The sequence below is a fragment of the Pongo pygmaeus genome, chromosome 17 (assembly GCF_028885625.2).
Source record: "Pongo pygmaeus isolate AG05252 chromosome 17, NHGRI_mPonPyg2-v2.0_pri, whole genome shotgun sequence".
In the NCBI taxonomy this organism is placed as follows: Eukaryota; Metazoa; Chordata; class Mammalia; order Primates; family Hominidae; genus Pongo; species Pongo pygmaeus.
The window spans coordinates 46,232,397-46,297,776 of record NC_072390.2 but is presented as its reverse complement, the minus strand read 5'-3'; the positions used below and the strand labels follow the sequence as shown (position 1 = coordinate 46,297,776).

The window sequence follows — 65,380 nt, the reverse complement described above, 5'->3', positions numbered from 1 at the left end:
TGAGCTACTCCATGTTGCTTATCTCTTTCCTACTGTGCATGTGCTTAAAAAAAAGGGGGAGGTGAAGCCCCCATGGTTGACATGCCTGGCACCAGGTACCCCTACCTATCAGTGCAGGGGGCAGGCATACTCCATGCAAACTTCCAGCTTTCTTATCTGAGTATGTCCAAAAAAGGAAAGGAATGTGCTTACTGGGACCCACCGTATGTAAGTGAAGCTTGCTGATTACCCAGGAAGCTCCCCTTCTTTGCCGGAGCTGCTTCCTTATCTTTATTTGCAGCCCAATCTTCCAGGCTGCTCTTTGTTAGAAGAGAAGTGATTTCTTGGGCTGCTTTTTGTTAGAAGGGAAGTTCTGCTGAGGACTCTTTGCCCTATCTGCCTAACTAGTTTCTTTTTACCTCCTCTCTCACAGGCATGTGCCACCACGTCGGCTAATTTTTGCATTTTTGGTGGAGATGGGGTTTCACCATTTAGGCCAGGCTGGTTTCGAACTCCTGGCCTCAAATAATACACCCACCTCAGACTCCCAAAGTGTTGGGATTACAGGCATGAGCCATCGTGCCCTACCTCAGTCTCCTTTGTAAACTCACTTTGCTTTACTCAACCCTCAACAGGCCTAATTATTTGTTAAAAGGTGAACTGGCTAGTTTTGGCACAGTATGAAATTTCCATTAAAAAGGAGGGCTAGTTTCTACTCCTACTCTTTTTTAATTTCCATATTTTGTGGAATCCTGCGTTAAAAATCATGGAAAATCATTTTAAAAGTGCATTTTCTTCTGAATATTTGAGGTGCATAATTAAGCATTTAAAAATTGACTATGCTGAAAAACTAAATGAATGAATAAAGAAGACAAAAGGCCAGTCATGGTGGCTCATGCCTGTAATCCCAGTGCTTTGGGAGGCCAAGGCAGGTGGATCATCTGAGGTCAGTAGTTTGAGACCAGTCTGGCCAACATGGTGAAACCCCGTCTCTACTAAAAATACAAAAATTAGCTGGGCGTGGTGGCATGCGCCTGTAATCCCAGCTGCCCAGGAGGCTGAGGCAGGAGAATCACTGGAACTCGGGAGGCAGAGGCTGCAGTGAGCTGAGATCATGCCACTGCACTCCAGCCTGGGCAACAGGGCAAGACTGTCTCCAAAAAAAAAAAAAAAAAAAGTGGAAGACAACAAAGAAACAGCAGTGTAATAGAAAAAAAAATTCCAGAGTTACATGATTAAATGAATTTTTTTTTTCTTTTTTTTTTTTCAAGCAGAGTTTTACTCTTGTTGCCCAGGCTGGAGTGCAGTGGTGTGATCTCGGCTCACTGCAACTTCTGCCTCCAGGGTTCAAGCTATTCTCTTGCCTCAGCCTCCCAAGTAGCTGGGATTACAAGCGTGAGCTACCACACCTGGTTAATTTTTGTGTTTTTAGTACAGACAGTTTCACCATGTTGGCCAGGCTGGTCTCAAACTCCTGGCCTCAGGTGATCCGCCTGCCTCAGCCTCCCAAAGTGCTGGGATTACAGGTGTGAGCCACCGTGCCCGGCTGAAAATGAATTTTTAAAATATTGTTATATAATAAATGAAGGCTAAGCGTAGTGCTATTCTTTAGAAAGCAATTCTTCTATTGTGAAAAACAGAATTGTTGACTCCAAGAAAACACAATATTATAAAGTAATATTTCCCAAAATATGTTTCATTGAATACGATATTAATAGGTCTTAGGTGAAAAAAAGAATTCCCAGAGTAAACTAAGTAAATAAATATAGAATTAAAATTAAAGAGGTTTCTTTACTGCTTAATATGTTAATGGAGGATTTCCCAAACATATTCAACTAGGGAATAGCCTTTCCTAGCCAAAGCATCTTTCAGAACTAGTGATATGTCCCACGATTAGAGGTTAGTGAACTTTTTTTGTAAAATGACAGATAATACATATTTTAGGGCTTGCAGGTCATACAGTCTTTGTTGCAACTACTCAGCTCTTTTGTTTCAGCACAAAAACCACCAGACACAAATAAATGGGTACGGCTATTTTTCTAAGTAAACACCTGTTTTGTAAATAGAGTTTTATTAGCATTAACACTGAGTAACATTGTCAGTGTATCTTGGGAACATGGACAAGACCAAAAAATAGAGGAAGAGAAAGGAGAGAGGACAGAGTATAGTGACAGAGCTTTCCTTTTTATGGAAAGTTTTACTAAAACCTAGCAAGTGATACCTGAAACCAACTATATCCACTAGAGGGCACTAGGAGTGCAAGTTTGCATCAATGTTGTCCATACCCTTTGCCTTTAAAATGTTGAAATTAGCATTATATGAGGTAACACATAGCAGAGTTTGGAGGAGTTCACAAAGAAAAAATGTGGCCTGAGGAGGTGGCCAGATGATTGAAACTTTTATACCATTTTAGGCTAAACAAAAGAAAGGGGGATTTGGGCTGGAGTTAGGTGCAAGTTCTGGGAAGGAGAGTGAAGGAAATGCATGGTAACTAAAAGTTGTTTTGTCATGCTGAGAAGAGCCTCTCAGGTGGTGTATTAGTTCGTTCTCCTGCTGCTAACAAAGACATACCTGAGACTGGGTAATTAATAAAGGAAAGAGGTCTAATTGACTCACAGTTCAGCGTGGCTGGGGAGGCCTCAGGAAACTTACAATCATGGTGGTAGGGGAAGCAAACACGTCGTTCTTCACATGGCGGCAGCAGGAGAAGTGCTGAGCAAAAGGGGGGAAAGCCCCTTATACAACCATCAGGTCTCCCGTGAACTCACTCACTATCAGGAGAAGAGCATGAGAGGAACCACCCCCATGATTAGACTGCCTCCCACCTCGTCCCTCCCATGACACACAGGGATTGTGGGAACTACAATTCAAGATGAGATTTGTGTGGGGACACAGCCAAACCATATCAGGTGGTAAGAGTTGTCTCCAGGAGCCTCTCTTCTTGGTATGGAGACATCTTTACAATGGAAATTTCCTTTATAAATATAAATATCCTTTATAAAAAGGAAAATTTTATACTTTCCTTTTAGATAGGGGGAAGTAAAAAGCCTTTCCTGCATCTACTGGTTCTCAGTTGCCTGTAACTCAAAATAATTCTTGTCAAAGTGGTATATTTTTTGTGGGGCATATTCTGGTACCTTTAAATTTCAAAATCGATATCAAGATTGATGTATCAAGTTTATAGAAAGTATTTGAATATTTTAAGTATTTAAAGGTAGGTTGTAATTTTTCTAAACAATGATACGTTTTTGGATGTATGAGTTTACTTGCGTATAACAGGCTGTAATATAGTTTGGCTGTGTCCCCACCTAAAATCTCATCTTGAATTGTAACCCCCATAATCCCCATGTGTCAAGGGAGAGAGCAGGTGGAGGTGATTGAATCACAGGGGCAGTTTCCCCCATGCTGTTCTTGTGATAGTGAGTGAGTTCCCATAAGATCTGATGGTTTTATAAGTGTTCGGTAGTTCCTCCTGTGTTCATTCTCCCTCCTGTTGCCTTGTGAAGAAGTTGCCTTGCTTCCCCTTCACCTTCCACCATGACTGTAAGTTTCCTGAGGCCTCCCCAGCCATGAAGAACTGTGAGTCAATTAAACCTCTTTCCTTTATAATTTACCCAGTCTTGGGTATTTCTTTACAGCAGTGTGAAAACAGACTAATACGGGCTGTCATCGCTGCAAACAAGACTGCCTTGGAAGAGCTAGTATTGAAAGGTTCCTAAATCACACTACCCGGCTTTCAATCCATGGTTTTACTCCTTACCAAATATAAGACTTTGGGACAGTAACTTAACCAGCCATCTGAGTTTTTTCATCTGTATAGTGTAGCAACAATAATTCCTATTTCAATGGGTCATTTTGACGATCGGCTGACCTAATTCCATAAATTTCTTAGCTCAGTGACTGACAGTAATAAGTTCTCAAAAAATGTATCATTTTAAAACATGATTTACTTAAATTCCATTTGCACTCTGTAAGTCCCTCTGTAAGTCCCTCTAATAGATGTGGTTTCAAATGGCTGTATGAAACCTGAATAATTCAAACTTAAGTATAATTTTTAGAAGCCTAAAAATTATGTTGAGCCTTAAAGGAAATGTGACTGTGTGGTCTGAGCACATGCATTGGCTGCAATTTCTGCTTCTCAGATTAGAGATTCATTCTTTCTCGTTGTTCTTGTTCTGCAAATAAATTAGGAAAGACTAAATGGCGACAGACATAAGACCTTCCCCTCCTGATGATGGCTAGCCTTTCCTGCTTTATTATTTTGCATCTAACTCAGATCAGATGGTGCAGAAGACTCCATGACTGTTATATCCTCAATGTGGAATGTTAAATATACCTTTCCCAAAAAGAACACCACCTCAATTAATCAGATGACTGTAACTGTGTGCCAGCCTTGTGTGGAAAATGTCGAAACATTGTTAAGCTTCCCAGACCTTATTTATATAAATGACCCCCAAAACTTTTCCACTTTGGAGCACTGGCTTCCATTCTTTGGAATCTGTGTTCCTGGATGGCTATCCTTAAAATTTGTGCTTGACTAAACGCTACATTTAACCATATTTCTTGAATCTCTTTGTTTAAGGTCAACACTCTACAGCAACCACTGCACTATTTTAAGTTACCAATTCTGTTCAAGATTCTAGGCTTTATTTTGATTGTAAACTTGGGGCTTGTGCACATCAACTGTGAGATTTGTTTCTTTCATATCATTCCTTAATACTTAGAACAATGCAGGACACATACTAGAAATTCTTGTTGAATTGAATAGAAGAAATGAACTGATGAACGAAATATCGGGTACCATAACTCTTTTGACCAATGCCCTCTGGTCACTTTAAATCTCAAGAACAGCCTCAATTTCAGTAATTAAATTTTCCAAGAAGGTTTAATAACCAGCATTCTCAATTTCATAAAGCTAACATTGGCTTCTCTCCTGGGAAGCTTTCAGTTTGGGAGGAAGATGGCCAACTTCTCCATTTTTCTACTGTGTGCTTCTCCTTCCTGTCTCAATATACTTGGCTGACTCTGAATCTTCCAGAATTTGGTAAAAGTACCTAAGTAGGAGTAGCAAGGGTGTAGGAATACCTTACCTCACCGGTACTGTGATAACCTGGCATTGATGGTCTCTGGGCACCAGGGAATGTTTTGTGAGTTCTTGAGAGACCTCCCATTACTGGGAATCTTCCACAAGGTGGAAGCCATGTGTTGATGACAGAGCAACAATTTAGTAGAAGCCCATGGTCCCGATGATTGTGGAGTCTACACAGGGATTTGTTCCCCTCCCTGTGTCCATGTGTTCTCATTGTTCAACTCCCACTTATGAGTGAGAACATGCAGTGTTTGGTTTTCTGTTCCTGTGTTAGTTTGCTGAGAATGATGGTTTTCAGCTTCATCTATATCCCTGCAAAGGACACGAACTCATTCGTTTTTATGGCTGTATAGTATTCCATGGTGTATATATGCCACATTTTCTTTATCCAGTCTATCGTTGATGGGCATTTGTCCCAGAGTGGTTTTTTTTTTTTTTTTTTTTTTTGAGACAGAGTCTCACTCTGTCACCCTGGCTGGAGTGCAGTGGTGTGATCTCAGCTCACTGCAACCTCCCCTTCCTGGGTTCAAGCGATTCTCCTGCCTCAGCCTCCCGAGTATCTGGAACTAGAGGTGTGCGTCACCACACCTGGCTAATTTTTGTATTTTTAGTAGAGATGGGGTTTCACCATGTTGTTCAGGCTGGTCTCGAACTCCTGACCTAGTGATCTGCCCACCTTGGCCTCCCAAAGTGCTGGGATTACAAGAGTGAGCCACCACACCCGGTCCAGAGGATTTTTTAGATGTCTAGTCTTTGGGCCGGGCACAGTGGCTCACCCCTGTAATCCTAGCACTTTGAGAGGCCGAGGTGGGTGGATCACAAGGTCAGGAGATTGAGACCATCCTGGCTAACACAGTGACACCCCATCTCTACTAAAAATACAAAAAATTAGCCAGGCGTGGTGGTGCGTGCCTGTAGTCCTAGGTACTCAGGATGCTGAGGCGGAAGAATCGCTTGAACGCGGGAGGCAGAGATTGCAGTGAGCCGAGATCGTGCCACTGCACTCCAGCCTGGGCAAGAGAGTGAGACTTCGTCTCAAAAAAAAAAAAAAAGAAGTCTAGTCTTTGACCAGGTTCCCCTCATCATCCACCAGGATACTCACAGCCGTCCTGGTTGTTCTTGTCTGGGCAGTGGCTGTGCTGGCTTCTAGGGTCACCCCTGGCCATTGGCAGGTAACAGGCTTCTCTTTGGCCACAGCTTTTTTCATGCTGCTTTGTCCTGACTGTGGCCAATTCCTTAAGGCCCCAAAGCACAGCTAATACTATAAGCTGCAGCACTGAATAAGAATTAAGTGAAGACTTAGGGTTAACAAGGACACCAACTACAGTCTGTTTTCTAAACGAATGAAATTGCCCAAATAGCAAAATTTCCACATTGAAACAAAAGTTTAAATTTCAGTCTTCATTGTTCCATTTGTCTCAATGGGCTTCCACTGGTTGATTGTGGGGCAACATAGATTCAAACTTTGGTTTCTAAAATATTTATAAAATATCTATTATAGACAGCTGCAAGCAAACCTGCCTGACCTTCACTGTAGGGGGATATATTAGCTTTGTTATACTGGACAGGAAGCAACCAACTCTCAGTTTTAGAGAGAGACAGATCTCAATCCTCCAAGGCTGACACAAACATCCAGGAAAAGGTAGTCTGAAACAAAATGGAAGTTAATGCTTTGGCTCACAAGAGATGCAGAAATGCAAGAGATTCATGGAGAATTATCTCCCAACAGAAAGCAGCCATTATATCCCTTGAAAATACCTTTGCACATCTGAGAAGCTTTTTTTTGAGTAATGTTAAGAGTAGCAAAACAATTTCAAAATGCAACCCACTTGGAAAATTATCCTTATAGTAAAATCTTAAAGGAAAAAAAGTGCATATCAAGAAATTGTTAAGATTGCTAGCCAACGACCAAGGAGTAAGGATAGCCTTAGAAACCATTTTTATATACATCCTCTACTGTAACATCATAAACAGAAAGTCTGTGCTAGACATTTATTTCTTGGTGTTACACCACAACTGTCTGATGATAAGCAGAAATTCTTTGCAGATCAAGACAATTGTTCTGAAGTCTGGATGTCCTCAGATGACTGATAAAGCAATTCTAGGGTTCCCAATATTCACACAAACTTTTCTCTTTGAGGAGGCTGACACCTGATTCACAGCTTATTTCCTTTTTATTATTCGCCATTTTGGCTTTGCAAGCATTCAAGATGTTCTATATTTAGTGTAACCCTTCCCCCTTATGAGATGGTGTGATATTATAAAGGATTTTTAACTCTTTGCAGGAAAATCAGTTTTACCTTTAGTCCCTTATTTATGACAGGGATATCACAACTCTCTTATTTTTTAGTATTTTTAATTATTTCTTTTATCTTTTTCTGGGATGGAATGGTATGATAGGAAACATACCATTTTTAAAAAGAAAGAAAAGCTGATCTTAATTGAAAAAATTAAACTCTGATTTATATTGACTTTTAAGTGATTGTAGGGGTGGGATTTAAAATTACATGTTCTCCATTTGTGCATTAGAAAATGTCATGTGTGTGTGGTACTTCCTAGTTTATAACATTAAAATACACATATGTGTATATTTAGTTAGTGATCCACAAAAAGAGCTACTTTGAAAATTGAAATTATTTGTAATGATCAAAACAATGTCCCACTAATAAAGTTTTATACAAAGGAAGTTCTTCAATTTGTTAATTTAAATTAAGTTCACATTTTCACCTGTTAAATTTTCTTTTTTTAATTTTAATTTTTTGTTTATTTATTTATTTTTATTATACTTTAAGTTCTAGGGTACATGTGCACAATGTGCAGGTTTGTTACATATGTATACATGTGCCATGTTGGTGTGCTGCACCCATTAACTCGTCATTTACATTAGGTATATCTCCTAATGCTATCCCTCCCCCCTCTCCCCACCCCACGACAGGCCCCAGTGTGTGCTGTTCCCCACCCTGTGTCCAAGTGTTCTCATTGTTCAATTCCCACCTAAGTGAGAACGTGGTGTTTGGTTTTCTGTCCTTGCAATAATTTGCTCAGAATGATGGTTTCCAGCTTCATCCATATCCTTGCAAAGGACATGAGCTCATCCTTTTTTAATGGCTGCATAGTATTCCATGGTGTATATGTGCCACATTTTCTTAATCCAGTCTATCATTGATGGACATTTGGGTTGGTTCCTAGTCTTTGCTATTGTGAATAGTGCCGCAATAAACATACGTGTGCATGTGTCTTTATAGCAGCATGATTTACAATCCTTTGGGTATATACCCAGTAATGGGATGGCTGGGTCAAATGGTATTTCTAGTTCCAGATCCCTGAGGAATCGCCACACTGTCTTCCACAATGGTTGAACTAGTTCACAGTCCCACCAACAGTGTAAAAGTGTTTCTATTTCTCCACATCCTCTCCAGCACCTGTTGTTTCCTGACTTTTTAATGATCGCCATTCTAACTGGTGTGAGATGGTATGCACTGTGGTTTTGATTTGCATTTCTCTGATGGCCAGTGATGATGAGCATTTTTTCATGTGTCTTTTGTCTGCATAAATGTCTTCTTTTGAGAAGTGTCTGTTCATATCCTTCACCCACTTTTTGATGGGGTTGTTTGATTTCTTCTTGCAAATTTGTTTAAGTTCTTTGTAAATTCTGGATATTAGCCCTTTGTCAGATGAGTAGATTGCAAAAATTTTCTCCCATTCTGTAGGTTGCCTGTTCACTCTGATGGTAGTTTCTTTTGCTGTGCAGAAGCTCTTTAGTTTAATTAGATCCTCATTTGTCTATTTTGGCTTTTGTTGCCATTGCTTTTGGTGTTTTAGACATGAAGTCCTTGCCCATGCCTATGTCCTGAATGGTACTGCCTAGGTTTTCTTCTAGGGTTTTTATGGTTTTAGGTCTAACATGTAAGTCTTTAATCCATCTTGAGTTAATTTTTGTATAAGGTGTAAGGAAGGGATCCAGTTTCAGCTTTCTACATATGTCTAGCCAGTTTTCCCAGCACCATTTATTAAATAGGGCATCCTTTCCCCATTTCTTGTTTTTGTCAGGTTTGTCAAAGATTAGATGGTTGTAGATGTGTGGTATTATTTCTGAGGGCTCTGTTCTGTCACCTGTTAAATTTTCTTATAGTAGCTTTTATACTGTTGCCATTTTGAATGTTAAGAGGTGAGCCTGCTTATGTAAATTTAATGTTAAATTTTTCAAAAGAGAGAGAAGCCCAGGTGTTGCAAGACTAGGCCTGGCTGTCACTCCCAGGAGTCTTCATAAATGGTATTTACCTCGGCTAGTTCGTTGCTTTCAAGGAACTGTTCTAAAGCGTTTAATTCTCAGAAACAAATCTTTTCCTAGTTTTCTGTCAAAGCCAGAGATTTATTACTTGTATAGAGTAAGGTGAGCACACACATGCACACATACACACACACACACGCACCAGCACAGTGTTGCTTTTGTAAGTTAATAGATGTGATACATTATCTGTTCACCTCAGTTAGTGTAATGACTGAAATCGTGCTTCAGAAGCCTTTGCTATGGCCCTTGAAAGGGCATGCTCCTCTAAAAATCCTTTTTTCTCTTTCAAGAAGTAAAACTAGTGAGTGAATTAGGTCTTTTAGGGTATCTCAGGTGACGGGGGTTTATCGTAGGAAACCAAAGGAAAGTCAAGAAGCAGAAAAAACCATCCCAGTTACTGAGGTTTCAATACTGTGGACCTAGCACGCCATTTTGCAGCCGGGTATCACATCGGCAGCTCGTCTGTCTACTGCTCCACCATCGCTTAGGTTTCTAATGGTACTTCCATTTTAGTGCTGTTTCTGCTGCCAATCCCTCTAATGAATCTAGGTAATACTACCTTTGCTTAAATTTCTGTGTTTGCCATGGTCTCTACCTATGAGTTTACAGTTGTGAGGGGGTGGCCCGCCCCTCCACACCTGTGGGTGTTTCTCATTGGGTGGGACGAGAGACTGATAAAAGAAACAGACACAGAGACAAAGTACAGAGGAAGAAAAGTGGGCCCAGGGGACTGGCGCTCAGCATACGGAGGGCCCGCACCGGCACCAGTCTCTGAGTTCCCTCAGTATTTATTGATCATGAACTCTACCATCTCGGAGAGGGGGATGTGGCAGGACAATAGGGTAATAGTGGGGAGAGGGTCAGCAGGAACACATGTGAACAAATGTCTCTGTGTCATAAACAAGATTAGAAAATGTGCTGTGCTTTGATGTGCACATACATAAACATATCTGGTGCACTAAAAAGCAGTATTGCGGCCAGCATGTCTCACCTCCATCCTTAAGGCGGTTTTCTCCTATCTCAGTAGATGGAACATACAATCGAGTTTTACACCGAGACATTCCCTTGCCCAGGGACAAGCAGGAGACAGATGCCTTCCTCTTATCTCAACTGCAAAGAGGCCTTCCTCTTTTAATAATCCTCCTCAGCACAGACCCTTTACCAGTGTCGGTGTCGGCCTGGGGGACAGTCAGGTCTTTCCCTTCCCACGAGGCCATATTCCAGACTATCCCATGGGGAGAAACCTTGGACAATACCTGACTTTCCTAGGCAGAGGTCCCTGCGGCCTTCAGCAGTGTTTTGTGTCCCTGGGTACTTGATTAGGGAGTGGTAATGACTTTTAACAAGCATGCTGCCTTCAAGCATTTGTTTAACAAAGCACATCCTGCATAGCCCTAAATCCATTAAACCTTGAGTCCACACAGCACATGTTTCTGTGAGCACAGGGTTGGGGGTAGGTTTACAGGTTAACAGCATCTCAAGGCAGAAGAATTTTTCTTAGTACAGAACAAAATGGAGTCTCTTATGTCTACTTCTTTCTACACGGACACAGTAACAGTCTGACCTCTCTTTCTTTTCCCCACACGGTTGTCTCTCTGAGAGTCTCTCAGGTTTTGCTGCTCAGGACTGTTTCCTTTTCTTTTTTTTCTTTTGTTTTGTTTTGTTTTTGAGACGGAATCTTGCTCTGTTGCCAGGCTGGAGTGCAGTGGCACAATCTTGTCTCACTGCAACCTCTGCCTCCTGGGTTCAAGCGATTCTTCTGCCTCAGTCTCTTGAGTAGTTGGGATTACAGGCACCTGCCACCACACTTGGCTGATTTTTGTATTTTTAGTAGAGATGGGGTTTCACCATATTGGCCAGGCTGGTCTCGAACTCTTGACCTCAGGTGATCCACCCGCCTTGGCCTCCCAAAGTACTGGGATTACAGGCATGAGCCACCGTGCTGGGCCAGGACTCTGTTTTCTATCCATGTATGTCACCTTCGAACACCCCAAGGGGAAAATCTGATTGGGTGTTTTCATGCGCGTCCGTGTGAAGAGAACAACAAACAGGCTTTGTGTGAGCAACATGGCTGTTTATTTCACCTGGGTGCAGGTGGGCTGAGTCCGAAAAGAGAGTCAGCGAAGGGAATAAGGATGGGGCTGTTTTATAGGATTTGGGTAGGTAAAGGAAAAAGGGGGGTTGTTCTCTGGCAGGCAGGAGTGGGGGTCATAAGGTACTCAGTGGGGGAGCTTTTGAGCCAGGATGAGCCAGGAGAAGGAATTTCACAAGACAATGTCATCAGTTAAGGCAGGAACAGGCCATTTTCACTTCTTTTGTGGTGGAATGTCATCAGTTAAGGCAGGAACCGGCCATCTGGATGTGTATGTGCAGGTCACAGGGGATATGATGGCTTAGCTTGGGCTCAGAGGCCTAACATTGCTGTCTTCTTATATTAATAAGAAATATAAAATGAAATAGTGGTAAAGTGTTGGGCTGGTGAAAATTTTGGGGGGTGGTATGGAGAGATAATGGGTGATGTTTCTCAGGGCTGCTTTGAGTGGGATTAGGGGCGGCGTGGGAACCTAGAGTGGGAGAGATTAAGCTGAAGGAAGATTTTGTGGTAAGGGGTGATATTGTGGGGTTGTTAGAAGGAACATTTGTCATTTAGAATTATTGGTGATGGCCTGGATACAGTTTTGTATGAATTGAAAAACTAAATGGAATAAGAGAAGGGGAAAAACAGGTATAAAAGGTCTAAGAATTGGGACGACTCAGGACATCTGATTAGAGAGTGCCTAAGGAGATTCAGCATAGTCCTGCCAGCAAAGATTAATTTACTTCAAGAGTTAAGAGTGGCAGTTTGGGGATAGCACGAGGAGATATCAGCTGTGATGGCTTGGAGAAACAATGTAAACTGGCAGTGTAAACAAGAGCAGGGCATGTGTGAGTAGTTGAGAACAGTGAATAGGAGTATGACTAGACAGAAGATAGTAGGGATGACAAGTTTTTTGCGGGCACAGTCTAAGTTGGTCTGGTGTCTGGAATGAGACTGGGGCCTAATAAAAAGGAGCGTCTATACAGGAGCTTAAATGGGCTGTACCCTGTAGCATTCCAAGGACAGGTCTGACTTCTGAGAAGGGAAAGTGGTAAAAGTATTGTGCAGTCCTTTTTAAGTTGGAGGCTGAGCTTGGTGAGGTGTGTCTTTAAAAGACCATTGGTCTGTTCTACTTTTCCTGAAGATTGAGGATGGTAAGGGATATGAAGGTTCCACTGAATACCAAGAGCCTGAGAAACTGCTTGGGTGATTTGAGTAGTAAAGGCTGGTCCGTTATCAGACTGTATAGAGGTGGGAAGGCCAAACCCAGGAATTATATCTGACAGAAGGGAAGAAATGACCTCGGTGGCCTTCTCAGACCCTGTGGGAAAGGCGTCTACCCATCCAGTGAAAGTGTCTACCCAGACTAAGAGATATTTTAGTTTCCTGACTCGAGGCATGTGAGTAAATTCAATTTGCCAGTCCTGGGTGGGGGCAAATCCCCGAGCTTGATGTGTAGGAAAGGGAGGGGGCCTGAACAATCCCTGAGGGATAGTAGAATAGCAGATGGAACACTGAGAAGTGATTTCCTTGAGGATAGGTTTCCATGATGGAAAGGAAATGAGAGGTTCTAAGAGACGGGCTAACAGCTTGTAACCTACATGGAAGAGGTTATGAAATGATGACAGAATAGAATGGGCCTGTGAGGCTGGAAGGAGATATTTTCCTTGGTCTAAGAACCATTTGCCTTGTGTGGGAAGAGACTGATAGGTGGAAATTTCAGCAGGGGAGTAGGTGGGAGTGACCGATGTGAAGGAGAAAAACTGGCCGTGAGGGACAGAAGTTGGAGAGCTAGCTGCTTGTCTAGCCACCTTATCAGCATAAGCATTGCTGTGAGAGACAGAAGTTGGAAAGCTAGCTGCTTGTCTAGCCACCTTATCAGCATAAGCATTGCCTAGAGCAATGGGATCTGACACCTTTTGATGCCCCTTGCAGTGAATGACCCCAGCTTCCTTTGGAAGTAAAGCAGCCTTGAGAAGAGTTTTTATTAAAGAAGCATTAATGATGGAGGACCCTTGTGTAGTAAGGAAACCTCTTTCAGCCCATATGACCGCATGGTGGTGCAGAATATGAAAGGCATATTTAGAATCAGTATAGATATTGACGCGTAGTCCTTTTGCAAGAGTGAGGGCTTGAGTTAAGGCAACTAGTTCAGCTTGCTGAGAGGTAGTGGAGGGGGGCAGAGCAGTAGCCTCAATGATAGATGTGGAAGATACTATAGCATAGCCTGCCTTTGCTGGTGAGTGGCGATTACGCCTGGTGGAACTGCCATCAATAAACCAAGTGTGATCAGGGTGAGAAACAGGGAAGAAGGAAATGTGGGGAAATGGGGTGAATGTCAGGTGGATCAGAGAGATGCAGTCATGAGGGTCAGGTGTGGTATCTGGAATAATGTGGGAGGCCAGATTGAAGTCCGGGCCAGGAACAATGGTAATTGTGGGAGACTCAACAAAGACTGAGTATAGCTGAAGGAGCTGGGGAGCAGAAAGTATATGTGTCAGGTGTGAGGAAGAAAATAGATTTTGGAAGTTATGAGAAATGTAGAGAGTGAGTTGAGCATAGTTCGTGATTTTTAGGGCCTCTAAAAGTATTAAAGCAGTGGCAGCCGCTGAACGCAGACATGAGCGCTAGGCTAAAACAGTAAGGTTAAGTTATTTGGACAGAAAGGCTACGGGGTGCGGTCCTGGCTCTTGTGTAAGAATTCTGACCGCACTAACCATGCCTAGGAAGCAAAGGAGTTGTTGTTTTGTAAGGGATTGAGGTTTGGGAGATTAATTGGACATGATCAGCAGGGAGAGCACGTGTGTTTTTATGAGAATTATGCTGAGATAGGTAACAGATGAGGAAGAAATTTGGGCTTGACTGAAGTAATGGGGGCTGTCTGTGAAGACTTGCGGCAGTACAGCCCAGGTAATTTGCTGAGCCTAATGGGTGTCAGGGTCAGTCTAAGTGAAAGCGAAGAGAGGCTGGGATGAAGAGTGCAAAGGAATAGTAAAGAAAGCACGTTTGAGATCCAGAACAGAATAATGGGTTGTAGAAGGAGGTACTGAGGATAGGAGAGTATATGAGTTTGGCACCATGGGGTGGATAGGCAAAACAATTTGGTTGATAAGGCGCAGATCCTGAACTAATCTGTAAGACTTGTCCGGTTTTTGGACAGGTAAAATTGGGGGAATTGTAAGGAGAGTTTATAGGTTTTAGAAGCCCATGCTGTAGCAGGCCAGTGATACAGGCTTTAATCCTTTTAAAGTGTGCTGTGGGATGGGATATTGGCATTGAGCAGGGTAAGGGTGATTAGGTTTTAATGGGATGGTAAGGGGTGCATGATCGGTCGCAAAGGAGGGAGTAGAGGTGTCTTATACTTGTGGGTTAAGGTGGGGAGATACAAGGGGAGGATGTGAAGGAGGCTTTGAACTGGGGGAAAAGGCAGCAATGAGGTGTGGCTGTAGCCTAGGAATAGTCAGGGAAGTAGATAATTTAGTTAAAGTGTCTCGGCCTAATAAGGGAACTGGGCAGGTGGGGATAACTAAAAAGGAGTGCTTAAAAGAGTATTGTCTAAGTTTGCACTAGAGTTGGGGAGTTTTAAGAGGTTTAAAAGCTTGGCCGTCAATACCCACAACAGTTATGGAGGCAAAGGAAACAGGCCCTTGAAAAGAAGGTAATGTGGAGTGGGTAGCCTCCATATTGATTAAGAAGGGGATGGACTTACCCTCCACTGTGATAGTTACCCAGAGTGTCTGTGATGGTCCTGTAGGCTTCCGAGGCGATCAGGCAGTATCAGTCTTCACCTGCTAAGCCGAGATCTGGGAAGCAGTCAGTCAGAGAGCCTTGGGCCAGAGTTCCAGGGGCTCTGGGAGTGGCTGCCAGGTGAGTTGAACAGTCTGATTTTCAGTGGGGTCCCGCACAGATGGCACGTGGCTTAGGAGGAATCCTGGGTTGTGGGCATTCCTTGGCCCAGTGGCCAGATTTCTGGCACTTATAGCAAGCTCCTGGGGGAGGAGGTTCTGGAGGAACCCCTGGCAGCTGCGGTTCAGGCATTTGGAGTTCTTGTGTGCTGGAGATGTGGCTGGGGTTTGTCTCACAGTGGAGGCGAGGAATTGCAACTCAGAAATACGTTGCTACTTGACTGCCTCTACTCTGTTATTGTACACCTTGAAGGTGAGGTTAATTAAGTCGTGTTGTGGGGTTTGAGGGCTGGAATTTGATTTTTGGAGTTTTATTTAATGTCAGGAGCGGATTGGGTAATAAAATGTATATTGAGAATAAGCTGGCCTTTTGACCTTTTAGGGTCTAGGGCTGTAAAGCGTCTCAGGGTTGCTGCCGAACGAGCCATGAACTTGGCTGGGTTTTTCATATTTGATGAAAGAGCCTGAACACTAACTGATTTGGGAAAGGTTGGATAAAGAAAAAGGAGCATTAACCTTGACTATGCCTTTAGCTTCAGCCACCTTTTTAAGAGGAAATTGTTGGGCAGGTGGGGAAGAGCTAGTCGCGGAATGAAACTGTAAGCCGGACCGGATGTAAGGAGGGGAGGTGATAAAAAGATTATAGGGTGGAGGAGCGGAGGCTGAGGAAGAATTGGGGCCTAGCTCGGCCTGGCGAGGAGCAGCCTGGGGAGGAAGGGAGAGGTCAGATGGGTCTGTAGAAAAGGAAGATTAGAAAGACTCAGCAACGCTTGGGGTTGGGACTGAGGGGACAGGCGGGAGGGAAAGAAGGAAGATTTGGGACGAGTTGCACTGGGCACAGAGACTAGGGAGGGACCGATGTGTAAAAGAATGCCTGGACGTCAGGCACCTCAGACCATTTGCCTATTTTTCGACAAAAATTATTTAGGTCTTGTAGGACAGAGAAATCGAAAGTGACATTTTCTGGCCATTTAGAACCACTGTCGAGTTTGTATTGGGGTCAAGCAGCATTGCGGAAGAAAATAAGGCATTTAGGTTTTAGGTCAGGTGAGAGTTGAAGAGGTTTTATGTTCTTATGAACACAGGCTAAGGGAGAAGAAGGAGGAATGGAGGGTGGAAGGTTGCCCATAGTGAAGGAGGCAAGTTTAAAGAAAAGGGAGAGTAGAGACACAGAGGGAAGCGGTTTGGAGGTTCTCACCCTCCAGAAAAGTGGGAAAGGGGTCGGGGCGCAGAGATATGAGGTCAGGTCATGGAAATAAGGGATCATGGCACAGAGATATAAGAGGTCGGGGTGCAGAAATAAGGGATCGGGGCGCAGAGATATAAGAGGTCGGAGCACAGAAATAAGGGATTGGGTCACAGAGATACAAGGTTGGGGTACTTGCCCTTCCCCCAGAAAAGCAGGACTTGTCGCTAAGAGTGAAGGAGAAGGGCTTGGGGGTTTCTTGCCCCCCAGAAAGGCGGAGAAGGGGTAGAGACACGGAGAGAAGGGGTTGAGGTATTTGCCCCTCCCTTAGAAAAGCAGGACTTGCTGCTAAGGGTGAAGGACCAAGGCAGGCGTCCTTGCGTCGTCTGACACCTCTGAAACATGGGTGAATAATCAGAGAGTTGTCCCTGCAATTATTAAACACCAAGGGAAGGCTGCCTTCCCAGTCTGTGACTGGCGCCGGAGTTTTGGGTCCATGGATAAAACGTGTCTCCTTTGTCTCTACCAGAATATGAAAGGAATTGAAATTAAGAGAAGGGAGAGATTGAAGAGTGGAAAGGAGAAAGTGGTTGAGGGACAGTGAGAGAGGTTGGAGAAGAGAGTAAGAAGAGGCTGCTTACCCGATTTAAAATTGGGGAGATGTTCCTTGGGCTGGTCGGTCTGAGGACCTGAGGTCGTAGGTGGATCTTTCTCACGGAGCAAAGAACAGGAGGACAGGGGATTGATCTCCCAAGGGAGGTCCCCTGATCCGAGTCACGGCACCAAATTTCATGCGCGTCCGTGTGAAGAGACCACCAAACAGGCTTTGTGTGAGCAACATGGCTGTTTATTTCACCTGGGTGCAGGTGGGCTGAGTCCGAAAAGAGAGTCAGCGAAGGGAGATAGGGGTGGGGCTGTTGGTAAAGGAAAAAGGGGGGTTGTTCTCTGGCGGGCAGGAGTGGGGGTCACAAGGTGCTCAGTGGGGGAGCTTTTGAGCCAGGATGAGCCAGGAGAAGGAATTTCACAAGACAGTGTCATCAGTTAAGGCAGGAACAGGCCATTTTCACTTCTTTTGTGGTGGAACATCATCAGTTAAGGCAGGAACTGGCCATCTGGGTGTGTACATGCAGGTCACAGGAGATATGATGGCTTAGCTTGGGCTCAGAGGCCTGACAGGTGTCTTCCTCACAGCCCTGTTGTGAAGAAGTCTCAGGCCACTTCGTATGTCCCTTTGTGTTCTGATTGTGGGTTTCCAAACTTGGTTAATCATCAGAATCACGTGGTGGTATTTTATAATATAGAATTCATAACCTTTTCTTGGGAAATTTGATCCTGTAGCTCTGGGCTTGTTCCTACATGACTGGTTTATAAGAAATGCTCTAGATGTTTCTGAAATACTGCATTAGATGGCTATATTTGTGTCAGGCACGCATTTCTGGTCTAATTGGTTATGTTTAGATTGTAGCGTCAACTACCCAAAGAACAAGGGAACCTTGTTTTGCTGCTATCCCAAGAAGAGAGGGTAACTGGCAGGCCCTCTGAGGGCCAGCACCATGTTGGAAATAGGTGGTACATTAGAAGCAGAGTAAAGCCCATCACAGGAGTTGAATTTCAGACTTGGCTCATGGTGCATGAAAGTTTACTTTAATTGTGCTTCTGACATTTTGATAAATGAGCCATATTGTCTGGAACTCAACTCATTTGTTGCGGCTTCTGTCTGGTAGCCTGAATGTCTATAACGTTTAAGTTCAGAGCAAGCTCTGCTGTATACTCTATAGAAATATGACCTATAATGCATGCTCATGGGAAATTTAGACATGGGGGTTAACAAAATTAACAAGGTTGTTTTTAAAAATATTGAATATAATATAGTTACCAACTCAGTGGGATTCCTTTGAAAGATAAAAAGATTATCTTCACTTGTAGGTGATGTTTTCTTTCCTGCAAAAAGACTAGAGAGTGAAACACCTATTACCTCAATGTAGAAGATTCTGTTTGTGGGTAACGTGTTAACTGACCAAACATACTAGTTGGCAGTATGTTTGAATGAGAATGTTAAAATGAGAATGGCCATGTTTCAGGAAGTGAGAAGTTGTAGTCAGCTTTATATTTACTGGCTAATGGAGCCTTGAAATGAAACATGATCTGGCTGGTATTTATTGAAGCTGTGTTTAGGGGCTGGCATGAGGGAAGTATTTATTTGTATTCTTTTTGTTGCGAGTGAGAAAACCAAAACAGTTCTAATCAGGAGTAATTGGAAACATGGCTATCAACAGCTCCAAACCCCTTACATTTTATAGTTTCTATGTGAGTCTACATATCTATATTCTATATATCTATACACATTCTATATGATTCTCTGTACCTATCTGATTATACCATCATGTTGATTCTAGAACCTCTAGATTCTGTATATGATTCTTTCTTGGTACCAAGATCTCAGATCCCAGGAATGGGCCACACTGGCCTCACCTGAGGTAAGTCTGCACCCCGACCAAGGAGCAGAAGCAGGGAGCATGAATGTTCTCAGAAAAAGGAAGGTAGAGGTGAGGGGGAGATTGTGGAGCGAAGGCTAAAAAAGGACATCTAGGGGACATCCAGAAATAAAGGAGGAGAAAAGAAGTGCAGTGACATAGAGGAGAAGAGAGTCAAAACACACTGACAGCAATACCAGGCATTGCATTCTTACAGCAGTGGAACTTCACCGGCTGGGCTTCGTCCACCGGCCATACAGAGCAGAGGTGCTTTGTTGGTGGTGGTGGTGATGTTGATAGTGATAAGCAGCTATTAGTTCATCTTATTGTGTTAGGCTCTCAGTGATTATGTATTTATGGAGGAAGAGAGATTTAAAGAATTGCTTAGCTTAGACCACTGCAGCTCTCTGAAGGGGGAGAATACTGCAAAGGGAAATTGAGTAAAGGCAATGAGGGTGGTCAAAGAGAACAGATGGGGAAAAGAGGCAAGAGAGAACTGGACAATGGGGCTGGGACAGGGAACTGTTCTTCCCTCTACTCCCTTCATCTCTTTCCCCCAATGCCAACCTTGAGATGGAAGGTGGGAGACTCTTATCTTCTCCATTTTTCTCTAGTATCTTCAGAATAGGAATTTTCTCTTTTTCCTTCAAATCCCTCACTTCCCCATGCTTTGTATGGTGAAGTGGCATTTAACATGGAAAAGATTTTGGGATTTTGGTGTTTTGGGTGGGACTGAAAAAAGAAAATGCGTGTTGTTGGTTTCATAGAACTGGCAACAGGATCTGGGCTTTAAGAGAAATGGATGAAGAGGATCTGGAAGTTTCTTTTAATGTTAACCTGCCTGCTTCCCAGGGTAGAGACAACAGCCCTGTGTTCTTGCTGGAAGACAAGAGGATAATTGGTACTACCATTGTGAAACAATTAGGCAGCTGAGTATGTGATCAGAAAAATAGAAATAGCAATTTAAAACACTGAAAGTATTGAATGGAAACTAGACTTTTCTGATTCCATTTTAAAAAACCATCTCAATTCGTTCTGGGTTCTGATTCCATTTTTAAAAACCATCTCAATTGCATTTTCCAAGTAGATTCCCAGTGAAAAGAGATATTTCTAACTGTAAGTGTTGAAATTGGCTTTCTGTATCAAATTAGTCCAGTTTGAGCCTGCATGTTGTGACACAATATTCTCTGGGCCTAATCACCTCTGTATGAACAAACATTGAGATTCCAGAACTGCACAGCAGAGGGCCAAAGGCTGGAATATTTTGGAGTAACTCTGAGGCTGTTCTTCACCACCCCTTTTCCTACAACATCAAGAAGGACGTAAAAAGACTTTGAAAACAAAATCTTTTCAAAATGAGCATAAATAATAGAGTGTGGTTTGGAGCTATAGACTCACCTGCTTTATGTAATAAATGGATGGTTCCATTTAAAGTAAATAATAATTGTTGATTTATTGCACAAACTTTTAAAAAAAAAAAAATAGAGACAGGATCTTGCTATGTTGCCTAGGCTCATCTTGAACTACTGGGCTCAAGCAGTCCTCCCATCTAAAGCTCCCAAGGTGCTGGGATTACAGGCGTGAGCCACCACGCCCGGCCCTGTACAAACGTTTTAAAGATAATTAGTTGTATCTCTCATTGATCTGTGTATTAGTCATGGTTCTCTTAGAGGGACAGAACTAATAGGATATATATCTATATATATCTATATATATGTGTGTTTATATAGACAGAGATATAGATATATAAAGGAGAGTTTATTAAGTATTAACAGACACGATCACAAGGTCCCACAATAGGCTTTCTGCAAGCTGAGGAGCAAGGAGAGCCAGTCTGAGTCCCAAAACTGAAGAACTTGGAGTCCAACGTTCAAGGGCAGGAAGCATCCAGAATGAAAGATGTAGGCGGGGAAACTAAACCCGTCTTCTCCTTTTCACGTTTTTCTGCCTGCTTTATATTTGTTGGCAGCTGATTAGATAGTGCCCACCAGATGAAGGGTGGATCTGCCTTCCCCAGCCCACTGACTCAAATGTTAATCTCTTTTGGCAACACCCTCACAGACACACCCAGGATCAATACTTTGTATCCTTCAGTCCAATCAAGTTGGCACTCAGTATTAACCATCACAATCTGCAATGGGGAAACTTCCTACATTTTCCTGCCTCAGCTTCTTTTGCAAGTACAATAAATAGTTTGCTTTCCCCAGTTTAATCATTCCACCTTGCCTATGTATAGATTCTTTTATACATACTTTTTTTTTTTTTTTTTTTACTTTAATAGAGACAGGGTCTCACTAGGTTGCCCAGGCTGGTCTCAAATTCCTTAGCTCAAGCCATTCTCCCACCTCAGCTTCCCAAAGTGCTGGGATTACAGGCATAAGCCACTGTGCCTGGTCATTTTTTCCCCTAGGTTCACAGAGACACAGATCCTGTCTTAAGGTTGCTAGCTCGGAAAGGCAAATGAGAGGTAAAGTGACTCAACTCACTCATATAAATTCACCTGAATTTTAACTCACCTTGTGTTTAAAGCTGTGTTTATAAAAAGCCAAAGGGTACAAAGGAGTTAATATCTGTGATGTGATCCAAAGTTGGCTCTGGGTATTTATTTACTTCGATTGCAGATTCTGCTTTACATGTTTAAGCAATATTCTAAAGAGTATCATATTATCAGAAGACAGAATCCATGATCCAGCCTTCCCATTCACTCCTTGGGCAAGTCCTTAATCTACATATATTTAAATTTTCCAATTAAATAAAAGATGATAAATATCTAATTATATTTACCTTTGTGGACTGATTTAAAATTTTGAAAACAGGCCGGGTGCGGTGGCTCACGCCTGTAATCCCAGCACTTTGGGAGGCCGAGGCAGGCGGATCACGAGGTCAGGAGATGGAGACCACGGTGAAACCCCATCTCTACTAAAAATACAAAAAATTAGCCGGGCGTGGTGGCGGGTGCCTGTAGTCCCAGCGACTCAGGAGGTTGAGGCAGGAGAATGGCGTGAACCCGGGAGGTGGAGCTTGCAGTGAGCCGAGATCGTGCCACTGCACTCCAGCCTGGGCGACAGAGTGAGACTCCGTCTCAAAATAAATAAATAAAAATAAAGTAAAATAAAATATTGAAAACAATGAGAAGTATAAAAAGGCCTAAGACGTTTCTAAAAGGGCCTAAGAATCTAAAATTATTTTCCTATTCTTCAAAATACATTGTGAGGTTAAGGAGACTGCATTAAGTTAGCTGAATTCATTTATTATATTTATTATATATTTATTATAGTTAATTACACAGCAACATATTTACGTTAAATTCCCAAATATATTGCTAAAATTATATTTTCCAGAAAATACATCCTGATCTTCCAGATGGACATGTGATTTGCCACATGTCCTTGTTGAGGCTCAGAACACAATACCCAAAGTATGGTGTCTTGGCATGCTGAGTACTTTGAACTACAGGAGATTGGGAGGTCTCAAAAGAAGGTCTTTCTGATCTTCTCCTGGCCTCCCATCTTTTGGGAGGTCTCAAAAGAAGGTCTTTCTGATCTTCTCCTGGCCTCCCATCTTTCTCCCCTCCTTTTCCCACCAAGCGAGTCATTGAAGGCAATATTCCCCTTTCCCAAGGGGAGTCATAGAAACTAGAACTGCTGTTACCCACAGCAAGTCATAAAACCTAGAAAGGTCACTCTCTAATCTCCCTTTGCCCATGAAGACCCTCATGTGACAAGTGTCCTGTCCTATACCCAGAGGAAAGGAATGCCCCACAGAGAGGCCAAGAAGAATCTGCATCAGTCTTGCTGGGTCCCCCTGAGTCTATTACCATTAGATCACACCCTTTGTCTAACCACATTTCACTCAGCTGTCCATTCTTCATCAAACCTAAGCAAAAAAACAGACAGTTTTCTCTGGGTCTTTGAGTCTTCATTTCTGAAGGCTCCCATGTCGTGTAAAACTTTAAGTAAATTTGTTGTGCTTTTCTCTTGTTAACCTGTCTTTTGTTACAGGAGTGTTGACACGACCCTTAATGATGAGTGAGGAACAGGGTGACTGCCTTTCTAACCCCACATTCTCAACCATTCATTGAAAAAAACTTTCTGTAGTTTAGTCATTTTTCTCAGCAGTCTGGACTTGCATAGCATGATGGATTTTAACAGTTTGATTTTCAAAATTTAACCTAATTTCCCCATCACAGGGAACCCTGACAACATTGATTTGCTGGCAAAATGAAAACAAAAATTACACCATTTTAGAGACAATGCTCTGCTATCCCTTCATCAGAGCTTGCTACACTTCTGATTGTCCCACTAAGCTTTCTAATTGACCTTTTTTTTTTTTAGTGAAAGAAACTTGAATTATATTTTGTCACACATCAAACCCTATTCTGACCCTTGAAGATGTTGTCTTCTTATTGTATTTACTGGAATTTAACTGTATAAATAAGTAATCCACTGATTTATGTGAGAAAATCTTTGGTATTTGGATAACTTTCCAGTAATGACATCAATTAAGTTTTTATATTCTATTGTCTAAAATAAAATACTTAAAGACTTTAGGTTTCTCCAAATATTTTATAGACCAAATAGAGCTAAATGTATTCATTTGTTCTAGCAAATAAAATGCTATGTGAATAAAAATTGATACATTAGACTTCATTTAGGTTGTTGTAAGAATTATTTAACTTATATATTTTATTATTTTACATATATAATTTAAAATATGTAAGGTATTTAATATAGGCTCTGGCACATATAGGCACTTAATATATGATAGATACTTTTAGTTATTATTAAATGACTCCTAGAGCTAAGTGTCTAAGGTCATACAGGTTGTCAGTAGCCAACCAAGTTTAGAATTCAGATCTGCTGATTCCAGTCCTCGTGCTTCCCACCTCACCATGATGACTTTCTATTGGCTCCCGGGACAAGCCCCAGCTTCACCTACTGAGAAAATGAAGTCATAGAATAGGAGCTTAGCCTAAGCAGGGCCTGAGAGTGCCTGGCCCACACTGCCGCTGGGACAGGTGGATGAGACCACAGTTAGTTCAGAATTTGAATTTTATTATGGTGGGTACCAGGACCCTCTCTCCCAAAAGTCTGGGACCACTCTCAGGTTTCAGAAATAGAAACAAAATTCTAGGCCCACTCACCAACTGAATGGATCCCCCACTTGCCCGAGGGGACCCCAGAGAAAGCTTGGAAGCTGAGTTCCTAGCCATGATGAGATGGGAGATTGAACATCCCTCATGATACCTCCTTCCTTGCTGACGCCATTAGGGCTTTCTTCCCTGATGGCTAAACAGAAAGTAGCCTTTTTGGTTTTTAATTTTTAAAAAATGTTGAAATTTTTATGTATTTATTTATTTTAATTTCTTAAAAAATACAAGATAGGGTCTTGCCATGTTGCCCAGGCTAGTCTCAAACTCCTAGGCTCGAGCCATCCTCCTGCCTCAGCCTCTCCAAGTGCTCGAATTACAGATGTGAGCCACCTTGACTGGCCAGAAACCAGCCTTTTTGAAAGACGCCACTGCAGATATCAGCCAACAGCCAGATGCTGCCCTTCCCTTCTGCAATGTTGACACAACAACCAATCAGGCTTCCTTCCTAATGACAGACCACCTACCACAGATTGGTTCTGGCCAGTCCACAGAGGATGCATAGTGAGGGTTTTTGTGTCGTCTGCTTTACTTTTTGATGTTAGAGGGCCAAGATCGGATCGTGCCAATGCCGACATTTTTTGGGACCCATGAAGGGGCATGAAACTCAGCTGCACATGCACGTTTCTCCTCTCATAAATATTCGTGACTCCTCCTATAGCTTTTTAAATGTGGGGGGTATTCATATCAGAATTACCTGAAGAACTAAGATATATTTATCTATGGCTAATTGTCCACCCTGCTTGCATAAATTCCTGTTCCCTTTCCCCCTCCCTCAAAGTGTCTGTTTCTGGCTTCTGACTGAAGGCTGTGCTTCCCAGCCTGTCAGAATTGCCACCATACAGGCTGCAAGTCTTGCTGAGAAATTAAGCTCTCCTTTCCAAATTTATGAACCTCCTTATTCTTCAGTTACAGGTTACATAGAGGAGTTTGAGAACTGTCTGACTCGTAGAATCACAGATTCTATCCACAGGAAGATTCCTCTAGCTCAATGGGAAGGAACAAAGCTTTGTTCAAAGCTCATCCCTGTGACATAAGAGGACATAGAAATCAGGATTTTTTTTTTTTTTTTATGACTTTGTGTTCTTTCTGGGCGCTACCTTCTTTCTGATACCACATCACATATATCTCACCAGGTGAATCATATGAATTCTGGTTCATACAACCTCATGTTCCAAAAATTTTGTTTAAGTGGCGTGGGACTTGGCTGGTATTGAGGATTTTGAATGGATTAGAAAGTAGTAAAACCTAACAGATGGGCAAGGCGTGGCGGCTCACACCTGTAATCCCAGCACTTTGGGAGGCTGAGGTGGGTGGATCACAAGGACAGGAGATCGAGACCATCCTGGCCAACATGGTGAAATCCCATCTCTACTAAAATACAAAAAATTAGCGGGGCGTGGTGGCACGCACCTGTAGTCCCGGCTACTTGGGAGACCGAGGCAGGAGAAATGCTTGAATCCGGAAGCTGCAGTGAGCCAAGATCATGCCACTGCACTCCAGCCTGGGCAACAGAGTGAGACTCCATCTCAAAAACAAACAAACAAAAAAACCCCAAAAAATAAAAAATAAAAGTTAGCTGGATGTGGTGGTGGGCACCTGTAGTCCCAGCTATCCGGGAGGCTGAGGCAGGAGAATCTCTTGAACCCAGGAGGCGGAAGCTGCAATGAACCGAGATCACGCCATTGCACTCCAGCCTGGGAAACGAGCGAAACTCTGGTCTCAAACAACAAAAACAAAAACAAAAAAACCCCAGAGGTAGCAGAAGTGTTCTAAAGCAATTAGCTGAGATATCACAAGCTACAGAAGGAAGGTCATTATGCAAATACAGGGCCATTAAATGCCAGTCTTTTTAGCCTAATGTCAGAACCTGCCTTATACCCAAAGGATAGGGGGATAGTTGCATGTTTTCTTTCAGCACAATCCACCTCATGCTGTCCAATCTGTCCCCATTAAACCAGGCTAACGGGTTTTTCTTAACAACAAAGACCAGCAGATGATTTCTGATGTCAATGATGTTCATCTCACATTCTGGTTTGGTTTCCTTTCACTACCGCCCTTCTCTGCTTTGAAGGTTTTTTTTCCCTCAGTTTCAGGGTCAAGGAGACTCACAAAAATATGCAAGGCAAATAATGTTTTAAAATGTAGCCCATTTTCCACCTTTTTTATGTCTCATTGGCTGTAATGTGTGTTTGTAGAGACAAAGTATATCCATTTTGCTTCACCAGCTAACAATACAAAGAATGATAAATGGCTTTTATTCCTCCTCCTCCTCCTCCTCTTCCTCTTCCTCCTCCTCCTTCTCGCAGTCTTCTCTTCTGAGAACCTGACCCCATTAGTGTTACCTTGCCTGAGGACTCCTTGCTGAAGGAGGAAGGGAGTAGGTACTGTAATTCTTTGTCTAGTTATTACCTAAATGAAAAATTCCAAGATAAATAGTGCTTGCATCTCAAAGGGTGAAAGGATAGAACAATGGCCTTGTGCTGTTTCTATATACTGTCTGTAACAACCCAGGCATAGGATGGCACCAAATCAGGAGGAATATAAAGGGAAGGCGTTCAAGGCAAGTAGGAAAGTGCAATGGCATGAGGAGGCTTGACAAGAAAGGGCAGACAGAGCTGCGGAGACAAGCTTCTGGTTTGGATCAGCAATCCTACAGGGGAAATGTCTTTGAATTGGAAGCTGAAGATCTGGGTGCTAGATCAGTTCTATAGTTCTACTAGTACTAAAATCTTGCCTCAGTTTCCCTCAGCAATGTGAGTATAACACCACTATCTTTCCTCAGCATATAAGAGACAGATGAAGCCCTTTGTAAACTGTAAAGCAGAATCTAAATAAATATGAAGTCTCAAGAGCCATACACTAGAGCTAGCCCAGGTGGGAGCTACCTGTGGAATTAGGAAGCAGCTGTCCCCTGCTCTCTTTTCGCTTTTCCAACCTGCATTCCTGCTTTTCCATAAACCACAGCTTCCCAGAAAAGTACTCTCTGGTGACTGAGTTTCTCAGATTCAGTGTTTCTTCTTCCCAGGCTCTGGGTTTCTTCTTCCTGGACTCTGATGAATGGCTTCTCATTATCCAATACCCATCTATTACCTTCACATAGACAACATCCTCTGCTCACCTGTTCTGTCTCCGATGTGTCCATAGCAGTGATAAAGCTAGTCTCCTTTTGCGTCCAATCAAGCATCAGTTGCCCTTATGTGTTCTTCCTGTTTATGGCCTGGGAGAAAGTATAACCTCTAAAGTAACCTTTGAACAGGGTGAATCACATCTGTTATGTTGTAATTTATTGGTTTAACACTCAGGAGTCAACATTGTATCTCCTTAAAATTTATCTGGGCGCGTTTCACAGTCACATCCATATACTTGGCATCTTCAGAAGGTGGAAATGTCAAGAAAAGGGAGGTTTTAAGACTGAGGGTACTTTTGGCTTTTGCTATTGCCGTGTCTGAGCCATGAAGCCACATCACATGGTGAGTGTGAGGGTTCCTCCCCTGCGGGGAATACCTGTTTCTACTGTCAGTCATCCTGAGGTAGGACGGAGTGGGAGAGGACATCCCCTGGGGTGCAATTGGGTCTGAACTCAATTTGTGGGAATGCCTAGAGGTGCCAGGAGAGTCAGGCCTGCTCTTGTTATGAGGAGGTCTATTGCAAGCTCTCCAGGAACTCTTGAGGTTATGGTTAGTAGCAGTTGTAAGATAGTTTCTTCATCATTTTCTGTCTTCCTACTTTACTAAAAATTAATAAAAGCCACTGTCTGGTCTGAACTGTCCTCCAGGGAATTAGTGGCAACAGGGTCCCCACACTGAGGGCAGAGTGGAAGTATTAGAGTGGGCATCATGAGGGACAGCTGTCCCCACCAGGTGGCTATTTTACAAAGATGGTCAGTGTTGTGGGTTAAGAAGCAGCAGGGATCTGTGGTGTAGTTCCCTTGAGGCAAGACCTAGAAAAACTCCCACAAATAACTGGCAAGGCACTTTGAAGGAAGTGGACCAGTGGGTGTTAGAGTCATAATAAGTTGAATAAGCAAAGAGGATGTAAACCTATTTTGTGGTCACAGGCCCATGTCACTGGCAGCATTGAGTTACAGCAATGTCTTTCAATACTCTCCACTTCTCGTTCTTCTAAAACCATGCTCACCAAGTGACCTTCAGATAATAATTTAGCTTCCCAAATATTTGCCAACAGGGAGAGAATGCACTGGCAGCGACAGAGTGTACTCCAGTTCTCCTGGAGGCTTTATTTTGCTATGTTAATCAAATTACTCTTCTGGTCTACACAGCAACTTTTTATGAGTTTGGTAAATATGAGTCAGTTCTGGAATGATTATCTATCATGTAAACAAACAAAATTAGATTTTAGTCCTGCAAAGACGAAGGTGAGATCCTGGGCCATGCCCTCTGTGTTAGTCTCCTAGGGCTGCCATTACAAAATACTGCAGACTGGATGGCTTCAAAGAAGCTTATTTTCTCTCAGTGATGAAGGCTGCAAGTCCAAGATCAAAGTGCAGGCCCAGTTAGATTCTCCTAAGGCCTCTCTCCTTGCTTCACAGGTGGCTGCTTTCGCACTGTGTCCTCACGTGGTCTTTCGTCTGTGAGTGTGCACCCCTGGGGCTTCCTCCTCTTACAAGGACACTAGTCGTGGGGGTGAAAGGATAGAACAGTGGTGATGTGCTGTTTCTATATACTCCTGTAGCAACCCAGGCACAGCACCACGAAGGATGGCACCAAATCAGGAGGAATAGAAAGGGAAGGCTTTATATGCAACTATCCTTTGGGTCTAAGGCAGGTTGTGACATTAGGCTAAAAAGACTGGCATTTAATGGCAGTATGAGCAAAATGAGGTAATGACTTCATTTAACCTTAATTACCTCTTTGGAGTCCTTATCTCCAAATACAGTCACATTAGGGATTAGGGATTCAACATATGATGGGTTGGGGGAGGCGGGCACACAATTCAGTCCATAACACCCTCACTCTCCTGTCCCCCACTCCAGGAATACCACTCTGTGAGGCCTGAAAGAGCTAATTGCTCTCGCTAAATGACCCGCCTTTTAACCCCTTTCTATGGACAACATCACCTCCCGGCACCTTTCTCTGTTGTCGCCATTGATTGAACATCAGGAGTCTCCCATACACATGATGATTCTCTCACCCCAGAATCAAATCCTCCTTTCTACCCTTGCTCCTGCTGCCGCCCTGGGTGACTTCCATGAATGTAAGACCCCACGTCCCGAACTCACATCTTTACAACCATCTCTGTTAGACCTGTGTGTTCAGGTTGACCAGTTGAACTACTCCTTTCTTCAGCATTTTCAGCTCGTAGGTCCATTGTGTTTCCATACAACTCATTTTGTAGGCCTTCAATCTTGGATACACCTTAAAGTCCACTTTCTATTCTCCAACAGGGGGCTGAGTGTTTCTAGAGAAAAATCTAAGTCTTTAGATTAGTACAACAATTAATCTACAGTCTATGACCTCATTTGGTCATCAAAGAAAATTCATTTTACCTTCCTCTCTCTTTTTTTTTCTTTTTTGAGACAGAGTTTCACTCTTGTTGCCCAGGCTGGAGTGCAATGGCACAATCTTGGCTCACTGCAACCTCTGCCTCCCACGTTCAAGTGATTCTCCTGCCCCAGCCTCCTGAGTAGCTGGGATTACAGGGGCTTACCACCACACCAAGATAATTGTTGTATTTTTAGTAGAGACGGGGTTTCACCATGTTGGCCAGGCTGGTCTTGAACTCCTGACCTCAGGTGATCCACCTGCCTCGGCCTCCCAAAGTGCTGGGATTACAGGTGTGAGCCACCGCGTCTGGCCTAACCTTCCTCTCTTAATGCTTTCTTGCAAAGCTCTCACGAACCTTTCCCACTCTCCTTAGACCTTCAAACAATACTATGTGCCAAGCGCTATTCAAAACACCTCTCATGTATTAACTTATTTAAATTAACAACCCTGTAGGGGAGATACTATTATAATCTCACATCCCTATTTTATAGATGAGAAAATTAAGGCACAGATAAGTTATACGACTTGCTTAGGATCACATAGCTGTTACCACTAGGGAACGTATCTGAGTCACGTGGCACCTCAGAAGAAAGAATTTGACCCAGGGGCATTAGGCAGACTGAGAGACCCAGGCAAGTTTTAGAGCAGGAGTGAAAGTTTGTTAAAAAGCTTTAGAGCAGGAACAAAAGGAAGTAAAGTACACCTGGAGGGCCAAGTGGGTGACTTTAGAGATCAAGTGCGCAGTTTGACTTTTGACTTGGGGTTTAGTACATTGGGCGTGCTTCTGGGGTTGCGTTACTTCTCCCCTGATTCTTCCCCTGGGGGGGGCTGTCGGCATGCACAGTGGCCTGCCAGCATGTGGGAGGGGCCGCACGTGCAGTGTGTTTACTAAAGTTGTGCGCATGCTCACTTAAGGCATTCTTTCCTTACCAGTCGAGTGCTCCTAGAGGAAGGTCATATACCAGTTAAACTCTGCCATTTTACCTCTTCGTGCACATGCTTGAGCCCAGCCACCCAGTTCCTGAGACCTTATCGGGAAGCTGTTGATCACCAGTTTCAGGTGTTTTCTGTCTACTAGGAGACTGCCTTTCTCTGGCGCTGGCTGCAACCAATTATTATTTTAGAGAGACGTTTAAGAACTGCCTGACCATCTCCTGATGGTCGCCTGATACTCCTGTTGGGGGTGGGGGGGACCCCTCCCGCACTGCTCATGTCAGCCTACCTACTGTAACACAGCTACTAAGTAACAGAATTGGCATTAACCAGGATTCTGTCTGCAGGATCTCTTAACCACTAGATGGTATTGCCTCTATCCATTTCCTGGACACTCAGGCTTTGACCAAGTCCTTTTCCCCTTTCAGAGGGGAAATGAAGGCATAGACACCATTATCTTCTTGTCTTCCGCCTACTTAATTCTAGTCTTACAAACAACTTCTTCCCCTGTAGGCTCAGAAGGAGAAATCTTCTTTTTCCTGCCCCAAGTAAATTTCTCTACCTGGGCTGTAAATCACATTCCTTCTTCTGAGACTGATTCTAGTAGTTATTCTGGGTCTTCGAATTCTTCCTCTCATTACCCCTTCCTCTCATTATCCATCTCATTATCCCAATAACGCTTTGGGAACTCCCACAGCATTATTATGCCAGCATCCATCAAGTTGAGCGAATTCATGGGAACTGATACATCACACAACCCTCAAAAGTGGCATCCCAATGTATTAATTTATAATGACAAGTATAATTTCCAAGGAAACCAGGCAGTCATTACTGTTCCTTTGAGAAAAAGCTTAAGTCTCCTCTCTTCCAAGGGGCCTTTGTGCTTTGTTCTTTAGCTTTCCTTTGGTACTTAGCATATACTGCTGTGTATTGTTATGATCTTATTTATCAGCATCCTGTGTTGCCCAACTAGACTGAAGATCCCTTGAGAACACAGAGTATATCCAATCTTGCTTTATATGTCTGGTCCAGCATCTTGCACACAGCAATTGCACATGAAAAATTTTCTTGATCCTTTCAGCATTGTTTTCATTCGACAATGATTGAACTTCTACTATGTATCAAACATGGTTTTAGACCTTGGGGAGTCCACAGTGTGTAAAACAGACAATGAATCTGATCACATTGAGCTTATGTTCTGGCAGAAGGAGATAAATAGGAAATAAATATGTGTCAGGCTATGGTAAGTGCTATAAAGAAAGATGATGCAGAAGACAGAGTTGGGGACTTGGCAGGGGATCGTGGCATTATTTTACAGAAGTGGGTCAGAAATAACTGACAAGGTGGTGTTTGAATGAAGACGTGGATGAAGTGAGGGAGCAAAGGGCTGGCTTTATCAGCACAAATATTTATAAAGTTGCTGACTTAGGAACTTGAACACCACTTACTAGCCACATAATTTTTTTTTCCTCAGTGTTTTACTATGAAAAAATTTTAAACATTTAAACAACTTAAAAAATTGTATACTATATACTACTGTGTACAAAGGTTCTACCATTAACATTTTACTTTATCACATATCTCTCTACATCTTCTGTTCATCCACCAAGTCATCTTTTTTAATATATTGCAAAGTAAATTGAAGACATCCATATATTTCCCCCTAAATACTTCAGCATCCATGTCATTCCTTTAGATAAAATAAGATGCACAAATCTTAAAGTGTATACTTGCTGATTTTTGGCAAATGCATGCACATGTGTAACCCAAATTCCTACTGAGCTATAAAACATTATCATCATCCCAGAAAGTCCCCTCGTATCTCATCCCATGGGCCGCTGTGTCCACTCACCTATAGACAACCACTGTTCGATTTTTTTCACACTATAGCTTAGTTTTGGCTGTTCTAGAACTTCATATAAATGGAATCATACAATAATACTCTTTCAGGCAAGACTTCTTTCACTTATCGTAATGGTTTTGAGATTCCTCTATGTTACTGCATGTATTAGTAGCCTCATTACATATAAAGCAGTATTCCAGTGGTTCTCAATCAAGGGCAGTTTTGCTCCCAGGGGGCATTTAAAATTATCCGGAGACAGTTTTGGTTGTCACAACTGAGGAGTTCCTACTGGTATCTAGTGTTTAGAGCCCAGGGATGCTGCTAAATATTTAACAATGCCCAGGATAGGCCGGGAGCAGTGGCTCACGCCTGTAATCCCAGCACTTTGGGAGGCCGAGGCGGGTGGATCATGAAGTCCGGAGCTCGAGACCATCCTGGCTAACTCAGTGAAACCCCATCTCTACTAAAAATACAAAAAATTAGCCGGGCGTGGCGGCGGGCATCTGTAGTCCCATTTACTCGTGAGGCTGAGGCAGGATAATGGCGTGAACCCAGGAGGCGGAGCTTGCAGTGAGCCAAGATCGCGCCACTGCACTCCAGCCTGGGTGACAGAGCAAGACTCCCTCTCAAAAAAGAAAAAAAAAGAAAGAAAGAAAAAAAAAAGCAATGCCCAGGACAGCCTCCTAGGCATCCCCAACTTCAGCACAAGGACTTATCTAGCTCCAACGGCAATAAGATTGAGAAACCCTGCTGTAATCGGATATAAAATATTATGTGTATTTACATCCAATCAATATCTTCTGTCAGCTATCATTTATCAACTGAGGCATTAAATATAGACCTTTGTTTAGTTTTAGTTTTCTTGGAATTTTATATATATATACACATATATACACACACATATATACACATATATACACACATATATACACATATATACACATATATACACATATATATACACACACATATATACACACATATATACACATATATACACACATATATACACATATATACACATATATATACACACATATATACACATATATACACACATATATACACATATATACACATATATACATATATATATACACACATATATATATATATATATTTTTTTTTTGAGACGGAGTCTGCCTCTGTTGCCCAGGCTGGAGTGCAGTGGTGCGATCTCAGCTCGCTGCAAGCTCCGCCTCCCGGATTCACGCCATTCTCCTGCCTCAGCCTCCCAGGTAGCTGGGACTACAGGCGCCCGCCACCATGCCCGGCTAATTTTTTGCATTTTTAGTAGAGACGGGGTTTCACCGTGTTAGCCAGGATGGTCTCGATCTCCTAACCTCATGATCCGCCCGCCTCGGCCTCCCAAAGTGCTGGGATTACAGGCGTGAGCCACTGCGCCCTGCCCGGAATTTTTTACATTTCTAAAAAGGACAATATTTTAAGCAAAGTAATTTTTCTTTAACGGTGGAAAATTCAATCATCAATAGCAGACCCACGTAGGAGGAGATTTGGCTATGAGTCTTTCCTGAGAGTCATCAAATTTTATGACATTCAGACTTCTCAAAAAACCCAGGACCAGAACTACACTGGCTTCTGGGGATGACTGGAGGAAATTAGAAACTTTCACTTTCTTTTCTTTAAAAATATCCTTAGAAGTAATTGATTAAGAGACGGGTTTGGATGTATTCTAGTTTCACTTGTTCACTTTCAGAGCAATATTCCAAGAACAGATAGCAGCTCGCTGGGGTTGGGTAGAAATGGCTGGTACTTGGAAATGTTCTGTTGCATTTTTCAAACAAAAGTCATTGACTATGATATTGAGAAAATTAGATTCATAGAAATGTATTGGAGAAAGGTTACATTAAGTATTTCATAAATTTAATGGCTATTGTTTTGAGCTACCTGATAGATTTTTCTGGTAAAGAGATTGCCGGGAGGCTGAATTTCTTGTTTCCATGAGAGTCATGTCACGATTAGCATTCAGATAGCTCTCAGGCACCCCTGAAAGTGGGATTAAAAACAGAAGAGCATGCTCTTAAAAATCAGCTGCTGTGAAGCTCTCCATTTATGAGGTGATTATTATCTTCACCCATGTCGAATTTTTATTTCTAAACATTTTATTTTATAATTTTAACTAAGTATTTTAAACATTAATGAGCAAAATGAATAAAATCATGGGCATAAGTGCCATATTTGTAACTTCTGATTTTATTTTTATTTCTCTCACTTTTCTTGGTTATAAATATAATATCTAATTTTTGATAATCAGTGGTGTTCAATAGCAGCTTTTTAAGATCACTATAAGTTAAATTATTTATTAAAAAATAACATCATATAGGCCGGGCACGGTGGCTCACGCCTGTAATCCCAGCACTTTGGGAGGCAGAGGCGGGTGGATCACGAGGTCAGGAGATCGAGACCATCCTGGCTAACACGGTGAAACCCCGTCTCTACTAAAAATACAAAAAATTAGCCAGGTGTCATGCGCCTGCAGTCCCAGCTACTCGGGAGACTGAGGCAGGAGGATGGCGTGAACACGGGAGGCAGAGCTTACAGTGAGCAGAGATTGCGGCACTGCACTCCAGCCTGGGTGACTTGTAAGTCAAAGTTCTGTCAGCTTCTGCCTTTCAGTCCCAAGTTTCTTTCCAGTGACTCTCCCCGGTTGCCTCTTAAGACACTTGTAACAGGAACCAGAGGATCACTGCTGTTCACTGACATTCTTTTCCTTGTAACTTAGTTAAAGAATTATTAATCCTCTCAAGCCATATATATTTATTTTTGCGGCAATTAGCTTCTTACTCTGAGTGGTCCAAGTGATAATTTCCTTATGGGTTCTTTCAAAAGTGCAGGAGCTGGTCCTGAGTTCCAGGTGAGAATGTGGTCTCTCTGCTTCACAGTGGTGTTGTATGAGTTTGTTAGGGCTGCTGTAATAAACTGTCACAAACTCGATGGCTTTAGTAACCAAAATTCATTATCTCACCGTTCTGGAGGCTGGAAGGTCAAGATCAAGATGTTTGCAGGGTTGCTCCCCCTGAGGACTGTGAGGGAGAATCTGCTTTGGGCCTCTCACCTTGCCTTGTCTTCATGTTCACACAGCTTCTTCTTGTATCTGTGCCTGTCTCCAAATTTCTCCTTTGTATGAGAACAGCAGTCTTATTAGATTAGGGCCCAACCTAATGACTTCGTTTTAACTTGATTATCTCTGTAAAGATCCTGTTTCCAAATAAGGTCACATTCTGAGGTACTGGGGTCTGGACTTGGACATATGAATTTTGGGAGGCCACAATCTAACTCATGACAAGTGTCATTTTCTAAACTTGCTGAGAACTCTTACAGAGCCCAATACCTATTCCAATAAAAAAAAACATGTATATTATAACATTTCATAGGTATTTCAAAAACTCATTTAAAAACAATAAAAATCACCCATAATTCTCATTTTATCACAATATCAAACGTATTTAGAAAATGAAACAAAGATGAAAACATAGGTAGTTCTATTTCCATAGAACATTCTCTTATTGTCATTTAGGGAATGGTTATGGAAGATAGCCAAGATCTTTAACAGCTCTACTGATGTATAATTTGCATATAATATGCTGCACATATTTAACATATACAATTTGATAAGTTTTGATATATGTGTACACCTGTGAAGTTACCACCAGAATCAAGATAATGAACATATCTTTTACCCTCCCACCCAATGAGAGTTCCCTATGATTCTTTGTTGTTTCTCCTCAAGCATTGATCTGCTTTCTATCATTATGCATTAGTTTGCATTTCCTATAACCTTACATACATGGAATTTTAAGCACGTACTCTTTTTTTTTGGTCTGGCTTCCTTCATTCAGCATAATTATATTGCAGTTCACCCATGTTGCAATCTGTATCAATAGTTTGTTTCTTCTTATTACATAGTATTCTACTTTTTGGATATGCTACAGTTTATTCATTTACCTGTAGTTGAGCATTTAGGTCATTTCCAGATTTAGGTTATCACAATGCACATAGCTAACAGCTATGTGTACAAGTCCTTGTATAGACATATGTTTTCATTTCTCTTGGACAAATTCCTAGGAGCAGAGTTGCTGCATAATATAGTAAGTGTAAGCTTAGCCATTTTAGGAATTGTTGGTGTTTTCCAAGTGGCTGTGCCATTTTATATCACCAACAGTAGTATATGAGACTTCGAATTCCTCCATATTTTCATCAACACTTGGTATGGTCAAGTCTAAGTTTTAGCCATTCTAATAGGTAGGGAGTAGTAACTTAATAGTGGATTTCATTTACATTTCTTACATGAATAATTATGTTGAGCATCTTTCCCATGTGCCTTTTGATCATTTATTTAGAAGAGTTCATTGTCCTTAGACAAATTAGATATTGAGTTTGTGTCAAAATTTATTAATTTGCTAGTGTCAGTGGAACCTGTAAAGTGAAAACGGGAGGGAGAAAAAGAGATAACAAGACAGAGAGACTGATAATAAAGGGGTTAAATAGGAAAGAGAATAATTGCATAGGTAGCTAATGTTTTTTAATGTAAGAATAGTTTGCAGTTTCATTTCCTACATTTGTAGGTCATTTCATCATGACCCTGTCCGTGGTTAGAAAAAAGTCTGCGGTAAGGTGGTCTGAGATGCTAGGCAGCTATCTACCAGTCAAGAAAGAAAAACCATCTATAAGCAAATGATGAAGATACATCTGTGGTGCTACTAATTGGAATAACAAAGTTTCATCCCCTGACTGAGGTGCTGATTAGGCCAATCAACGTGAAAAGATCAAATGGGGCCAATGCAGTGATATTTTAAACAGGTTATTGCCTATAATTATTTTATTCAAGCTCCAAAAGGTGCAGAATACACAGTTCTTCCATTTCTTAGTTTGGGAACTACTTTTTTCTCTTGATATCACCAAACAGCATGGGTAAGTTTAATTGTTTTACATAATAAAGTGAGGAAATTAAATTTCTGTGGATTTTCTGAGGAAGGAATGGAGAGGAGAATGGTGTTGGAGGTATGCAGGCCACAGAACAACATGGCAAGCTAGCCAAAGGAAATATAAGCACAGACTTCCTCTAATTTTTAAGTTGTTGGAAATGCAGAATTGTGAATGCCTCTGTCAACTCCAAACCTCAGTAAACTCTGCTATACACACGAATGCCTTGTACGAGTTCATATGTGTGTGTGTGCACGTGTGTGTGTAAACCAAGGACAAGGAGTTGAATTTGACATCTAGTTTGGTATACAAGGTATACTGAGATTCGTGAGTCCTGCCAGAGCAGAAACCATGAGCCAGAATTGCACATGAGAAGGTAAACCCCGGGAAAGTTGCAGAAATCTTTAGAGAGCATTAAATCTCCTACACTTTGTAGGTAGGAATGTTTCAGCTAATTTTGTTTAAGTCTTCAATGACAGAGTGACATTTTGCTGATATTTGAATTTTATGATTATTATGGCATCATAGGTTTATGTTGGTGTCAATTCTTTATTGTTGTTTGCTTGTTTTTTTGTTTTTTTGGTTTTTTTGTTTTTTATTCTTGCTCTGTCCCCAGGCTGGAGTGCAGTGGCCAGATCATAGCTCACTGCAGCCTCGAACTCCTGGGCTCAAGCAATCCTCCTGCTTCAGCCTCCCAAGTAGCTGGGACTGCAGGCTCCCGCCACCACATCTGGCTAATTTTTTAAAAAAATTATTATTATACTTTAAGTTTTAGGGTACATGTGCACAATGTGCAGGCTAGTTACATACGTATACATGTGCCATGCTGGTGTGCTGCACCCATTAGCTCGTCATTTAGCATTAGGTATATCTCCTAATGCTATCCCTCTATTTTTAAATTTTTTGTAGAATCGGGCTCTCACTATGTTACTCAGGCTGGTCTTGAACTCCTTGGCTCAAGCAATCCTTCTGCCTTGACCTCCCAAAATGTTGGGGTTACAGGTGTGAGCCACCATGCCTGCCTGGTGTCAATTCTTAATGTAACAAGTGTTTTAAAAGAAAACATTAAAGGCCGGGCATGGTGGCTCACGCCTGTAATCCCAGCACTTTGGGAGGCCAAGGAGGGCAGATCATAAGGTCAGGAGATCAAGACCATCCTGGCTAACATGGTGAAATCCTGTCTCTACTAAAAAAAAAATATATATATATATAAAAATTAGCCGGGCGTGGTGGCGGGCACCTGTAGTCCCAGCTACTGGGGAGGCTGAGGCAGGAGAATGGCATGAACCCAGGAGGCGGAGCTTGCAGTGAGCCGAGATCGCGCCACTGCACTCCAGCCTGGGCGACAGAGCGAGACTCAGTCTCTAAAAAAAAAAAGAAAACATTAAAAAGCACATTAGTGAAGATATGCCTGTTTTGACATGTAAGTGCTGTTGCGACAGTAATAATCATTAGTCAGTCCTTAATTTAATATCCCTGACTTACATGGACTCCTGAACTTAGGAAGGATATGCTCAGCTTGGATGTCACATTTCGCCTGGCATTAGGGAAGAAAATCATGTTCTTTTCCTCCCTTCTCCCTCCTGGGGCATCAGAGGACCCAAGCTTCTGTTTGTCCACTTTGGCTCTCATTGGCGCATTTGGCTGGCAGGCCGGCAGCCACTGGGTCACCTACTCCCTTAGCCCCATACTTCTACATCCCTTTCTCCTCATCTGAAGACCAGTATGTTGGCAGACTACCTAACCGTCTTTCCTTCCCTTTCTTACCACTCGTTGCTCATTGCAGGATTAAGGAATGGCAATGAGTTAAAGTGACCTTGATCTGGCCACTCAGACTGTATCAAAAGATAAGATTTTTGTGTGATATATACCAGCCTGAGAAATACTTTATAATGATAGACGTGTCATAATGATACTTTAAAGAAATGACAAAGTAGTAATAGTGCTTTCCAGCATTTTTTGTTGCATATATACAATCTGATTTTATATATAAAAAAACTATTCCAAGTTTAAAACACTTGATGAGCCTTTGCATCATAGGCAATGAAAACTTGGAAAACAAGAGCTTTTTCATATTAAAATTGATAATAAGGAAAAACAATCATTTAAAAAGGAAGGATGAAAGAAATGTCTATTTAAGTCTTTAGCCCATTTAAAAAAATGAGTTATTAGTTTTCTTGCAAGTGAGTCATAGTTCTTTACATAGTTTGGAAATTAACTCCTTATCTGATGTATGGTTTGCAAATGTTTTCTCCCATTCCATAGGTTGCCTTTTCCTCTGTTGTTTCTTTTGCTATACAGAAGCTTTTCAGTTTGATGTTGTCCTGCTTGCTTATTTTTGATTGTTGCTTGTGATTTTGGTGTAACATCAATTAAATCGCTTTCCTCAACAAATTAAAAATAGAACAATCTCAGTATTTATCCAAAAGAATAGAAATCAGGATCTTGAAGAGATATTAGCATTCCCATCTTCATTGCAGCATTATTCATAATAGCCAAGGTGTGGGACCAACGTAAGAGTCCATTGATAGGTTAATGGATTTAAAAATGTGGTATACACATACAATTGAATATTATTCAGCCTTGAAAAAGGGAAGAAAATCCAATAATATGCAACAATATGAATAAACCTTAAGAACGTTATGTCAAGTTACAGAAGGACAAACACCGTATGATTTCACTTACATGAGGCAGCTAAAGTAGTCAGACTTATAGAAGCAAGCAGTAGAATAGTGGTTGCCAGGGGCTGGGAGAAAGGGATCATTAGGAATGGCTAATTGATCTGCATAAAGCCTGGATTATGCAAGATGAATAAATTCCAGAGCTCTACTGTACAACCTCATGCCTATAGTTAACAATGCTATATTGTACACTTAAAAATGTGTTAAAAAGATAACTTGCATGTTGTGTTCTTACCACAGTTTTTAAAAAGGGAAGAAAAAAGATTTCTGCTTCTAGCCATGTCTGAGCACCTAGTACCAGATTAGGCCTCTTGCTGAACAAAAACAATAAAATTGTATGAGGCAACAGTTTTAGACATTGGGTAACAGGTAGTAGAAGACCGTGATCACTGAAATAAGAAAAACTCACAAGGTAAGCTCTATATTCATCTAGAATCTGTGTCTGGGGGCAATTTCCAGGCTGTGGCATAGGGAGGTGGAGCCTTTGCCAAGATGAGTGGTCTTGTGGAGCTAAGGAGGCCGAGATCAGAGTTTGGGCTGCCAAGATGCCTGGAATTGGTAGGGCTGGGAATGGGGAAGGAGGCACCTGTGCAAAATGGCAGGTGCAGGTATGTGTTTGTGGGATCTCTGAGTTTTTATCTGAGGATTGGGCTGTACATGCACAGACTGAACCTTTGGGAGTCTTACCAGAGAGTTGCTGCTGTACAGTTGAGTTTGGAACAATATGAGAAATCAAACAGTGCTGAGAGACATTGAAACTGAGTTCCAGCCAGAGTAGAGTGACCTCATTAATATCCCAGGAATTTATAAAGGCCATGCCTTAGAATGAGGATTATGTCCTGGAGCAAGGCCTATTCTAGATCGCTCTAAAAAAAAAGCCTCTAAAACAAAGCCTTGTCAAAATCTACTGAGTAAACAGAGGTTGGAATTAGATTTCTGTGGGCTTAGTAAATATCTTGGGTCTTCCACAGATTTTCCCTAAGGAAGCCCATACAACTTCAAAGTGATCAACCATAATTAACAGCCGAAGAGCATAACTTAACATTATTTAGAGAATGAGATATTGAAATTCAGAATCTATAAAATGTATCACCAACAATGTCTACTAAACAATAAAAAAAATTAGCAGACATGCAAAGAAGAGCAAGAGCTAAGAAAAAAAAGTAGAACAGATGCTGAGATAGCTCAGACATTGGATTTAACAAATGCACACTTTTAAAAAGCTATTATAAATATACCAAGGACTTAAAGAAAATATGGTTTTAAGGAATAATCAGAGAAATGGAAACTATAATGAAGAACTAAAGAAAAATTATAGAATAAAAAGTACAACAGCTGAAATGAAAAATTCATTCAGTAGGCTTAATAGATTAGAGTTGTTAGGAAAAAAGTTCAGTAAATGTATTAGTTTTCTATTGCTGCATAGAATTGTTTTGCAACAAATTACCACAAATTTAATGACTTAGAAAAACACCTATTTTATTATCTCACAGTTGCTATAGGCCAGAAGTCCAGGCACAGTTTCACTGGGTTTTCTTCTCATGGCTTCACAAGGCTGCAATCCAGGTGATGTTCTTAGGATAATAGTCACATGATGAGAATCTTTGCTAATGTTGCTTGATAATCCCTATAATTTGGAATTTCTTTTTTTTTTCTTAATTTGGCTCACCCCAGAAAATTCTAACCTTCTTGTAGTTTTTATTAGGAATTACAAATATTGTAATCACCTGATGGGTTCATCTAACCCACTGCACAGATACAGCCAATTCACTGAGACAGTGGTACTGCAGCCGAGAAACAGTTTGATGATCATAGGGCCAGCCAAGCAGAACGACAGGAGATAATTCTCAAATCCGCCTCCCTGAGAGCCTGGAGGCTAGGGTTTGTAAATAATTTGGTGGGCAGTGGGGTAGGGAACGGATGCTCTGGATTGGTTGGGAATGAAGTCATAGGAGTGTCCAGATGGTTTTGGTGTGCTGAGTCAATTTCTGGGTGGGAGTCACTAGTTGAGTCAGTTCCTTCTTATGGGTCCAGGTGGAGTCAGTTGGTCATCAGAATGCAAAAGTCTAAAAAACATCTCAAAGACCAATCAATCTTAGGTTTGACAATAGTGATGTCATCTATAGGAGCAATTGGGGAAGTTACATATCTTGTGACCTCCAGCTTTATGACTCCTGAGCAGTAAGGGATTCTAGAAAAGCAAGCCAGGGAACAGTGCTGGTTATCATTTAACAAATGCCTACATTGTAGCAGAATTTGGGCTCCTCCCATAATCTTAATCTTGTGATCTTTCATTAGTCTTACAAATGTGGTTTCAGTCCCTGAACAAGGAGGGGGTCAGCTTTAAGGAGGTACTGTTATCATCCTTGCTTCCAAGTTAAACTATAAACTAAATTCCTCCCATGGTCTGATGGGCCTATGCCCAGGAATGAGCGAGGACAGCCAGCCTATGAGGCTAGAAGCAAGATGGAGTCAGCCATGCTAGACTTCTCTCAGTGTCACAATGTTTGCAAAGGTGGTTTCAATATCCCAGTAATAATTTCTGACCATTGTTGCCTCTGTTAATGCAATGATTAGTAAACACTGCCAGCAACTAGTTAGAGAAATTTTTGTCCACTTTGAGAGAGTAAATCTCAAAGAAAATAGTCAAATGAGTCCCTGCTCCAAATAGCAATCTACAATAATATCTTAGAGGCATCATTAATTTAGCCTTTTTTGAAGATAATGACAGGCTTTTTGAGATCGAAGAACCATAATTATCTCACCATACAACGATGGATAAATATTAGGAACCCAACATGCTGCTTCCCCTACTTGTATCCGGAGTTGGCTGCCCTCCCTTGTTCAGTGGTCATTGTCTGAGTGTACTCAAAGTGTGGTTGGAGGAGCAGCAGCTCTGGCATCATCTGGGGGCTTGTTGGAAATGCAGCCTCAGGCCCTACCCCAGATCTACTGCATTTCAACAATAACATCTTCAGGTGATTCGTATGCACTTTACAGTTTGAGAAGCACTGCTCCAGAATAACAGGAAATGAGGAAATTTGATTCATTTCTGCTCCTAACTCTGCAGTGGGCCACTATTCACATACCTGCTGGTAACTGTAAAGGTCTCCTGTTATAGGAAGCCACAGTCTCCTGTTACAGGAAGCTATTCCTTCCACATCAGTAATAGCTTCATTTAATTTTCCCTGTAGTCCAAATGAAAAGCACAAAAATTTAATCTCTCAAAGGTGGTCCACCTTGTGGAACTCCTCAAATCCTAACCTCCCTCCCCTGTGTTCCAGTTCACAACTTTCTCTGAGAGAGTCTTCTTAGAAGCCTACCCCTTTTTTTGTAAATCCTGATAGAGGCTGATAATTTGGCTCTAGGTTGCCACCCCTCCCCATCAACTCCCACCTTGCCATTGTAGAGGAGAAAAGATTTCTCACCCATTGCTAAGTTCATGGCTGAGGCACCTGTAATAAAAGATTAACAGGAGAAAAGCACACAAATTTATTATATGTTTTATGTGACGTGGGAACCCTCAAGAAATGTGACCCAAAGAAACAGGGAAGTTTCTGTATTTTTATATTAAATTGGATGAAAAGGTGGACAGTTGTGGAGAAATAAGATTGGGGACAAAAGTGTCAACCTGAAAAAAAGAAAAAATTCTCTCTAAATATGTTGGGAATATTCGGCAATAGAAATAAGGATTATAATCTAGGATGCATGAAGTAAATGGCAAGCCACCAGTGCATTCGGTGACAGAAGGGTAAAGGGGAAGTTTTATTAGGAAAAAGAAATTTAAACAAGCTGCTTAGAAGCAGAGTTTATTAGTTCTAGAGGGTCAAAGCCAGAGTTGTTGTCAGTTCATTGGTGGAGATGCCATTGCTCGGCAAGTGTTCTTCCGAGTGTGTCTTCCCCGAATTACTGCAGTCCTAAAAGATGTCTAGTGATGAGCCTTATCAAAGCAAAAGATGCATGAAGGGTTTTTAGAGAGCCCTTGGAAAACAGTTCTTTTCTCAGACACGTAGCATGAGCCTCCGCTCTTTCAGGCCTTCCCAGCCCTGTTTTGTCTGGGTCTGACAAAAGTGCTTTCATCCTGGTATATGCAACTTTCAAAAGGATATGATGTAATGGTAATAAACTAGGGAGAACTTAGCAAGGCCTGGTTGTTCAGATTCTTCTGTGTGCCCCAGTGTGACATTCCTTTCTTCCAGGTGTTTGAAATGCTTGTTCCCCAGTGCCATAAAGAAATACCACTTGAACATAAATTTAATTTATTTAGTAAGGCCATTTTTACTTCCTGCAGAAAGGATACACTCGCCAGCAGTTTTGCCACGAGAGTACACCGAACAAAGGAGACAGGGTCATTTATAACCTGATGCGTCCACCCTACTGCTGTGTCTGGTTTCCATTGGCTGTAACGGGACCTCACATTCTGTATTTATCCTGATTGGTTAGCAACTTAGAACTTTTTAAAACAGGCAAAGGTAGAGGAGAACAAAGGAAGGAGGAAGTAACTTTTAGAATGCTGAAAAAGGTAAAAACACTTTTAAAGAAGGAAGAAGAACAGGCTATGACCTAACACTTGCTTGGACCAGTATAAGCACGCCAAGGCAAATATTTAAGCTAAATTGTGGGAGCTAAGAATATAAAGTACATTGATTTCTTTATTACAGCTAGCAGATATTTAAGAATGTTACCATGGGTCTTTGAATAAATTTTGCTTCTAAGAGAAGTTACTATTTATTCCTAATTAGACAGGGAGGAAAGTCTTTGAAGAGGAACTTCTACTTTACTTTTTACACAGGTATAGGGCACATGAGGGCCTTATGGCCTACTTCAGAGGAAGGCCAGATAATTCTTTCATGGCCTGTCTTTAGTGGGGAAAGGCAGGAGAAGATCACAGTAGCCATCTTGCTTCTGCTGTTTCCTCAAATGCCAAGGTGCCGTATTTTGAGGTAGCATGTCCTGAACCCCATCACCATCTTGAGTAGCTTGTGGGATGTGCTAATCCTCAGCATGAGGTTTCCCAAGTCTAACTTACTCAGTCTTCAGCAGCACCAGTGAGGAGTGGAGCTGGGATATTGGAATTTAAGCAGCTCAATCCAAGGGGCCCTTGCAATTCTCAGCTCCAAAGAACGGTCCATTGTCGGCTTTGCCACTTCAAGTCGGCTCCCTTTTGTGGTCTCCATGGCAATGGCAGACACAAACATGTTTCTTCATCCTTTCAGAACTTCCAACGGGTAACTAGTAAATATATCAATTAGACACACACACACATAAACACACAGTACGCTCCCCAGGACAAACATTGATTCTCACAGCTATGCCAGTATAATACATCCATATACCTTTTTCTATCTGCAAAATACTCAGGATGCTTGCTCCAGCCAAAAAGTAGAGTTAAGTAAAGGGTCAACAACGGAGGCACTTGCCTTTGTTCCCTTTGCTTTTTTCAGACTGTGCCTTGAAATATATTAAAGAACAAAGCCCGTAGTAATGCTCATTCCTAAGCCAATAAAAGGCTCTAAAATAAAAAGTTTGTTCTTTGTAGTTTCGGTGTTGTGTTGAATTTTTAGGCAATTTTTCAGGTAAGCTTTCTAAGAGAAAGAGAGCTGGGGTGGGCATCTATCATTCTCAGGTCCCCAAATGTGTGGGAGAGGGCTGTTTTTCTTCCTGTTACAGAGTAATTTTAAAGAAATGCAGTTGTTTCTGAAACCAGCTTCTAGTTCCATGTCACGAAGACCTTCAGCCACTGTGGTTAAGAAAATGATTAGTTTGCCTGTGTGGTCTGTTGTCCTCTTTCAGAGTCTGCTTATATTTTCCTGTTTCCCACATTCTTGTTTCCTACCCTCCGCTACACTAACGTATCATTTTCTTGTGTTAGATCTCTTTACTATAGCAACTAACAGTCTATTATCCATAATTCCAAAGTCCAAGAACTCTGAAAATGAAACCCATTTGGTGGTGAAACTGCCCTCTCCTGATCTGATTTGACTGCACAACCATGCTCGAGCCAGAGAGGGCTAGTCACGCTCCTTACCCCTTCATATGGGATATTACTAATAATTCGTGGAGGAAGTCTTAATTTGTTTTATATGAGACATTGCTACACATCCTGCTAGGGGTGTTCCACATTAGTTGGGTTTCACAGTATCCTTTCTGAAATGCTGAAAATTCTGAATTCTGAAACACAACTGCTCCAAGGGTTTCAGATAAGAGATTATGGATTTGTATTTGCAAACAGTTCTTAGTCTTGACATCTGGAAATACCAACATTTACTTTAGGAATTGAATCTAAGTTCCTCAGTTTTACCAAGAAGTCTTTGCTTCTCTCCAATATGCCTTTCTGGTTACCTGCTTCTATAACTGCACGAGGAATGCTGCACAAGCCACAGATCTTCCCCTGCCTGTGCTGAGAACTTCGTGTTTTTGTTTTTGTTTTCTTTTTTTTTTTGAGATGGAGTTTCGCTTGGTTGTTGCCCAGTCTGGAGTGCAATGGTGCAGTCTTGGCTCACCACAACCTCCATCTTCTGGGTTCAAGCCATTCTCCTGCCTCAGCCTCCCGAGTAGCTGGGATTACAGGTGTGTGCCACCATGCCCCGGTTAATTTTTGTATTTTTAGTAGAGACGGGGTTTCACCATGTTGTCCAGGCTGGTCTTGAACTCCTGACCTCAGATGATCCGTCTGTCTTGGCCTCCCAAAATGCTGGGATTACAGGCATGAGCCACTGTGCCTGGCCTATTTTTAACTATTAATACATCTTTGTGGGGAGGAGTCACTTCTGTTGGGGTCTGAAGCATAAATAGGTTCTCCCCTTACATAGCACCTGGATGGATCTCTGTAACACCATTAACTCATTCTCTAGGAGGTAATGGTTTTAATTTGCCAAATGAAGATTTTATTTAAAATATGAATATTGACAATCCTAAGGAAGGAGGACCTTGAAATCTGGTTTGAATGAAAGTATTAGTGCTTCAAATAAAATATTACAGAACTGGGGACTTTGTTTAGCATGGGAATTAATCCATTAAAAAGTTGGTTTTAATGGAGGAAGTGCCAAGCTGAAGCCATGTTGGGTAATACCACATACCTTATTTTACATATCAACTTAGTTGCTTTGATTACACAAATTGACCATTTGGGGCAGTATATCACATTGTTTTCTATAATTAAAATGTCTGTAATATTGATTAAAAATGCAATGTTAACTCTGTATGTTTTTGTCTTTTAAAATACTTTGAAAAAGGGAACTTTAATCCAAATGTCTACTTGATAAATATTATTGAGGCTCTGCTGTACGACAGGCCCATGTATTGGGGGTCACAAAGGTGAATAAGACACAGTTCCTATTTTTAAGATATTCATAACCTGGTAAGAGGAAGAGACAAGTTAAAAATTCATACAATTAATACTAAAATTGGGATATGTCTAATGTGTTGCGTAAGATACAAAAACCTAGTCCTATAGGGCAGGGAAGGTACTATAATATCTGTTATTTGACTGTTGCTTCAGCCTCAAGAGTAGCTGAGTCCTGATGTCTCAGAATCAAAATAAGGGTCTGTTTTCCTTATATTTGCATTTTACATTTCTCATTAGGAGACAGTGAAGATCTGGAAAGATCTCTGAGGATTCTAATTCAAGTTTTTCCACTAACTTTCTGACTTACTGTATCTTCTGTCAGCCATAAGGGGAGACTTGTGAAAAGGCATATTCTCTGGTCTCACCCCAGACCAATTGAATCAATTTGGAAAGCAGGATCTGGAATCTCCATTTTATTTTTATTAAATTAAATTAATTACTTATTGTTATTTCAATAGTTTTGCGGGGAACAGGTCATATTTAATTACATGGGTAAGTTTTTTAGTGGTGATTTCTGAGATTTTGGTGCACCCATCACCCAAGCAGTGTACACTGCACCCAATGTGTAATCTTTTATCTGTCACCCCCTTCCCACCCTTCCCCCCGAGTCCCCAAAACCCATTGTGTCATTCTTATGCCTCCGTACCCTCATAGCTTAGCTCCCACTTATAAGTGAGAACTTAGAATAATGGTCTCCAACTCCATCCAGGTTGCTGCAAATGCCATTATTTCATTTCTTTTTATGGCTGAGTAGTCGGGATCTGCATTTTAAACAAGCACCACAAGCTATTAATATGCAGGCTAAAGTTTGAGCAATATTGGACTAGATGGCCTTGTGAGCCCTTTTCTACATCTACAAATTCAAAGCAGTGTCTGGTTTACAGTGGATAGATGGTTATCCAAATTTTCTCTTTGTGAATGATTTTGACCATCTTGCTGTTAAGGCACTGTGGAGTTTTTTACAATGGATGAGTCAATATTGATACATCATTATTAACTAAAGTCCATAGTTTACGTTAGGGTTCATTCTTGGTGTTGTATATTCTATGAGTTTTGACAAATATATACTGATATTGTATCTATCATTAAAGTATCATAGAGTAGTTTCCCTGCCCTAAAATTTCTCTCTCTTTACTTATTCATCCCTCCTCCCTGACTCCTGGCAACAGCTAATCTTTTGCCCATATAGTTTTGCCTCTTCCAGAATGTCTTATAGATAGTTGGAATGGTACAATATGTAGCCTTTTCAGATTGGCTTCTTTCACTTAGCAATGCACATTTAAGATTCATCCATGAATTTTGTGGCTTGATGTTCTTTTCTTTTTTTTTTTGAGACAGAATTTTGCTCTTGTCGCCCAGGCTGGAGTGCAATGGTGGGATTTTGGCTCACTGCAACCTCCGCCTCCTGCGTTCAAGCGATTCTCCTGCCTCAGCCTCCTGAGTAGCTGGGATTACAGGCACACACCACCAAGCCTGGCTAATTTTTTTTGCATTTTTAGTAGAGATGGGCTTTCACCATATTGGCCAGGCTGGTCTCGAACTCCTGACCTCATGTGATCTACCCACCTTGGCCTCCCAGAGTGCTGGGATTACAGGCGTGAGCCACCGCGCCCGGCCTTGATGTTCATTGTTTTTGTTTGTTTGTTTGTTTTTGTTTTTGTTTTTAGCATTGAATAATATTCCATTATGTGGATGTACCACAGTTTACTTATCCATTCACCTACTGAGGGACATTTGGTTGCTTCCAATTTCTGGCAATTATGAATAAAACTGCTATAAACATTTTGTGTGCAGATTTTTTGTGGACATAAGTTTTCAGTTCATTTGGATAAATACCAAGGAGTGTGATTGCTGGATGATACGGTAAGAGTATGTTTATTTTTTTTTCCTCAACTTTTATGTTAGATTCAGTGGGTACATGTGCAGGTTTGTTACCTGAGTATATTGCACGATGCTGAGGTATGGGGTAGAAATGATCCCATCACCCAGGTACTGAGCAGAATACCCAATAGTTTTTCAAACCTTGCGTATCTCCCTCCCTCCCCACTCTAGTAGTTGCCAGTTTCTTTCTTTTTTTTTTTTTTTGAGACGGAGTCTTGCTCTGTTGCCCAGGCTGGAGTGCAATGGTGCAATCTTGACTCACTGCAACTTCTGCCTCCCAGGTTCAAGCAATTCTCCTGCCTCAGCCTCCCAAGTAGCTGGGACTACAGGCGTGCACCACCACACCCACTAATTTTTGTATTTTTAGTAGAGACAGGGTTTCACCATATTGGCCAGGCTGGTCTCGAACTCCTGACCTTGTGATCCGCCCGCCTTGGCCTCCCAAAGTGCTGGGATTACAGGTGTGAGCCACCGTGCCCGGCCATAGTTGCCAGTTTCTATTGTTGCCATATTTATGTCCATGAGCACCCAGTGTTTAGCTCTCGCTTGTAAGTGAGAACATGTGGTATTTGCTTTTCTGTTCCTGCGTTAATTTGCTTAGGACGATTGTCTCCAGCTTCCTCCATGTTGCTGCAAAGGATGTGATTTCATTCTTTTTTATGGCTGCATAGTATCCCATGGTGTATATGTACCTCATTTTCTTTATCAAATTCTGTTTGTAGACATCTAGGTCGTTTCCATGTCTTTGCTACTGTGAATAGTGCTGCAATGAACATACAAGTGCATATGTCTTTTTGATAGAAAGTTTTTTTTTAATGTATACCTAGTAATGGGATTGCTGAGTTAAATAATAGTTCTGTTTTAAATTCTTTAAGAAATCTCCAAACCGCTTTCCACACTGGCTGAACTAATTTACATTCCCACCAACAATGTATTCCCTTTTTTTCAGCCTTGCCAGCATATGTTGTTATTTGACTTTTTAAAAATAGCCATTCTGACTGGTGGGAGATGGTATCTCATTGTGATTTTGATTTGCATTTCTCTGATGATCAGTGATGTTGAGCATTTTTTCATATGTTTTGTGGCCACTCGTATGTCTTTTTTTTAGAAGTGTATGTTCGTGTTTTTTGCTAATTTTTAATGGGGTTATTTTTATGCTTAATTTTGTAAGAACGGGTCTTTCACGTGGCTGGCTGTACCATTTTGCATTCCCACCAGGAATGAATGAGTGTTCCTATTGCTCCACATCTGCACTAGCATATTGCCAGTGTTTTGAATTTGGGCCATTCTAATAGTTATATAGTAATATTTCATTGCTGTTTTAATTTGAAATTCCTTAATAATTAATATAATTTGAGAATCCTTTCATATGCCCATTTGCCACGTGTATGTCTTCTTTGGTGAGTTGTCTGTTTAGATTTTTAAAAATTGGTTTGCTTGTTTCCTTATTGGTGAGTTTTTAGAGTTCTTTGTATATTTTTGATAACAGACCTTTTCTATGTGTTTTGCAAAGATTTGCTCCCAGTTTGTGATTTATTTTTTTAATTCCTTAAACAGTGATGTTTTGCACAGAAGTTTCTAATTTTAATGATGTACAACTTACCAATTTTTTCTTTTATGCTTTTGGTGTGGTAGCTAAGAGTTCATGCCAAATCCAAGGTCACCTAGATTTTCTCCTACGTGATCTTCTAGTTTTATAGTTTGCATCATATAGTCTATTCCATTCTGAGTAAGTTTTGTGAAAGGCATAAGGTCTATGCCTAGATTCATTTTTTTTTCTCTTTTTGTATGTGGATGTCCAGACGTTCCAACATCATTTGTTGAAAAGACCATCCTTTTTCCATTGAATTGTATTTGCTCCTTTATCAAAGAACAGTTGACTATATTTGTCTGAGTCTATTTCTAGCCTCTCTTTTCCATTCCATTGATCTATTCGTCTATTCTTCTGCCAATACTTCAATGTCTTAGAACATTCTTTTAATCAGAGAATCTTCCTCCGCTTTTTTTCCTAAATTTGTCCCCTTCTGATTTCCAAGAATTTCTTAAACTCCCTAGCAGCACTCCACAAAATCCCTCAACTCAGTTTCCCCCTTCCCCTTCCTTCTCTTTGTCTGTATTCATTACAAGCCAAACAGCTTAATTTGTTAGGACTTTTCACGCTGGCAGAATATGTTTGATGCTGTCGATGCCTAGATTTACTATAATACAAATATCTTGAAATCCGAATCTATGTTTACCAGATTCAGATATTTGGTGAATTTGCTTGGCTGATAAGTGGAATTATATTATGAATGAAAATCTCTAACTCAGAATACCTTTTAAGCATGTCTTATGTATGTTTTTACTCTTCACAGTACCTATGTATAGATAATTGATGAAGAAAGGAAATAAGAAAGGAAGGAAGGAAGAAGGAAGGAAAAAGGGGAAAGCAAAATAACAAAGAAATAAATGAATAGATAAACTAACAACTAGTTAGGAAGAAAGGGGTCCTCAAAAGAGGGTCAAATGCAGCCCTGTGCTGTTCAGGCAAAGATAAGGTGGTAGGCAGAATAAGCAATTCAGAAACAATGTAACTATTGCAGAAAGGGACCACACCAGGAGACTCAGACTGGATGTAGTCAGGTTAAAGCTGAGTCATTCCAAACCTGAAGGAAGTCAACCTATGATAGCTTGAAATGGGAGCTTCTTGTGGTGGTTTTAACATATGTCCACCAATTTGTCAACATATGGTAAAATTCCTCTCCTCAATAGGCTTTTCCTCTTTCCTTGAATATGAGCTGGACTTATTTACTTGCTTCTAACAAATGAAATGTGGTGGAAGTGTAGATGGATGATTTCCAAGGCAAAGTCATAAAAGACATTGTCACTCCTACCTTCACTCTTGCATCGCTCAGTCTGAAGAAGTCAGCCTGCAAGACAACCTAGGCAGCCCCTTGATGAGGCCCCGTGGGGAAGAACTAAGGCCTTCTGCCAGAAGCCACCTCTGACTTGCTGGCTATGTCAGAGAAAACGCATACAACTTTCTTTAACATGTGTACACATGAGCCTTCAGAATGAAGACCCAAAGATACAGGGGACATTGTCCATTTTTATGCTTAGGTTCAACAAAATATAGACATCCATATGGGAAGATGATTGGACAAAAAGGGTTTGATCTAAGGTTAATAGACTGAGTGGGGAAAGCCCACAAGGCCTGCCCGTCTAGATTCTTCTTGGCCTGTCTGAGCAGCATTCCTTCCTTCTGGGTGTGGGGCAGGGCCCTCTCTGGAATGGAGATCTTAGGACCTACAGTCAAAAAAGTTAGGTCAGATAATTTCCCTGGGACCAGTTTTTACATGGAAAGATGGAGGGAAAGTTAGAGTGACATTTTCAGGCTTTATGGCTGACTTTGACCAAAAGGGGCTCTGGTTTCTATGACCCACCTTGGGGAAGAGGAATTCTAGTTTCTATGGCTAGCCTCGGGAGAGGATGGGACTGAGAGATAAGAGGGCAGGAGAAGAACAAAGAAAAATTTTTGCTTCTGAGGTTGCATCCAAGGCCTTTATTTTGGGGTACTATTTTCTGAGCCCCAGCATAGCAATAGACAGCTAATATGCTAGTCCAGGGCTTTATCTGTATCACTGTGCTGTGCTGCCTTTGGTGTGAATCATAAATGCCCCCAATGCTACTAAGAAATTGATGGATGACAGGTGACAAGGAAGAGTGTCTGAGGGAGAGGATGCTATGCTTCCTCCACAGCAAACGTGGTCTCATCCACTTGCCTCCTTTGTATATCACTGTTTTTCTTGGTTCTTTTGATTTCTTTCTCCATTCCTGTCTTTTCTTATTCTGTGTCATTAGGAGACACCATCGGTTACTTCCTCATCTGCCACTCCTATTTCCTCTTAACAGGACACCAATTTTGTTTGGAGTGCCATATGCCCTGGCCAGTCTCAGCTAATGTGGGAATTCTATTCTCCTTGCCAGTGATTGATCTAGGGGTGGGCATGCAACAGAGAAGATGTAAGAGGAGGTCTTCTAGGGGCTCCAAAGAAATGTCTTCCTCTCATCTAAAAGAAGAACATGTTACAAAGAGAAATCTATTTTCCTTTCAAGTTTGAACAGTGTCATCAGAGGACATTATACTTGATTTTCTACAGCTGTCATGTTGCATGGGGGAAGGCCAAAGAAATGGCAGAGATGTGGAGTCAGAGCTCTGACATTGCTAAGACTGTGTGACCTCTGGGGTAGCCCTCCTCTTGACTTCTTGGTGAGTGAGACACCAATATTTTTATTGTTATACCACTTTAGCAGGTATTCTATTACTTGCTGTGAAAAACATTCTAATGGATGTATTTTTTCTTCCTTTCCTTGCTTTGTCTTCTCCTGTTAGGAACATCAAGAAGTCTCCAAAGTTGTTGCTTTTTTTCTTTTTTCTGATTAAGGGCATTTTGGGTTAAAATGACTTTTCACTTGTGGTCAAGCAAAAGTGAAAGTAGGCCGGGTGCGGTGGCTCACGCCTGTAATCCCAGCACTTTGGGAGGCCAAGGTGGGCAGATCACGAGGTCAGGTGACCGAGATCATCCTGGCTAACACAGTGAAACCCCGTCTCTACTAAAAATACAAAAAAAAAAAAAAAAAATTGCCGGGCATGGTGGTGGGCACCTGTAGTCCCAGCTACTCAGGAGGCTGAGGCAGGAGAATGGCATGAACCCGGGAGGCAGAGTTTGCAGTGAGCCGAGATCATGCCACTGCACTCCAGCCTGGGTGACAGAGCAAGACTCTGTCTCAAAAAAAAAAAAAAAAAGAAAAAAGAAAAAGTGAAAGTACATTGTTATCTTGCACAGTTAGAAATACAGACGAGTATTATTATAGGTGTTGGATTTCCTATAGTCCTGCTTTACAAAATTGAGGTTAAGTAACTTGCCCAAGGTCACACAGCTGGTCAGTGTGGATTTGAACCCAGGGGTCAAATTCCAGACTCTTTGATGCTAACCTCTATACATTACTGCCTTTTGTCTGAGCTCACTTAGTTTGGATGGGCTGATGCTTTTTCTTTAGATGTGGGCTTGATATTCAGGTATGGGCAATTGATATATTTCATTCCTCTGGCCATAAGGACTGGTTCATTGTTGGACATGTGACTCCAGTTAGGTCAATGAGTTTCCACCCTAAGCTTTTTCTGGAACTATATGTAAAGTGAATCTATATCAAATAACATTGCCAAACTGACAATTTGTACACATGGAGCTGTTTCCAACCATCACCGCACCGCAGAAAGAGCCAATCCACAAAAATATAATCAAAAGAGACAAATGGCTCGTGCTGATGTTATATGACCTTGCATCCAGCCTAGCCCGATCCCTACTGACTTTTCAGTTATGGGAGACAACTCATTTCTTCTTTTTGCTCAAGCCAGTTTGAGTGGCATTTTTGTCACTGAAAGACTTCCTAGGGGCTGAACTGTGTCTCCTTAATTCATATGTTGAAGTCTTAACAGTATCTACTACAGTAGCTCAAAATGTGACTGTATTTCCATAGGATCTTTAAAGAGATAAAGTTAAAATGAGCTCATCAGGGTAGGCCCTAATCCACTATAACTGGTGTCCTTATAAAAGGAGATCAGGACACCGACACACACAGACTGGGAGTTGGCCATGTGAGGACGAAGCAATGAGGTGGCCATCTGCAAGAAAAGGATTGAGGCCCTGGGAGAAACCTACCCTGCCAACACATTGGTCTTGGACTTCCAGCCTCCAGAATTGTGAGGAAATCAATCTCTTTTGTTTAAGCCACCCAGTCTATGGTACTTTGTTATGGCAGCCTGAACAAATTAATACAAGACTCTGAACACTTTCTAAATTCGTATGTGGAGGTGAGAGAGTACATGCTGCAGATTGTCAAATAGAGAATTGGCTCAGTCAAGGTGGGATGGGGCAGTGAGGACCTCTCGATTTTGGGCAGGAAGCTGGCAATTTCTGTTGTGCAGTAATAGCAAGGCAGTGGTGAAATTATCCTATTTTATCTTGGTGCTCTGACCATGGGGCTACTGAGGCTGAAAGTTAAAGAGAGATGGTAGAAAAATGTCAGGCTGATGGAATAAGATGAATTTATTTTGTACCCTTCGGTTAGGTCCTACCAGAAAAACAAGTTTTGTTAGAACTGGGCAATCTGAAAGCAGCAAGGGAAGAAAAGACAGCTTTGCTTTGGGAGGCCCTTTCTTCCTACAGCCATCAACTTAGAAAGTTAGATGTCCCTGGCTGCGCGTGGTGGCTCAAACCTGTAATCCCAGCACTTTGGGAGGCTGAGGCTGGGGGGATTACCTGAGGCCAGGTCAGCCTGGCCAACATGGTGAAACCCCATCTCTACTAAAAATACAAAAATTAGCCAGGTGTCTTGGCATGCGCCTGTAGTCCCAGCTACTTGGGAGGCTGAGGCAGGAGAATCGCTTGAACCTGGGAGGTGGAGGTTGCAGTGAGCCAAGATGGTGCCACTGCACTCCAGCCTGGGCAACAGAGTGAAACTCTGTCTCAAAAAAATTAAATAAATAAAATAATAGAAAGTTAGATTAGATGTCTCTGAGCTTCACTGAATTGAAAAGTGGGGTTCTCTGTCATCAACTAATATTACTTCTCACAAAGCCTAGGGTGTGGAAAACATAGCAGAAGATAAGAATCAGAGAGAAGCTTCATTCCTGTTCTTTTAGGCTTCTCCCAAACATCTTGCAGACATTTAGCAGCCTGAGAAAGGTGACAATGGTCTCCATTGTAAAGAGTCATCCATCAGACATAACCAAGGGGCAAGGGCCAAGTTATCTGTGCTTTGCGGGTGCTGGTTCTGCCCTGGGGCAGCCAGCATGGACTAGGTGGGATGGCAGAGCATTAGGGCCTGTGCTGAGACAAAAATCCCACAATAAAGGGTCTGGAATCTAGGACTGTGACCAAACATATTTGACTTGGGCCATCGGTCAGTAGAGTTGCCAGATTTTTTTTTCTTTTTTTTGAGATGGAGTTTCACTCTTGTTGCCCAGGCTGGAGTGCAATGGTGCGATCTCAGCTCACTGCAACCTCTGCCTCCTGGGTTCAAGCGAATCTCTTGCTTCAGCCTCCCAAGTTGCTGGGATTACAGGTGTGCACTGCCACACCCGCCTAATTTTGTATTTTTAGTAGAGACAGGGTTTCACCATGTTGGCCAGGCCGGTCTCGAACTCCTGACCTCAGGTGATCCCCCATCCCAGCCTCCTAAAGTGCTAGGATTACAGGTGTGAGCCACTGCGCCTGCCCGAGTTGCCTGATTTCAAACCATATAGTTATATTGCCCAAGAAACTGCAAGCTTGGACAAAAAAAAGGTGGCGATGGCTCAACTTCCAAAGCAATTTTCCAGCTCCTCTCATCTGCACCAATGGCAGTGGGCTGTGTAGCTTCAGAGGGGTACACTTCTTAATACCTTTCTAGGTCCCGGTGGTTTGGGTGGTGGGTGGGATGGGAGGCTTACTTCCTTCTGCCCCCTTTACCTGATAAGTGCAGGATGAGGCAAGTGACTCAGGTTTGATTAGTATCATTTTCCATCTCCCTGATCCCGGTGATTGGTTCAGACCAACTAACTGCAGTGAGAGACTCAATCCTAGGGTTGTTTTGCAGGAACTGTTGGGAAAGTGAAGCACTTCACCCTTCAGTTCCTAAATTAGCAGAATAAGCTTCAGGTAGGATGTCACTCTGTAGAAAGAGCTGACTGAAAATGAAGTTAAAACTGAGGAATGTATAGCTGGGAAATATATACGTGGAGAGGGATGTTAAGTACTTGTGATGGTGGTTGAACCTCTAGGATCCAGGAATGCCTAAAGTGATTGCTACTTCTGGATTTCTCAACTTTTTCATTACACAAACTAATACATTTCTCCCCCCGCTTCACTTTTTATTGTTATTTTATCACTGAAACTGCCTTTCTTCCCTCTCTTGCAAAGGAATTCACTTGCCTCATCCGGCAATTGGTGGGTGCTGGGGGCAGAAGGAGGTAAGTACCCGCCAAAATCACCAGGATCCAGAATGGTATTAGGAAATGTTCCCCTCTGCAGCCACACGGCCCACTCCTACTGATGCAAATGAGAGAAGCTGGAAAATTGTCTTAAATATTGTCCGGATGCCACCTTTTTTAATCCTTTCTTGATTTCTTACCTCCTTCTCTTCTTCCTCCTTCCTTCTCCTTTCCTTACCCCCTAGATTTGCTTGCGTCAGTTGGAATGGTATTTTTGGCTCTTATAACCAAGACCCATGAGTAATACAGGAGCCATCAACACTCTTTACACTCTTTAGCAGTTGGAGACCTAACCAGATGCCTGGACACTGGGGACGCAAACTGGAATAAAGTTGAATGAGAAGTGGACTGTGTCTTCAAGAAGCCCTCAGCATTGTGAATCGTGGACATTGTACACTGTGACACGTGCCACACTCACAGTGTGTATAGAGTGTGTTGTGGAGAAGGGTTCCTCATTTGGACTGAGAAGTTAGCAAAGCCTTCCAGAAGCTGAGTAGGAACTGGAAGTAAGGACATTTCAGGCAGAGGGAATAACCCAATGAAGACAAAGGAGTGTCAGATGGCACATTATCCTCCATTCTGGAGACCCCAAGTAGTTTGATATGGCGGGGACGGAAGGTGCCTTTAGAAATGTGAAGGCAAATGGCACCAAGGGTAGGAAAATATCAGACCATGGGGAACCTTTGTCCTTCAGGTGTAAAATCATCTAAAGATTTAAGTGGGGGAAAACATGGTCACGTTTGTTACTAAGATGATTGCTTTGGCTGCAGTGTGGAGGATGGATTGAAAAAAAGCAATTGTTATCTTACCATAGGATCATGAGAATCTCTCTTCAATAAATGCAAGAAAGGGCAGTCTGTTTTTCATGATATACTGATTGCCAGCATCTTGACAGAAGGGCTATGGCAAACCCGAGAGAGCACTATCAATATTAGGCAAAAAAGCAAAACAAAACAAAAGAAAAGAAAACAAAGATCTCTCTAGCCCCAACAGTGCTAATTTTTGCATACCCAGCAATTACATTTCTAATGAAAGTCATTGCTGCCAAAATCAATCAGTATAAATGTTGGAGACTCCTTTCTCCTTCCATGAAAAGCTTTTACTATTTCGTTTTACTAAAGCTTAAAGAGAACTTCGGGTTTATGGTTCATTCTACAGCGATCCACCATAGGCGTGCTTTAAGATGATGGTCAGGGAAACTGTCATTTAATCTCAAGGAAGCTGTCACTTGATTCCATTCAAAAACTAGGCAGTACACATCAGCAGGCAATATAGTCTGATGCTGTGGCCTACTTTGTTGGCTGAAGCCTTCCACTGTTCCTGGGAGAGAAGTTATTTTTGTTTCCTTTCATCTCTTATTCACATACATGAAATATACACATTGGTCACTCTAGAAAACACATGGATAGTCCTAGAGCAAAATGGGTTTCAAAGTTATTTAATTTATGCCTCTTAAAACCTCAGACACTTTCCTCCCAGTAAAATTTCATGTGGTATACAGAACTTTTTTTTTTTTTTTAATTCATCTTCTCCTTACTTCTCCTTACCACCTACTTTTTCTCTTTTCTTTTTTCTTTTTTTTTTTTTTTTTGGATAGAGACAGGGGTCTTGCTATGTTGCCCAGGCTGGTCTCAAATTCCTAGCCTCAAACGATCCTCCCGTCCTGGCCTCCCAAAGTGCTGGGATTACAGATGTGAGCCACTGCACCTGGCCTACTTTTTTCCCTTTCAAGAAAATACAGTACTCCAAGGCCTGAGTGACTATGAAATTTCAACTTTTGTGCCTTTGTACTCTTAGATACCATGTTTGTTTTGTTCTTCTGAAAGATTACACTAAAATCCACTTTTCTTGTATGTGTACACTATTTAAAAAGTTTCACACTCTCTTAGGGAAGCCACTGGAAACACATCTTCACGGTGTCCGTGGAGAAGGTTATGTGATCTAAGAAACACTTGTAGTGTCTATACCATTTAATATTTAGGAATTTGTTGATTTTTTAGGATCTTTGGATTAATGAGTTTTTAATTTTATCCAGCTTATTTAGAAGAAATTGCCATGCTTGCTTTAAAACAGTTTCTTCTCGTATCCCAACAGCGCCGAGAGCGTCGCGCTGCGCCCCCGCCCCGGGGTCGGTCATGGTTGCGCCTGCGCAGGTCCCGGCTTGCTCGCAGTCCCGCGGGGCGCCCGCGGCGATGGGTTGGGGAAATGGACGCCTGGAGAACGGAAATCCAGTTATCAAAATGGACTCGAGAAGAGAGAACCTAACAGAACAATAACAATGGAAGAAATTGGGAACATTATCACAAAGCTATGATCCTGCCAAACTCCAGGCTCAGATGATGTCACAGGTTAAAAAATGCCCTTCATGAAAAAGATCTTAAGCAACGTGATAGATTCAGAAGCTCATGAAAAGAGGCCACCAATACTTACATCTTCAAAACAAGATATATCACCTCATATTACAAATGTTGGTGAAATGAAGCATTACGTGTGTGGCTGCTGTGCAGCCTTCAACAACGTCACAATCACATATCCCATTCAAAAGGTCCTCTTTCGACAACAGCTGTATGGCATCAAAACCTGGGATGCGGTACTTCAGTTGAGAAGGGATGGATTTCGAAATTTGTATCGTGGAATCCTTCCCCCATTGATGCAGAAGACAACTACACTTGCACTTATGTTTGGTCTGTATGAGGATTTATCCTGCCTTCTCCGCAAGCATGTCGGTGCTCCAGAGTTTGCAACCCGTGGCGTGGCGGCAGTGCTTGCAGGGACAACAGAAGCAATTTTCACTCCACTGGAAAGAGTTCAGACATTGCTTCAAGACCACAGGCATCATGACAAATTTACCAACACTTATCAGGCTTTCAAGGCACTGAAATGTCATGGAATTGGAGAGTATTATCGAGGCTTGGTGCCCATTCTTTTCCGGAATGGACTCAGCAATGTCTTGTTTTTTGGCCTTCGAGGTCCCATTAAGGAGCATCTGCCTACCGCAACGACTCACAGTGCTCATTTGGTCAATGATTTTATCGGTGGAGGTCTATTGGGTGCCATGTTGGGATTCTTGTGTTTTCCAATTAATGTTGTAAAAACTCGCATACAGTCTCAGATTGGTGGGGAATTTCAGTCTTTCCCCAAGGTTTTCCAAAAAATCTGGCTGGAACGGGACAGAAAACTGATAAATCTTTTCAGAGGTGCCCATCTGAATTACCATCGGTCCCTTATCTCTTGGGGCATAATCAACGCAACTTATGAGTTCCTGTTAAAGGTTATATGAAAAAAACTATCAGTTAAGTGCCATTTATCAACTGAATAGACCTTCTAAGAAGAATGCAGTTTGGCCTCTTTCTTAATTGGCCAAATACAAGTTGGTGTCATAACTCCAGGCCACAGTGAGTTACGGGCAAAGCTGTTTTCCTTAAGCATCAACAAAACAGAATAAAAGGTTCCAATAGGAAAATATATGGGTTTTTTTTTTGTTTTGTTTTCTGTTTTGTTTTGTTTTGTTTATCATTACCTGAGAGCTTTAGGCTAATTGCCTGGTAAATAGCTGTCCATCTGATGGCCCTTGACAGGGAACCTAATTCCCAAGATAAGATTCTTTTTCTCAAGCTAGTCTTGAAATCTCCTGCATTGAAACATAAGTTGCTATGACCGGCCAGAGAGAAGGTCCTCAGGGGCTAGGGGTTCCTCAGGCTTCCTTTGTTACTCCATTGCTTTCTTCTCTGCCCTCAGGAGCAGTTGCAGAGGATAGTCTTCATTAAGCTCAAGCATATGACAAAGGGGCAGAACAGAGAAGAAAAACAGCTTATTATGTATAGGGTTTTCATGATACATTGCTTGTATTAGTTTTGAAACTAAGCACCTATTGGATAGTCATTATACTATTTCTATTTAGATATGGTAGATCAAGGAGCTATGAAATTCCCATTTTGCTTTCTAGGTTTGAAAGTTTTCTGTTTGATTCTGACTGTGACCTTCAACCCTTCCAAAATATTCTTAAGTTAATTTCACTTATTTCATTGCTGAAAGATGAAGGGACTTAAATTTTGTTATAGGTGTTCCATCCTGTTAAGAAGTTTTCATATTGTGTGTGGATCAAATTCTGTTTAGCTTGCTTTCTTTGAATTATTGATGCCATCTCAGCAAAGGTCTGTGGTTATTTTTCCCGTGGAGTAGGAGTTGGTCATATTCAAGCATCCTGTTCTCTTAAAACTCTCCTTTTAAAAAATAAACACTTCCATAACATTTTGCTTTGGAAGTCTATTAATGCAATCCCACTTTTTTCCCCCTAGTTTCTAAATGTTACAGAGTGGGGGGGGGAAAAGGCTCAGGATAGTTTTCACCCCACAGTATTCGCTGTCTTTTATTTTACTCTTGGAAATAGAGACTCCATTAGGGTTTTGACATTTTGGGAACCCAGTTTTACCATTGTGTCAGTAAAACAATAAGATAGTTTGAGAGCGTATGATCTAAATAAAGACGTTTGAAGGGTTAGTTTGAATTCTAAACGTAGGTAATAGCCAAATAGCATTCTCATCCCTTAACAGACGAAAACTTCTTTGTCAAAGGTATTAGAAAATGTGAAAATATTTTTTCCAGATGAAACTCATGCCACTTCCAATTGACTAATGAAATATAAGAGACAGACTGAAAAAGTGGATTATGAATCTTAAAACCCTTTCTGTAAATATTATGTAGCTAAAGATTGATTTCCAGCATCTGACATGATGGCGGGTTTCTTGTTAACCAGTTTTTCTTCTTTCTGGGTAATTGCATGTGAATATGTGCACATACTGACCAAAATAAAGGCCTCAACTTGGTAGTTTACTGAAAGCTTCTGGGCAAATAGTCCACAAAACCTGTTTACCTCTAAATGCACTATGGCTGGTTAAATACAGTGAACATCCTTCTTCCAGCTGTAAAGGATGAAACTTATTAAGCATTAGCCAGACAGTAATAAAGCTAAATAGCCATATAGCAGCTCTGTCTGACAATGTTGTGCCGGATATTGCAGTTTACTTTCAAGGTGCAGATGTAAGGATTTAAAAAAAAATAATTTGGCACCAAATAAATATGAGTAGCATCCTTTGGCCTATTAAATAGAGTCAGGATTTGAAGGGAATTGAGTTTGAGAAATGAATAAATAAAGGCACCTTGGTGCCTGACACCCTCATTCATGTGTGTGACTTTGAGCACTCACAGGCATGTCCAGCTACTCAGCCCAGGGCAGGTGGGTTAGCCTGGGGTTATACCTTGGCCCTGGGAATAGACACCATTGGGCCTTTGGTTTTGTTGGGCTTCCTTTTGTCTTTACACTCCATACAGGTGGTAGAAATCAGTTCTAAAGCACTTTTGTGAAATACAAGCTAAGTGAGAATTCTAAGGAAAACACTTTGGTTTCTGCTGTCTCAAATAAGTGGCATTTAAAAACAATTATTAATAAATATTTTTAATGATTTTAACTCAGCATTTTTTTTATTTCTCTGTCACTCTTTACAGCTTTTGAAGACCAAACTGCAAATACATTACCAGGGATGGTTTTGTGTTGTCCTATAGACTTCTTAAATTTGACAAAAAATGTAGCAGAACTTGTAACCAACAGCTTTGTCTGAACTTGAAGTCAAAATGTGTTGTTAATAAGAGATTCTAATTACTGCTTTTACCTTCAGTGTGAACTAGTGTGGTAATAACCTTGAAAAGACAGGCCAGGCACGGTGGCTCATGCCTGTAATCCCAGCACTTTAGGAGGCTGAGGCGGGCGGATCACTTGAGGTCAGGAGTTTGAGACCAGCCTGGTCAAGACAGTGAAACCCCATCTCTACTAAAAATACAAAAAATTAGCCAGGTATGGTGGCACACGCCTGTGATCCCAGCTACTCGGGAGGCTGAGGCAGGAGAATCGCTTGAACCTGGGAGGCGGAGGTTACAATGAGCTGAGATTGCACCACTGCACTCCCGCCTGGGCAACAGAGAGACTCTGTCTCAAAAAAATAAATAAATAAAATAAAAAATAAAAATAAAAAAGTTGAAAAGGCAAACATGATTGAATATCTGAAAAGCTTTAAAAGTGGTCTTTCTGTTACGTATGTGGCACAAATGGCTCATGAGTGCAGGACACTTATGGTCTTGTGTCTTATACTTCATGTGTGATGCCACCAGAAATGTTATGGATTCCGTATTGAACACACTGAGAGTGGTATGAGCCCTCAGGACTGCACCACAGAGTAAACACAACCTTGATATGGTGGCGAATGTGTGTGTCTTTCTTGTTTCATTAGTGGTTGGGGAGAAAATTGATGTTTGTGTCTAAATAGTCGATATTCATCTTAACATGGTTGGCTGTAGAATCACCGGCTATATTGAGAACTGTGCAATAAAACTATCGTTTGTATATATAGTTACCTTTGGATACCTGAAATTCCCAAGCTCAGTTACAATGTAATACTCAGTATAAGGCTGTGCAAACATGTAAGGGAATAGTGGTGGTCGATGGGATATATGAAATGGGATCTAGAGGGCTTCGAGTGAAGCCAATCGTGTTGAACTAACACTGGTTCAGTGTAGATGAAGTAGAGTGAGGGGTATGCAGTCATGAAATGAAGGGTGGACAGGAGATTACATTTGAAGAAAGGGTAAGCACCTAGACTTGGTTTCTTTTAAATTAAAATATTTCTTTTCTCATGTGCAAATGCATATCAAAGACTTGAACAGGCATTCTCTTGAAATTTGAGGATTTTTAGTTTTTAATGCTATATTTGCTTAATATTAAATATGTGTTGCCTAATGGCTCCCAAATTGTGTGGGAGTCTCTAAGTGTTTCCTCTTAAATGTTCATTATTGAAAGTGGTTAAGTGCACAATGCTATTTTTGTTTGATAGTTTGTGTTTTATGACCATATGAGTTTAAACGAAATCTGTTAAATGTTTCAGAGTTAACACTTTTTTTTTGATAATTTGTAATAAAGTTTGTTTTTTAAGACCCCCCCCCCAAATAATAAATAAATAAATAAATAAAAGGGTTTCTTCTCACGCATCAGGCAGTTGTGGGATGGGAGTTTTTTCAGACTACTTTCACATTTTGGTTTGATGCGTAGGACTGTGGGTTCACATGAGCCTTAGTTAACCTTCTGTCAGTATAGTGGTATCTGACATTCTGCATTAAGGAAATTTTTTTCTCCCATCAGAATCTGTAGCTAATGGTGGTAAACTTCACACATGTATTTCTATAATAACATACCAGATAACACACTAGATTTGTGGTGTATAGTAACCAGCAGTATAGACCACAAATAATGAAGAATATAAGCTTTAGAATGAGATATACCTGGCCAGGTGCGGTGGCTCATGCCTGTAATCCCAGCACGTTGGGAGGCCGAGGTGGATGGATCATGAGGTCAGGAGTTCGAGATCAGCCTGGCCAACATGGTGAAACTCCGTCTCTACTTAAAGTACAAAAATCAGCTGGGTATGGTGGTGCGTGCCTGTAATCCCAGCTACTCGGGAGGCTGAGGCATGGGAATCGCTTGAACCCAGGAGGTGGAGGTTGCAGTGAGCCAAGATCACGCTACTGTACTCTAGCCTGGTGACAGAACGAGACTCCATCTCAAATAAATAAATAAATAAATAAAAAGAATGAGCTATACGTGTGTTCAAACTCTAACTCTGTTACTGACAAGTTATATGTCATTAGGCAAGTGACTATTGGGTTTTTCTTTCACCTGAAAAATAACATATTTACTGCAAATGGTTGCTTTTAATTATCAATAAAATAAAATGCCAAGTCAGCCACTTAATATGGCATCTACAGATAGGCTTTCAAGACACAAAACTATTATCATTGTTCTCTTTTCCTTTTTATTTCACCTTTCACATTTCTCCCAATATCTTTTTGGTGTGGAAATAGCTTCCACTTGACATTTACAATGTTGATTCTATTTTAATCTTTGGCTACTCTTTGCTTTCAAACATATAATTCTTCCTTTCTGATTTTGACCTGTTATTTTGGTTTTTCTCTAATGTTTTCACTGCCTGGATATAATAACTTTACTTTATTTTGCCCATTTTATTTCCCCTA

The 65,380-nt window shown here is 41.5% G+C and overlaps 1 protein-coding gene across 1 annotated transcript; it reads left to right on the top strand.

The window, feature by feature from the left end:
- Positions 1-59,396: 59,396 nt before the first annotated feature.
- SLC25A52 (solute carrier family 25 member 52) lies at positions 59,397-60,764 on the top strand. Its single transcript, XM_054460305.2, has one exon. The coding sequence runs from the start codon at positions 59,658-59,660 to the stop codon at positions 60,579-60,581; it is 924 nt and encodes a 307-aa protein (XP_054316280.2). The 5' UTR covers positions 59,397-59,657; the 3' UTR covers positions 60,582-60,764.
- Positions 60,765-65,380: the final 4,616 nt, after the last annotated feature.

Excerpts from the sequence above, each read along its gene's own strand:
- SLC25A52 (XM_054460305.2), top strand. The coding sequence starts at position 59,658 with ATGCCCTTCATGAAAAAGATCTTAAGCAACGTGATAGATTCAGAAGCT.